This window comes from Arachis hypogaea, chromosome 12, assembly GCF_003086295.3.
Source record: "Arachis hypogaea cultivar Tifrunner chromosome 12, arahy.Tifrunner.gnm2.J5K5, whole genome shotgun sequence".
NCBI lineage: Eukaryota > Viridiplantae > Streptophyta > Magnoliopsida > Fabales > Fabaceae > Arachis > Arachis hypogaea.
In genome coordinates, this window is record NC_092047.1 from 117,239,960 (window position 1) to 117,310,892 (window position 70,933).

The window sequence follows — 70,933 nt, forward strand, 5'->3', positions numbered from 1 at the left end:
TTTTGGTATTTCTGTTTTTACAATTTTCTGAAATAATTCATCGACATAAATTCTTTCTCTGTTTTTAAATATTATACTATGATGGCTATTTGTTAAAGCATAATTTATTGCATATGTAATTAAAAACGGTTCATCATTTTGTTCTATTAAATTCTTTCTGTGAAATTTATAAGCCAAACTTATAGATCTTCCAAGATTTTCAGTTGATAAAGGTATAGCATATCCAAGATGGGCATTAAATTTTACATTTACGTTTGCCAAATTTCCATGAACAATTCTAATTATTTGATCTATTGGGTCATCAGTAATTCTTTTGTCACATATTGCTAAACTTATTGGTGAATTAATTCCTTTCATATATGTAGATTTGATTAAGACTTGTATGGTACTAATATGAATCCATCCAATTTTAGATTTTTTTGTTGATCCTTAATTTTCTCAATCTGTTTACTCAATTCTTCATCACTTATCAAAGCTATTTCAAGTTCTTCATTGGCAGATTTTATCTTTATAGGGGCTTCAAGTTGAATTTTTCCATAGTATATTATATTTTTTCTATTAAAAACTTCTTTTAAAAGACTTTGTTTATTAAAATTTTCATTTGATTTGAGATTTAATTCTGTTTTTAGAACAGCATGTTTTTCATTATCTAATAAAGCAGTTAATCTATAATAATCAGATTCTTCTGTTAATTCTAAACTTTCTAAATAATTCATAACTAAAAGACTAGGATGAAGATGTACATTTCTGGAGAAAAACTTCCTTTATTTAGTATATTTTACAATAGATGTTTTTATCTCCAGATGGGAGATTGTAGATACTAACTCCAGAGGGGAGTTTAGAACTATTTTTCCCTAAGGGAATTCTTTGTCAGACTACAGAATCGCCTCGGCAGCTTCCTCCTTGCTCTCCTAGCATATGAGTACTCTTAGCCTTCTGCTTTCTGTTTTCTGATACTTCTTCAATTGCCTAAGCAACCTATTTATAATAGTTGGGTCTGATGGACAATTCCCATCCTTACCCTTCTTATGACGTCATTGCTTACGTCATTGTTTGTTATCTTGCACTAGCTACATTATTGGTGCTTTATGACCTAAGCGCTTACGTCATTATGCAATAATGTTGAAGGATGCTTCAGATGCACTGTCCTCTTCTTTTATCATGTGGGTTTCAGATGTATTGTCCTCTTCTTTTACCATGTGGGTTGATTCCGTTTCATTATTGCTTTCTTCAGATATTTCTGAGGCACATAGCTGGCACTTGTGGTCTTCTCTATCTTTTATCAAATAGCAGAGATTCATCTTTATCCCTTCAGGGAGTTTTTCTAAAAGTCCAGATAAGTTGTAGAATGCTGATTCAAATTCCACCAAGAGTCTCATCTCTCTTTCTTCAATTTCATTTATTTTGCTGGACACGAGCAGAGTATTTATACTTTTATAATTAATCCTTGTGTGAGATTTCTTTGTTATTTTTTGAGTTCTTTCAAAGACCCTTGCTAATGTGCTGGCTAGTCTTCCTTCATGACTGTAAGTTGTTAAATCTTGAATTTGATCAATTGGTTGAAAATTTCCTGGGAAGACGGACATGAATATTACTTGGTGTGCTGGAACCAAACATTCTTCTTCTTCATTAAAAATAGGTTGACTGTTTGTAAATTTTAGGGATACATCCCTTAGATTTACATTGTCAATCATATTTTTAAATCTCTTTACTGCATCAACAAATCCTGTAGGAAACTCACTAATAATTTTTAGATCATTAAAAATTAAAATTGTATCAATTAATCCATACTGGAAGAACTGATAAGTGTCAGATGGAAAAGCATCTGGAAAGATAACCAGCTTTGTTAGCTGTTCTTTGGCAATAGGATAATATCCCAAAATTGCTCTTTTTTCTTCAGTCCAATTCAGGACTATATTAAGGGTTTCTCTGAGATTTGATCTACAGACCCTTTTCTTTTCCTTGATTTCAGCCCTTGTAGGAATGTTTCTTATTATTCATGTTCTCTGGGTTTGAATTGGAGCTTTATCTGCTCTTTTTAGGGTTTGCTCTGGATGAAGAGCTTCATATTCCCTGAAGGATTCTTTTGCCTCTTCCAGTGTTAAAAATCCTCCTTTATGAATTATCCTTGATTGATGTGTGAATGGTGTTGCTTTTTCCCATGCATCATATACTCCTTTCATGGGGCCATTATAAATTACATAATATTTTTTATCCTGGGTGAATTTTTTAATAATTTCAGCAATTGTTATATTTTCTGAAATTTTTTCTTCACCTGATTTGTCCACCATGTTTAGCTGGCTGAACTCTGGTGGTTTTGGTTGTTGTGTTGATTTCATTGCTTGAATGGCCTTCTTGAGAGATTGGATCTCTGTTCTTATTTGCTGACAATGCTTGCATTTTTCGAGCTCTTGCTCATATTTTTGAATTTCTTGATCTAATGCGTTGTAGACGAACTCCATTCTCTTGTTAATGTATCTGAAATAACATTTTTGTTACCCTTAATATATTCAATCTTTATTGGATATTGTAACAAAAATAATTGCCATCTTACCAATCGTCCATGATTATAATCAACTTTTAATTATATTGTATGAAACCTATTAGGTAGCTTGAATCTGTCCTTAATGTAAATTCTCTGGGTAGTAAATCAATTTTCCATTTTTTAAGAGATTTAATTGCTGCTAGAGTTTCCTTTTCATGAGTAGTATATCTCTGTTCTGTTGGAGTGAAAGTCCCTGAAATATACCTGCAAAGTAATTCCTTTGGAAAATATTTAGAATCTAGTGATTCTTTTTCTTGTTCCAAACTTCTTATAGCTTTCTTAGCTTTTAGACATCCTGACCAGGTTATGTCTGAAGCATCTGTTTATACTATTAAGTAGTCATTTTCTTCTGGAATATAAAGTTCTGGAAGTTTTTCACATAATTCTTTGACTCTTTGAATTTGCATACTATCTTTTTCTTTCTATTTTCATTCTTTTTTAGTACTTATTTTTGGAAATAAGCTTTTAGTGTATTCTGTTATATTCTTTAAAAATTCTTGATCAGAAATATAATTTATACACCCTAAAAATCTTTGTAATTGTTTTCTATCTTCTATTTTATTAGGAAATAAATTTATCTTTTCTAAAACATTTGGTTGAAGTTTTAGCTTTCCTTGAGTGGATAGAATTAATCCAAGGAACTCTATTTCCTGTTTTGCTATTCTTGCTTTCTTTTTGCTAAGAACTAATCCTTTTTCTTTACATCTTTCTAAAACTATTAATAATTTTTGAAGATGATCTTCTCTATCCTGTTTTGTAAAAATTAATATATCATCAATGTAAACTAGAACAATTCATTTAACTCTTTTAGATTTTCTTCCATAAATCTTTGATAAATACCTGTGGCTTGTTTTAATCCGAATGGTAATACATTCCATTCATAGAGCAACACACTTGTTGATTCTTTTGTTGGGCAAGTAAAAGCAGTTAATTTCTTTGTTTCTTCGTCTAGACGAAGTTGCCAATATCCTGATTTTGTATCAAGAGATGAAAACCAAGTTGCTCCTTTGATTTTTTCTAAAATAGAATCTTTTCTTGGAAGTTTATGAGCATCACCAATAGTTGCTTCATTCATCTTCTTATAATTAATTACCATTCTTCATTTTCCCCTTTTAATTTCATTATTGTTTTCGACATAAAAGGCTGGAGCCGCATGAGGACTTTTACTTAATCTTATAATTCCTTTTTCCAAAAGATCTTTACATTCTAATGAGAACTCTTCTCTATCTCTTGCGGAATAAGGAATTTTATTTAGAACATTTATCTCTTTTGTAGGATCTTTTAATTTAATGCTTACTAATTCTTTATTTGTATTTTTAATATCTAAAAGATTTTCAGCACAAATTTCATCCAAAAGTTCTTCTATCTTTATTTCAAGATTATTTTTTGGAATATTTATCTGAAAGTATAAATTTAAATAACATATTTCTAATATAGAAAATATTTTAAATTTTAAGATCTTATCTATAGTAGTAGTTGGTATTTTTATACGTTTTGATTTTTGATTTATTGAAGAATCGTGTGGAGCTTTTAAAACTATATATGTTAATTCTTGAATGAATGGATGATATAGTTTTAAAAAGTTATTTCCTATGATAAAATCCATTCCAGAATCTAACATATATATAGATGGAACAATGAACCTATAATTTTGAATAAATATTTCAGCCATCTCTACTTTTTGGTCAATTTTATGTATTGATTTGTCAGCTATTCTAACTCTTAATGGTTTCTTTAATTTTTTTCAATCAAGTTTTATATTTGTACTAGCAAAGCATTGTGTTGCTCCAGTATCTATGAAAGCATTTATAAATTTTTCTGTTATTTTTATAGTAATAAATGTTGCATTATTACTCAGTCTCTGAGTCTGTTTCTGAGACATATTCAAAAATATAGTCTAAGTTATCATCAGTTCTTCTAATGGTTCCATGAAACAAGACTTAGCAATTTCTATTTGTTTGGTAAGATCCTTTTTATCCTTCTTTTTTGGACATTCATTTGCATAGTGTCCTTCTTCTTGGCAATACCAACACTTACAATCTTCTTTTTTATTTGGGCAATAGTCATTTTTTTGTCTTTTATTTTTATTGTTATTTCTTTTTCTTTGAAAATTTTTATTAAGACTATATTTTTGAGGTATCTCTTCATTATCCTGACAGCAAATTCTAATTATATTTGCAAATCTTTTTTGAGTTGCTTCTTGCATACAACGTTCTTTTATTTCCTCTCTTATTGCAGAGGTTGCTCCACCAAAATTATTTTCAATTGTCCCTCTATTTATTTCTCTTATAAATCTTCCCATTATAAATTCATTAGCAGGATATGGAAGTTTTGTTATATACATACTAAGATAATAGTTTTTATATTCTTCTTTTAATTTATAATCAATTAAGAAAATAAAAAACTTAGAAGGGCTGAGAGAGAATGAGAGAGAGAGAGAGAGCTAGAGAGAGAGACTGGGTGGGAAACACAGGGAAGGGTAGAACGATAGGTCAGGTCAAGGATCCTAGAGTTTAGAATCGAGAAGAGTATCGACGTTTGGAGAATGAGTCCTTCTCAATCTTCGTGGATAATCTCCCATCAGACATATCGAGAAGAGAGTTGTTTGAACTGTTTAACTGGACTGGACGAATAAACGACATCTACTTGTCGAGAAAAGAAAAGAATGGTGGCTTATATATCTTTGCATTCATACGATACACTACAAAAGGTGGGGCTCTGAAGGCTATAGCGGAGATGAACCATATGAGACTGAGAGGTAAAGTTATCTTTGTAGGGGAAGCTAAATATAGGAGAACGTCCAACGCAAAAGACGATAGTAGGATTTCCTTACGAACCAACACTCGAAATGCTACGGGTCGGCAAGGGCCAGAAGAAGGAGGGGAGACTAAGAAAAATAAGGAGACACTCAACAAGGCTGTGATGAATGATACTATAGCTAAAGATCCACATGGAAATGGGTGGACGAAGAAGGTGGAAATAACGGTGGCAAATGAAAATCTGGTCTGGTTGCAGCGAAGTCTGGTTGGGGGTACGACGAAGGCTATTGAATTCAGAGCGCTGAAGGAATCGGTTGCGAGAAGCTTTCCCCATGTTGTTCAGGTAAGAGAAATGGGTGCTTATAAAGCCCTGTTGACTTTTGACAGCCTATTGAATGCAGAAGAGGCGTACACCTTCAATATGAATAGCCTATTACAGTTATTCCACAGTGTATGGAGGTGGGACGAGTCGGAGAGAAGCGAGACTCGGAGGGTGTGGTTAGAGTGTTTTGGGGTGCCTCTACATGCATGGTCTGTGGATACGTTCGGGCTAATAGGTAGTCAATGGGGTGAGGTGGTTGGCTATGATAATGCGACAGAATCATGCACATCCTTCAGTGTTGGCCGGGTACAAATTGATACATGTGTAATGGATGTGATCAAAGAATGGATCCATGTAACAATTGGCACCAGTGGCTTTGATATATTGGTAAAGGAGGTAGGTGGTGAAACATATGGCGGAGCAGCTACGCTGGGTAGGGTGGAGGATGGTAAGGTAAGTAATGCAGATCAAGCAGCGGAAGTGATCACCGTGAGGCGCGAGGAGGTAGAAGATGAGGGTAGAATGGTAAACTCAGAAATCATTTTGAATGAGTGGAGTTATGATAATTTAAGACACAATCAAACCAAATTAGTAACTTATCAACTTAATAAAAGCGGTAATGAAGACACAGCAGATTCTATGGGATATGATGAGGGGGATTCTGAACTGACGATTCCGTGGGATTACGGGTGCAAAAATTATGGGCCAGGAAGGGAAATGTGTCGAGACTTAGTAATACAAGCAAATAGGCCCTTGCAGAGTTACAACTACAATAATTGGTCATTGGGCCTTGCTGAGCTGTGGCCCAAAGAAACCAAAAAACTAAGTGGCGCTGGGGATGATGAAATTGGGCCTGCGAGGGAGATTCCGGATCGGCTCTGTCCTAGTCCAGCGAAGCAGATTGGCGCAGTGGTTGATGGACTTGGGCCAGCGAAGGAGAAGACGGGTCGGGTCCTTCCCGGTTCAGCGAAGCAAATTGGAACTGTGGATGTTGAACTTGGGCCTGAGAGGGTGAATCCGGGTCGGGCGTGCACTGGCTCTGCGAAACACACGTTCAGGCGACTGGGAAATGCGGGACTAGGGATCTGCGAAGCTCAGGAGGGAATGACAGTGACTGGGAAACGCGGCGAGCTGGGTGCTGCGGTACCAAGGAGTCGGGAAGAACGGTCAGGGCCTGCTGAGGAATGTGTCATGCCCGATCCCTCAGAACCTGTGACTCAGCCAGCGACCAATAAGAACCACGGTTGTTGGAGAAAGGAGGTAGCGCGGGCAGATGGGCAAGGCAGCATGGCGAGACCGGCAGTGCATAACCGCCAGCCGGATGTCAACCGAAGATCCTGCTGTGGCGAGGTGGTTAGGACACGGGAAGGCGGAAATAGTGCGCCGTGGCCGGAGAGCCTTGTGGTGGAGGAGGGAGGAGGCAGATCGGATATTGATAATGAAGAAGAGGCAGCCGGGCGGGCAGAAGGTGGGAGCGCGGAAAGCAATAACAACAATGGCCACAGCAAGGATACTGAACACAATGGGGAACATGGTGAAGTGGTTGGGAAGAATGGGCAGGGCAAGGAAGCATGTACGGAAAGCAAAATAACAGTGCATAATGAATCAGATGAACAGGAAGAAGATAAGGGCGAAATGGAGGACGATGCTCAAGCCAAGAAAGCTGAAGCTAGTGACAATGAGGAGCACACATTGGAGGAACAGCTGATAGAAAATAAAAGAACCTGGGAACTAGCAACCGAGTCAGGAGCTGTGCTATATGACGAAGAAGAGGACATTATGGCGATCCTTCAGCAACAGAACGAAGAAATTGCTCTGAAAAAAAGGTTGGCGAAACAAAAAGCAAAAGCGAGGCGGAGCAGACCCAAAACTCATAAAAAGGTGTGCAATAATTTATTGAAATGATTTTTAGCTCTTGGAATATTAGGGGGTTGAGGGGGGATGGAAAGATGAGGATGATAAAGGACTTGAAGAGGAAGTTTAGATTAAACATGTTAGGCCTGGTAGAGACGAAAAGACAGTTAGTGACTAAATTTGATGTACAAAAAATTTGGGGAAATAGCTGTGCGGGTTGGGAGTTTGTGGAATCTAATGGTGCAGCTGGCGGGTTGCTGTTAATATGGGATGAGGATTTTTTTAAATTAAGAAACAGCCACAAAGGGGAGAGATGGTTATGTGTTGAAGGGGAGCTATTGAAATATAATTTTAATTGTGCTTTTACTCTGGTGTATGGGGCGCATACTAGAAATGAGAAACTTGTTGTATGGGAGGAGCTAAGCTACATAGTTGGTCTATGCCAGGTTCCCTACTGTTTCATGGGGGACTTTAATGAGATTGTACAGGTGGAGGAGAGACGGGGTGTAGATAGCTTATCCCTGTCAGCCGAAGACTTCAAGAGTTGGATAAATGATATGGGTATGGTGGACTTGCCGATAACAGACCGTAAGTTCACATGGTTCAGAGGTCGTTCCTGTAGCCGTATAGATAGGGCTTTGGTTAGCTTGGAATGGATTGAAAAATTTCCAGAGATTCGGATACGAGGGGGTCCAAGAGGTTTGTCGGACCATTGCCCAATTATAGTGGAAGGTATGAGACAGAGAGACGGACCGAGGCCTTTCAGAAGTCTTGACTCCTGGTTTACACATGAAGGGTTCCTGAGGATGGTCAAAGATGAATGGAGAAGCCTAGGTGAGGCGCAGTTTACAGATAAGTTGAAGGCTATGACAGTTCCTCTGGGAAGATGGCATAAATATAATTTTGGTGACATGGACAACAAAATTATGAAGTTTGAGGAGGAGATAAAGAAAATTGATGATATGGTGGGTGATGGTGTTTATGATGTAACAATGGAGGCAAGAAGAAAGGCGCTTGTGACTTGCTGTGAGAAGTGGTATGCAAGGAAGGAGCTACATTGGAAGCAGATGTCGCGATCTAGACATGCGAAGGATATTGATAAGAATACAAGGTACTTCCACAATCTAGCCTCTGCAAGAAGGAGAAACAACAGGATTGATACACTGCTTATTAATGGAAGAATGGTAAGGAATCAAGCTCGAATTAAGATTGCAGTTAGAGACTTTTACAAGAATCTGTATCATCAGGAAGCGTCTCCCTTGGTGGGATTCAGGGACGGATTGGTGGAAATGATTGATGAAGATGATGCTTTGGCCTTAGAGGTGCAACCGACTCCTGAGGAGATTAAAGAAGCGGTGTGGGATTGTGACTCAAGCAAGGCTCCAGGAAGTGATGGGTATAATATGAACTTCATAAAGAAGTGTTGGACTGAAATTGGCACTGAGTTTACAGCGGCGGTGATGAATTTTTTCTTGACTACCAAGCTACCGGCAGAGGTGAACCTCACATGGGTGGCGTTGGCCCCGAAGTTCACTGGCGCTAAGGAAATTAAAGACCTGAGACCGATCAGTATGGTAGGTTGTGTGTATAAAGTCATCTCTAAAATACTGGTTAGGAGGATGCGAGCAATAATGCCACGACTGGTTGGGGAGACTCAGAGTGCTTTTGTTAAAGGACGGAAGATTCATGACGGGGCTCTTATTGCTTGCGAAACTGTTCAATGGATGAAAGCGACGAAGAAGGAAGGGGTAATAATAAAGCTAGATTTTCAGAAAGCATATGATAAAGTCAGGTGGAGCTTTGTGGATCTCGTGCTGCAAAAGATGGGGTTTAGACAAAGATGGAGGAGTTGGATTATGGAATGCATAAGTACGAGCTCTATGTCAGTATTGATAAACGGATCGCCTTCAAAGCCATTCAAGATGGAAAGAGGTTTGCGACAGGGGGATCCATTGTCTCCATTCCTATTTGTTCTGGTTGCTGATGTTCTGCACAGGATGTTCAGGGAGGCGGTGAGAAATGGGCGACTTTCGCCGTTACTGGTGGGTAGAGATCACGTCGAGTTGACACATCTTCAGTTTGCGGATGATACTGTTCTGTTCTGCCCCCCGGAGGAAGAAACCATAAAGAATTACAGGAGGATCCTGCGTTGCTTTGAGCTCATGTCAGGGCTGACTATTAATTTTGATAAGTCTAGCCTGATTCCTGTTAATTGTGATGTTCAGTGGATACAAAGCATGTCTAGAGTGCTGGGATGTAAGGTGTCCTCCCTTCCGGTAAAATACTTGGGGATCCAGCTAGGTGCGAACCCGAAGTTGGTGAAGACGTGGAAGCCCATTATAGAAAAAGTGGAGCAGAAGCTGAGCATTTGGAAGGCCAAGGTTCTAAATAAAGCTGGCAAGCTGGTACTGATTAAATCTGTTTTGAACAGCCTGCCAGTCTACTATTTGAGTCTGTATAAAATGCCAAAAGCTGTTGCAGAAAAATTAATTTCCTTACAGAGAAGGTTCCTATGGAGTAAGGAGGATGGTAGACTTGGTATGGCAATGGTTAGATGGGAAGTGGTGCAGACCCCTAAAAAGTTAGGGGGGCTAGGTGTCGGAGATGCCATGGTGCGCAACACAGCCCTTCTCTTTAAGTGGTGGTGGCGGTTTTCAAAGGAGGATTGCCCCTTATGGAAGAAGGTGGTATGCTCTTGCAACAACCTCACCCCCAATGTGATGCTATCATTCCAGGCCCTGCCTACCCGGGGGGGGGCATGGAAGGATATATGCCAGCTGCAGTTCAAGGATCAACGCCTAAAACAGAAAATGATCAATGGAATGGCTATGGAGATTGGCGATGGGAGGAGAACTCGATTCTGGGAGGATGTATGGCTGCGTGAGGGGACCCTGAAAGATCTTTTTCCAAGGCTCTTCTCAGTTTCAAACCAAAGAGGATCCGTCATAGGGGATTGTGGGTTCTGGGACGGGCTAGAGTGGAGATGGAACTTCCAATGGAGGCGAGAGCTATTCCAATGGGAGTTGGATTTAGTGAACCAGTTGCATGAAACACTAAGACTGGTCAATCTAGTATATGGGAGAGAGGATAAAGTTGTGTGGAAATTTGATAAACAGGGTGTATTTTCTACTAACTCTTTTGTGCAGACTATGCAGGTGGAAATGCTTCCAGAGGATATGGCGAGCTACAGCTTTACTAGGACAGTTTGGAAGGGGTTAGTCCCACCTAGAGTTGAATTGTTCATATGGTTTGTCTTGACTGGGAGGGTCAATACGAAAGAGAGGCTGAGTCGACTGGGAGTGGTTAACCAGGAAGATGTTGTCTGTGTGTTGTGCAATGATAGTGTTGAATCTGGATATCACTTGTTTCTTGGTTGTCGATTTTCTTGGCAGGTATGGTGTGCATGGCTGTCATTTGTTGGAAGGCAATGGTCCTGCCCGGGAACGCTAAAGGAGCACTTCCAGAGCTGGACTGAGTTTTCAACTAGTAAACAGGAGCGAAAGAGGTGGATGATATGTTTCTGTACCATTATCTGGAATGTCTGGTTGGAAAGGAATAGGCGGATTTTTCAGAATGCAGGAAAAGGGGTTGACGATATCATCTACCAGTCATCCATGAACTATAAGGAATGGATAGGTGTTGATCCTTTCTGTTGTTGATGGCAATGCCGAAGATGACAGGAGGTATCATTTAATCGTTTTTAGAGTACTCTTTTATAATTGTAGTTTTGGTTTATTCCTATGCTCCACTTGTTGTGTTGAGCTCTTCCTTTCAAAAAAAAATTCTATATTCACACATATAAGACTTCACATTACATAAATCATATATATGAATATTAGCTAAATAGTTTTTTGCTTCTTGATATTCTTTATTATAGACTTCTTGTCTATGATCTATAATATTTTTTCCAAAAAATTCTTTATATAGAATCATCATTATATGTAATATCTTATCATAAGCTGTTGTTTTTGTTGCTAATTCTTCTATTATTTGGTTTTCTATTGATGTCATATAATCTCTTACAGTTCCTTTAGTATGAAACCCTATGTAATTCCAAATATCTCTTCCAGACAATTCACTAAGTTTTGGATTAGTAAAGGCTTCTAATAAGAAGGAATTCAACCAGTTCTCGAAAATTTCTTTTTCATTCTTTTTACAGTCTAAATCGAGCACTCTTTCTCCTTCTATTTCCTGGATTTTAGGAACGTATTTTGATGGTATTTTTGTATACTTTGAATCTTTATTTATAAACCCTTTTTTAAAAGCATAATTATCAAAACCTGTTTCCCATTTAAATTGAGATTGACTATCCTTAGATGTTCCAGCTTCATTTTTTACTTGTATTGGAATTGCTGGTTCTTCGTCACTTGAATAATCTAGGATGTGTTCTTCATTTTCTATATTTTCAGAATTTACTAATTCTTCTTCTATTTGAAATCCCTGTTCTATAATATTATTTTCTTGAGCCATTTTTAATTGTTTAAAAAGCATTGTAACTTCTTCTAATTTTTCTTCAATATTCATAATTTCAATGGTGGTTTTACTTTTAATTCTGTTATGTTGATTATATTTTGAAATTTTTCTTCTTTGGGATTCTCTTTTTCCTTATTTCTTTGAAATTTTATGGATACTAATATTTCTTCAAGCATATCTACTATAGAATTTAATTGTGGGTTAAAAGTATGATAAAGATGTGGGGAATCATTTCCATGGTAACATTTTTTAGAAATTCCGTGTGAAATATAAGTTTTTTCAGGTTTTTGAAGTCCTTCAATAAAACTTATAGTAAAATAAAGATTTTGAGAAAAATCATTTTGTATTGATTTTAAGAATTCGGTGTCATTACAGTTAACATTAGTTAAAATTTTTAGTTTTTGATCTATTAATTTTGATAATTTAATTATTTCTTCTCTTAAGTCTTCTAATTTACTTTTTTCTATTAGGTGACGCTTTTTTTTGTGAAAAGTTATGATTTTAAGTAAAAAGTGTGGCTTTAAAATATATGGTTTAGATTTTGTCATGTAAGCATCTTTACCATAAAGTTGTTTTTGGAATCTTTATTTGAATGGTAGCCTTTAGTTAAACCTCAATCTAAACCTGACAATTTTACTAACTCTTATTCCATCCTTCGTCGTTTGAAAAGTACTAATTTTGTCGAATTTTCTATTTCTTTAGTTAATATTTTTATTTAGAGCTAACAGAATTTATTTATATATAACTTAATTCAATACATGTCAAGCAATTATTTAAAAAAATAAAAATATAAAACGTCCCATGTCTAATCGATATAATATTATCATTTTAGAAAGCTTAAAATGTTTTTTTTTTTTTTTTTGCTTTCCTTGTTTATACATTTAAAACCTTAAATAGAAAGATAAAGAGAAAAGGACAAATAGGTCTCTGACCTTTTGTCCTGCGGATATTTTTATCTTTGACCATTGAAAAATACTTTTAAGTCTCTAATCTTCACAAAACTTGGACATATCAGTCCTTGACGAAGGCATTTAGACGAATCAGTCTTTGACGGAGGCATTTGAACGGAGGGACTGATCCGTCCAAATTTTGTGAAGGTCAGAAACTTAAAAATATTTTTCAATAGTAAGGGCCGAAAATGTCTACGAGACAAAAAGTCAGGAACTTATTTATTATTTTTTCAAAGATAAATTATGTAGAGCAATCTTTAACTTCTAATTGCCGTTCCTAAAAAATTAAGGTTAACGAGATTTATCAAGGGATTGAGAACAATAAAAAAAAAAAGTTCGAAAACACCTAAGTTACAATTGTAAGCGTTATGCAGTCTTATACTAGTAAGTTGTATATCCTCTTGTTTCGTTATTCTTAGTCCTACTTTGATCACATCTCATCACGTGAGAGCAAATAAAGTTAATAGGTTAATTATATTAGTTATTTGTAATAAGAGAATATAAGTCTCATATTATTTAGGATAGTAAATTTTATCTTATTTATTAGTCCCATATTACTTAAGTTAAAGGTTTTTTCTTTTTTCACTAGCATAAATAACTTATATACCATTTGTTTATAATATGAAGTTGATTTGAATATGAAATAAGTTATGTGTTTGTTTTCCTCTAAACTCTTTGAAAGTAAGAGGTCACAATCAATCTTAGCGAGGTTAGCAATCCTGGTGAAAGGATTTGGATCCTCTAAATTTTGAATTTTCACTTTAGAGGATAAAGTATGATCTCTCACTATTTATTTCAAAGGTGGGATTAAAAGAAAATATGAGAGAAAAATCATTTAAGGGTGATAGATCACACTTTATCCTCTAAAATAAAAATTCAAAATTTAAAAGATCCAAATTCTTGGTGAAAATAGTCATGAACCCACTTAAGGATGCACCTCTTACTCTAAAAAAATTTAGAGAAAAATAAACACACATCTTATTTTATATTCAAATCAACTTTATTTCATAAAAGAATAATACATGAGTTATTTATACTAATGAAAAAAGGAAAAACCTTCGTGATTTAAGCAATGTGGGACTAATAGATAACACAAAGTTCACCATTCTAAGTAATATGAGACTTGTATTCCCTTATTACAAATAACTAATATAATTAACCTACTAACTTTACTTGCTCTCATGTCATCTCATCAACCTTTCGACAGTCTTCTATGAATGCAATTAGAAGTTGAAGATTGCTCTATGCAGCTCATCTTTCTATTTAAAGTTTTAAATGCATGAACAACAAAAAAAAGAAGAAAAATTAAACATTTTAGGATTTCCAAAATGATAGCGTAGTGCTAACTTTGTCCCTTTAAATAATGGATTAACGTTACACGTTAACAAAATTCCTTAGTTCTAAACGAAAATATTAACAAAGGAGGTAGAAGATCTGACAAAGTTAGTCCTTAGGAACAATCTCATTTTTCAATCGATAGAGGACGGAATGAGGTTAGTAAAATGATTAAGGGTTGGATTGAAATTTTACTCTTTATTTTTTAGTATATTTAGTAAATTTTTAACAATTAAATTAAAATATTTTTTTAAAATTACAATTTATATTTTTAAAATATTTTTTAACTAAAATATATTTTAACATAATAAATAAAAATATTTTTATATTATTATACTTAAATATAGTTAATAAATAAAAAATATTATAATTAAAAAATTTAAAAATATATATTCTTTTAAATAATTTTTTATAAACTCACTCAAAAAAATCTTATATCAACATTAACAAAATTAACAATAGCCGGAGTGTCTTGTATAGAGATAATAATCAGAAAATAGTTAAAAATTTTGAACTCTATATTTAAATAAATAAAGAAATATATTATTTTTAATCATATAGCCAACTGGATAAATTGTTTGAATACATAAGTGTTACGTAGGTAACCTGAAATAGATGGATTGGACTTAGATGAAAGGCCCGAACGTTAGAAGGAGGTGATTTTCGACTTGGTTTGTGTCTGGGTACCGCTGTCCAAATTGTGAGTATTTGACAGAATGTGGAGTGGTACCTGTAAAGACACTCTGATGCCTAAATTAGTAATGGAGTAAGCAGGTTTAGAGAGTATTGGAACTTAGGTTTACCTGAGTGTGTTAGTGTATTTATAGGTGATGATCCAATAACCACCGTTGGAGTAGTTCCACTTTTGAAGGTGGATAACCGTCCCTTTATCTTAGGGTTGTTGAGATATCTCTTCTAGAAGTGGAGGAGAGATTTTAGGGGGCAGTTACTTATTTGAATAAGCGTTATCTGCCAGCTGAATCCGACCTCTTTGAGGAGGTTGGGTAGGTGGTAAAGGCCAACCTTTAGATTGGATCTTTTTGGCTTACTTGGGCTTGGACCATGGTATTGGGCCAGGGCATGAACAGTGCCCCTATTCGAGTCCGATCTCTTAGTTATGAGTTGGATTCGAGTATTAATTAAGCTTGGTTCCATTCAAGTCGGAAAACGACGTGATTTTAGTTTAAAATCGACGTGATTTTGAATTTCTCAAGCGTCATGTCTAATCAAACGTCACGTCCGTTTGGGATTTTGCATTTATACGTGAGGGCAGTTACATTGGTAACGGCGCGTTTCTTTAATGACTACATCGTTTTACTATTATACCCCTGGTCTGTTATAAATACTTTTCCCTCTTCTTTCTTTGTTTTCTTTCGTCTTCTCTTCAAAGTTTCTTTCCCTACTCTTTCGCTTTTTCACTCAAAAACTACCTTTAGTCTTTCGTTCTCGGGTGCTTCGTCGCTTTCTTTCGCCGTGACTACTTCTCTTCGATTCTTCAAAAAAGGTTGGTTCTTTTTTATCTTCCCTTGTCATTTGTGTAGTGCTTTCTTTATTTATGCTTGGTGCACTTGCGTATTTGAGGGAAGTTTTATGCCCTTTTTAAGAATTTTTGCATGTTTATTTTACAAAAATCGCTTCTTCTGTCGCTTAGTGATTGTTTCCTTGTTTGCCTTGGAAGAAACTGTCTTATTTTTTGGGGCCCTGTTTTTTTTATGATTTTATTTTTTTTAGGTTTTATTGCTTTTATATACACTCCCTTATTGCTAAAAAAATGTCTTTCCGTATCCCTGAGACCCTCTTGAGATGGGTAGATGATTCCGTACTTATTGAGAAACCTCTAGTAGATACTGACTTCATAACCGAGCTTTGTACCCATCATAGATTTGTAGTCTTGAGGTTGATGAGCCTAAGTATGAATCAGTGGCCCCGGATCCTGAAGATCGGGTTTGCTGTGGGAGGATTGCTGATTCTGATTCTCATTTTTTCTTCATGTACGACTGCCTTTTCACCCGTTTAGGGGTTTCCCTTCCTTTTTCTGATTTTGAAATGGAAGTTTTGTCCCACTGCCGAGTTGCTCCTACCCAACTTCACCCTAATTCCTGGAATTTTCTGAAGATTTACCAGCTCGTCAACCAAGAGCTTGACCTTCTGACTTCTTTAAAAATAATTTTCTATCTCTTCCACCTTACCCGATCTTTTAGCAACAAAACACACAGCAATTGGTATCTTTTCGGGCTATTCAGGGTCGGAAGATACTTTTCATTTTTGATGAGTTCTTTCATGACTTTAAAAACTTTTTCTTCAAGGTCCAGGCTATAGAGGGTCATCATCCCTTTTTCTTAATGAGAATAACGAGCCCCGATTTTCTCTGTATTGGTCGGAGGCTTCCCCTGTTGATAAGTATAGCTTAGATGACTTGAATGAGGTAGAGGAGGTTGTTGTTGGGTTTTTTTGGGAGGCCTGGGGGAGAGCTCCAAATCTGGATACTAAGAAATTTCTCATTGGCCCTCCAAGTTTCGTCCAAACCGAGTTAGGTAGCCTTTGTTTCTTTGTGGCTGCTTTTGTGATATCTTCCGACTAGTATTTATCTAACCTGTATACTAATTGGTTTTGGTCTTCCTTCCAGAAATGGTGAAGAGTGGATCAATGCTGCTTATCAAAAGGTGCAAGAGGCAAAGAGGAAGGCTCGCGCCTGAGCTGATGCTACAAAGGTCGGAGCTTCTGCCACTCCTCCTCTCCCAGATTCAGATTTGGGGACCTCCTCCTCTCGTCCTATTCTGGTAAACCCTATTCATACTTCTTCTCTTCCTCCTCCTACTCCTGCCCCACCCGTTCAGCTCTTCGCCGAGCCTGAAAAGAAGAAGCGGAAGACCTCGGAGACTGGTTCTTCCACTGCTGGGGAAGCTAACTTCGATAGTCCGAAGTTTTCAAGGAAGCACATCCTTCCTTTTAGCCAAATTTCCATGGATGATGCTTTCTTGCAAAACCATCTTCAAATTCTTGCACGAGAGGGAATTCAGATGGCTGGGGTTTATACTGCCCTTCTTTACATACTCGACAAAACTCCCTTGAGTTCTTTTCAAAAATTCATAGAGGACCTTCAGGGGAGGATTGTCCTGTATCAGGAAGAGGAGAAGAGGTTGCAGGAGGAGAATTTCTGGCTGAAGAAGGAGCTCACTCGATTCCAGGATAGGGAGAAAAAGCTTATGGCTCAATGTGCACTGGCTGAGGGGTTGAATGAAAAGGCGGAGCAAAATTATGTTAGACTTATTTTTGAGAATATTGATCTGCAGAAGCAGCTGGAGTTGAATCGGGAGGCTTATCAGGACCTGGAGGATTCTATTGTTGAAAGCTCGGAAGAGGCTTTTAGGGTGTTCAAAAAACAAGTCGGAGTTATTGCTCCTGACTTGGACCTTTCACCTCTCCATCCCGACAAAGTCGTCATTGATGGGACAATTGTCTCTCCTCCTCGTCATGAAACCGATTCTGAACTGAAGACTCGTGGACAGCGTATTGTTGAGTCTCCTCCTCATGAGATGGAGCAATAGGAAGGATTCATGTTGAGCTCTTCTGAAGCTCCGACTTCTGCCGCCGAAGAGACCCCTCAGACCCTTCCGACTCCTACAGCAGACCCGATTTCCACTCCCTGCTGATGATTCCAATCCTCTTCTCGGTTTCCAATGATTTCCAACTACTAGGGCTTGGCTTGTGGATCCTTTTTGAACAATTTATTTTTATATGTTTGTTTCATGTGGTGGTTCCTGACTCTTGACCCTTAATAGGGTCATTAACAACAACTATTTGTTTTGCTGGTCCTTTTTGGATAAGGGCCTTAACAAAATATTTTTATTATATATGCTTTGCGGGTGTTTTTGATGTTTTTCTGAAAGCTTTTTGTGAAAAACCTTTTCTGATTTTCCGAGTTTGTAAAGAAAGCTTTTCATCATATGGATTGTTAGACAATTTCACTATCGTCAAAATTTTTTGCCAAATTATTTCAAAAAAACCTTCGCTTCTATCTTTGAGGAGTATTCGTATCTCTTTTGTGTTTCATTATTTTGACTTTACATATTCAATTTTGCTTATCGAATTGTTTTCATAACTTAGGTCATTTTTGCGATGCATTTTGTTTTTTTTTCGGACTTTCCGACTTTGTGAGTCGTTGGCAATATATATATTTTTTTTTGAATTAAAGCGTGCTCAACACAGTACAGTGGAGCAATTAGAGTCTAGGCCATATGTAAAAATTAAGTACAAAACATGACTAACAACCCCAAGTGATATCATCCTTGGCAGCTTTGCTTTTGTCATCAACAACCAAAGGGGGCACTACCAAGCCACTCGTTAGAGAACATGAAGGACTTGTTGATTATTTCCACAACTCCTGAGCCATGATTATTGAAGACTCGATCATTCCTTTCGAGCCAGATTGTCCAAATGACAGTAAAAAATCCAACTAACTACCTCTTTTTCTCAATATTATTTTCGAGTTATCATGATCGTCTTTTATAACCTCTTTACACTGATTTGTATCTCGTTGTTTTATCTCGTCGACCACTCAAGTGGTCAAAGAATTTTCACGCTTTTTCAAACTTAAATCGGTACCATTTGTATAATAATGTTACTAATGAAATTATGAAGAGATAAAATAAATGTTTATTGATTATAAGTTGCAGACGATAATTCTAGAAACAAGCCTCTGTGCTTAAATGACTCTTGAAGGATTGAAGGGCTCCCCGGCCATGTCAAATTAAATACCACGACTATTCATTTCTAGCTATACGTGTGAAATGTGTCCAAGAGCCGTTTTAAATTTTTTATGTGCTCCATATAGTGTAACATACAAGAGGTAATACTGAATTTGATTTCTGAATTTATACAAAAATTTAATTTAATTTTTTAAATTTTAATTATTTTTTTATTTTTAAATTTTGTAAGCGTGACTTATATTAATTTAAGACCATTTTTGATACAAAAATATTAATATAACAGTGATATAGATAATTAAATATTACACTAGAATTTGTAAAACGATATTATTTTGATTTTGACCTTCAAATAATTCAAAAATGACGTCAGATAATTTGTTTTGAAAGAAAAAATTCAATAAATACCACTTTTGATATTTTTTAGGTTATTTGAATACCAAAACAAAAATAACGTCAGAATTTAACGTGACACTATATTAGCTATCTATATCAGCGTTCTATTAATATTTGTGTGTTAAAAATTATTTCAAGAATTGATATGAATCACATTTGTAAAATTTGAGAACTACACAAAGACAATTAAATTTTAAGAATTAAATTAAAACTCACAAATAAATTGAGAGACCAAATTAAATATTATCTCAACATATAAATATAAATCATACTACTTACATATGAAATAATTTTTTATCTTTCATAAATATTTTTTAGAGAAAAGGACAAATAGGTCCCTAACCTTTTGTCGCGCGGACATTTTCGTCCCTGACTATTGAAAAATACTTTTAAGTTCTTGACTTTCACAAAATTTGGACAGATCAGTCCCTCCATCTAAATGCCTCCGTCAGGGACTGATCCGTTCAAATGCCTCCGTCAGGGACTGGTCTGTCCAAGTTTTGTGAAGGTCAATGACTTAAAAGTATTTTTTAATGGTCAGGAACGAAAATGTCCGCGGGACAAAAGGTTAGGGACCTATTTGTCTTTTTTTTCTATTTTTCATTATACTACACTAATTATAAATAAGTTTAATTATTCAGTTATTATAAATTTGATTATTTTATTATAAAAATTTAATTAGGAAATATATATATATTAATTGACTTAATAATTAATTTTTAGTATATAAAATATTTTTACTTATATACATTAACTTTATATAGTGACGTTGTAATTGAAAGGATCGGAATAGATGCCACGAGCATCAATACTACCACCATACAAAATCGTTGATAACAATACATCGAATATATATTGTATTGCCTATTCCCAAACATCATTACTTTGTTTAATCAAAGGAGCTATTCTTTCTTGATTAGGCTCTAAAATGCCAAAATCAAATCACGATGATATTCTTTTAAAAGACAAAAACCATGACGTTTTTTTACCTGAAAACTTGTGTTTTGCAGTATAATAGAATAATATTGGATACATTGTGCTTGCTAACTTTACCTAATTCGTTCCCCGTGTGTAATATAAAGTAGAGTAGCACTACTTAATTTTCTGTCTTCCTTGCATCACTTCACACATTTACATTTTATTTTATTTTGCTAAGAACATTCATACATTATTCATACATTTTATTTTATTTTAAATATGTACACTCTACATACATTATTCGAACAAGTAACCTTAAAATTAATAATTATCTCATGTATATGTTCTTTAAATTTAAATTTCAGATGATTTACATTTGATTTTTATTCTACTCTCTTTCTCAAATTTGTCTTTAGATTTGGTTATATATAACAGATATCATAATTAGGATTAAAAATTTATGAATACAATTATACATTTAAGTTATTTATAAAGACATTTATATCATATTAGGTTGTTAATTCTTCAACCGAACTAATTCATAAAATTTCAATACTTTCGATAATAAGAAAATCTTATTAAATATCGATAACAACAAAGAAAGCATAGTTGAGTATATTCACCAAAAAAAAAAAAGCATAGTTGAGTATAGATTAATCAAAAATACTAGGTGTTTAATTTTTTTGAGTAATAAAATTTAATTAACTTGTATAAAAAATAAAGTGTGCCATTTTTTTTAATGATCATCATCTTTTTATTTTTTTTCACAAGTGTTCAGAAAATTAAGATATAGAAATTTTGATGCATATAACATAAATTTTGGTATACAGCGTATCGATTTTAGTATACAACACAAAATATTTTTAAGAATTACATGCCTAAAATATTAACACTCAACCAATGAAATATACACAATACATAAATTTTTATGAATAACACAAAAATCTTATTGCATAGCATAAAATGTTTAATGTGTAAGATATAAATTTTTAGAAGACTACAGAACATTGACTAACCTAACTAACAAAATATATTCGCAGCAAAAATTTGTACTATATGTAAAGATTTGTGTGCTATGTGCAAAAATATGTGTGATATAAATGAAAATTTGTACGCTACATCGATAAATTTGTGTTATGTGTAAAATTTTGAATATCATACTTTAAAAATTTGTGTATTATACTAATAAATTTTTGTGTTATCTAACAAAAATTTAAACAAAAATTTGTGTATGCAGAAAATACGAGAAAAAAGAAGAATAATATATGCACGCATTTTTTTTTTGGACTCTGCATTATTTTAATTGGACTTAGTTATAAAAAGATTTGTACACATAAACATTATTGTAGATTAATATTCCAAGTGATAAGTTATATTTTTTTTTTTCAAAGTGGTAATAAATAATAATACCACATATAACTTACCTAACTTATATTGGTACTAAGACATATTATTTAGAATAATCAAAACGAGATTTAAAAAAAATTATAACTAAGCATATACAATAAAATAAACAAAAGGCACAAACAAGCTGGATTAACTAATCAAAGTTAAAGCTAGGAGCTAAGCAGAGTAAAAGCAGCTTTTTGCAATAGGTATCACTCAAGAGATCTTATAATCTATCATCACAAGAGAAATTAATTAGTTACGCTCCAGTGCTCCACTTCTGATATAAGCAAGACAAACATTCATAATCATAACAGATGTCATATTCTGGAAAGCCTATCAGGCTAAAATGTCTTATTAAAAAGAGTTTTAGCTGCCATAAACCTTGAACTCTTAGTTGTTAATATGATAATGATAACCATATTAATTAGTGATTTTGTGATAGGAGCAAGGAGGAGACGGGGGTCCATTAATTATTTGTTATTAGTGTAAATACTAAATAGCCACATGGTTATCCGTTGATTCTGAGCAAAAAGGTGTTCGTGTGGGTCGGTAAAAGGATCGCTGAAATGGAGATTTGGCAACGCTGTCTTTGTAACAACACGTCACTACCCAACTGTCGCCTCCACTCTTCTTCCCCCCATTCTAATAATATAATCGGTATTATTAGCTAACTAAATACAACTAAATTAATTCAAATCTAATAAAAATCATTTCCACAAATTTTTGTTGAAGAAAAAAAAATACATAAAAACAAAAACAAAAAATAGATTAAATTTACTTACAGAACAAATAACAATAAAACAATCAAAATAATTTTTTTTAGAAAAATAAGAAAGAAAAATATTACCAAATCGACAGAAATTGGTTTGACAATGTTCAAATGGCCAAAAAGTGAAAAAGGAAATTATACTATTATAAGGAAAATAATAAAAGAGCTATTACAGTTTTTAAATAATTTAACAACGATTAATCTTTCCATATATATATTTTTAAAAAATATTATACATACATACAAATAATTAATTTAAGGGACTTAATTTTGCGATATAATTGATATTTTGTGACAACGGAAGCAAATTATTTCCACCGCAATGGAGTACCGACTCTCACCTAAAATTAACTTTTCGACAAGCAATATACTGTTACCGTGACATAATAAAAAAAAAACAATAAATAAAAAGGTTGAATATAAGGAGGAATGAATAAATAGGGGATGATGGGAATCGAGTAGAGCCACAAGTGGATCGGAGAGGGAGAAGCAACAATGGAGGTGGCGGAGCTCTGGTGGTTGCTCTGCTTTCTCTGACTACTACTGTCTCTCTGTACTCTGCTGCTCTTAATTGAAATACACAACCAACCAAACTACCAATAGCGTACAGCGATAATAGGAATAGCACAAGAGAATGGCGGTGGAGTATACCTGCTGCGAATCAAAGTTCTTCATCAACATAGCGGTCATCGTGCTGCTCGTCTTGTTCGCGGGCTTGATGTCGGGCCTCACCTTGGGCCTCATGTCTCTCAGCCTCGTCGATCTCGAGGTCCTTGCCAAATCTGGCACTCCTCAGGATCGTATCCACGCAGGTACCTCTCTCTCTCTCTCTCTGATTTCAACGATTACGTGCAAACTAAACTTGCTTAGCTTTTCTATTTACATACTTAGCTTTTTGTTATGTATCGGTATTCGTATTCATATTCTTCCCCGGTAAAAAATTGATTGATTATAGCTAGCTATATGTAGCACTGATGGTTCATGGTTCATCTAATTGGTTGGATAAACCGGGAACAAGATGAAACAAGTTAAGTGCAATTCGTGATCTGTAGTTTAGTTCTGGAATTATCCATTATTTTAGAGCTGTAAATAGGGGAAGAAAACGCGAGGGTTGTTTAGTTCAGATTTGTTAATTATATATTCTCTTACTTTATGAATTCCTTTTGTTGTCACTGCAGAGAAGATATTGCCGGTTGTCAAAAATCAACATTTGTTGCTCTGTACTTTGCTGATTTGCAATGCTGCAGCCATGGAGGTACAACTCAAAATATTCCCGAATGGTTTTAATACTTTAAAGACAAAATTGATTCTGATTTTTTTTTTTAATATGTTTTTCCAGGCGCTTCCTATTTTTCTTGATAGTCTTGTTACTGCATGGGGTGCTATCCTGATTTCGGTGACGTTAATTCTTCTGTTTGGTGAGGTGAGAAACTCATGTATGCCTTTATTTGTGTTAAATAAATACACACACATGACATGTTTTAAAAAGACTGTTTCATCCTCCACCTTGTAGCTCAGGAACTATAATAAAGTTATGGAGGATGTGGTAAATTTCTCTTCCTCACGAGTTATTCATCATTCAAATCTTTTTTTTTTTTTTAATTTTCAATCATGAGATAGAGTTAACGTTTGTAAATCTGACTTTCTACATTTTCAATCTTTGTTCTTCACTGAATCCTGCTCAATGTTGATTATAAATTATGTATATGCTAGCCTTGATATGCTTTGCATTGCATGTAAAAGTGCTCTGACATATGTCTTACTTGTGTGAAGATTATACCCCAATCTGTTTGTTCTCGGTATGGTTTAGCGATTGGCGCAACGGTGGCTCCCTTTGTCCGTGTGCTTGTATGGATCTGTTATCCAATTGCTTTTCCAATTAGCAAGGTGACATAAATTGAGCAAACTTTGAATTTATATATGAATGCTTCATTTCTGTAAGCAGGGGCCAAATTGAATTTTATGTCCTCATACCGATATTCTGTTCATCCTTGGCTTTTTGGTGCATTTATATGGTTTTTCAGTTGTTGGACTTTTTGCTGGGCCATCGAAATGAAGCCCTTTTCCGCAGAGCCGAGTTAAAAACACTCGTAAATTTGCATGGTAATGAGGTCTGTATCAGAGCTATATGTTGTTTTTTATTAATATAACGACATCCATCTCTATTGTATAGTCTTTTTATCAATTTGTTATAAAATTGCACAAAGTAGGTATCCCGCACTCATCCTGTTCTTTCATATGTATGCTGCACATATATCTACCTTCTTATATTTAATTTAATTTTCCTGGATTGTTAATAGGGACAATCTTATATACTTACTCTTCTGGTTATGTGGGAGTCCTTTGCTCCAAATATTCATGTTTCCACTTGTTTTTGTTGCTGTTCATTATTGGATTGCATTAGGCTGGAAAAGGTGGGGAACTAACACATGATGAAACAACAATCATTGCTGGGGCACTTGAACTCAGTGAGAAGACCGCTAGCGATGCGATGACTCCTATATCTGACACATTTGCCATTGATATTAATTCCAAACTTGATAGGTAAGTTGTATTAAAAATTTAGATAGTGTAGTTTTTAATTTAGTACATATTTTATTCATCTAATTTAACACCAATTATTTGAGCAGGGAGCTGATGAACCTAATATTGGAGAGGGGGCACAGCAGAGTCCCGGTCTATTATGAGCAGCCTACAAATATTATTGGACTTATACTGGTACCGATTTTCCTTCGTTATTATTCACCTTTACCATTTAACATTCTTGGAGTCATATTGAGTTCTATAAACTCTTGAATAAGTTTCATCATAGTTTTAAGTTACTTCCTGATAATGGAACTATATGTGAAAGTTCTACTTTAGGCTCTAGATGATAATGCCTTCCTTCGGCAAACTATTTGACCGGATAACATATAGTCCTATAGCAGGTTTTCCCCTTGTTAGGCCTCAAAAATTTTATCGATTCGTTTATAGGCATAAGTGGCAGTTAGAGGCAGTGTTATGTCTGCTTGAGCACCAATGATGCGTCAACTGTATGCAATGCCTTGTTTCGGTCTCCATTTTGTTTTCTAAATATTTTCTGCTTAATTTTAGGTCAAGAATTTATTGACAATGGATCCAGAAGAGGAAGCATCTGTGAAGAGTGTAACCATACGCAGGATTCCAAGGTATCTTATATATTTCTTGTAGGTTTTATGGGGATAGGCACATTGGTTCCATATTCTTTAACCGAAAATTGATATTCAGAAATTACCTACATTCACAGGGTTCCAGAAAGTATGCCCCTCTATGATATATTGAATGAGTTCCAGAAGGGCCATAGCCACATGGCTGTTGTTGTAAGACGGTGTGACAAGACAAATCAACCATCTTCCCAAAACTCTGGCAATGGTAAGAACAGGCTGTAACTTGTAATCAATATGTTTCCTTGCCAAAATTTTGTTAACTTTCTCTCATAATAACTGAATGCTACACTGCTACGTATCTCATGTGTGTGAAATAGAGTCAGTGAAGGATGTGAAGGTGGATATTGATGGTGAAAAACCCCCACACGAGAAAAAGGTGAAACCCAAGATGCCACTCCATAAGTGGAAAAGCTTTCCAAATACAAACAAGTCGATTAAGGGATCTCGGAGCAAAAAATGGACAAAAAATATGTACTCGGATATTCTGGAGATAGATAATGGAAGTCCACTTCCAAAACTCCCCGAAGAAGAAGAAGCTGTTGGAGTAATTACGATGGAAGATGTTATTGAAGAACTACTACAGGTAAACTCTTGACATCTAGTCGAAGACGAGCTTTATTTACTCAAATCAAAATCTAGTAGGAATCTGTTGCTGACATTAATTTTTGTTTTGTAGGAGGAGATCTTCGATGAGACAGATCATCATTTTGAATTCTCATGACGATGGCTTTCACCAATTGTAGTTTAGTATCAGTGTTCATGTATTTATAATTTGTTGTTAATTAGGTACTGCGGTTTAGAGTGAAAATGCTGCTGTTAGCAATGTGAGTATATATGTAATATGGAAGTTCAAGATGTTATCGCTTTATCAAATGTAGGGACAAGAAGATATCGATGCTTTCAAACTTTTCTGTTACGAGATATACATCAATATCAATATATGTACATGTGTTGCAAGGAAAAAATGGGGCATGCCAGCAAATCACGTTTTGTTCTGAATTATTGACAGCTACTTATACTGATTGCAGATGTATTGAGTAATCATTATGGATAACCAGTTACCTATTTGAGACGTTATGTGCTTAAGCTGAAAAGATGATCATATGTTTACTGCATGATGATTCATCTCACAACGAGGATGCATGTGTCAATGCTTTTTCTTCTTACGTATTCAACTAAACAAAACATTTTGCCCACGGTCGTGTTTGTTTAGCTTTTTTTCCCATTTCATTTTCGAGCCTGTCATATCACAGCTTCTACTGCACATGATACAACATTTTAAGACGCGCCATGAATCAAATTTACCAACTTGTCTTTGAATTCGCAGTTAGTAAATTTATCATTTACATGTTGGGCTCAGAAACACGCTTTGTATGGTACAAAACGTATTCATACAAAGCATAGTCTTCAGATCATCCAACTTCAATGTTACAGGGCTTATAGCTAGGGTACATTAGTTATTAGTGATGATGTTTTTTCACTTTCTCTATTTTCTTATGCTTGGAGAGTTGGAACTCTGTTTGGTGGGTCATACCCTTCTTATTCTCCTTATCAGAGCTGTTAGAACTTAGAAGTTAGAACTTAGAAATGAGATTTTTTGGGTTCGTCTAAAATTAGCTCAACTCCTTTGCGTTTATCTAATGCACCGTACAATTTAAAACATTAGATTAGATTGATAGTAAATCTAATGGTTTATATTTAATCTATAAATAATTTATTAAAATTTACAAATAACTTATTAAAATTTATACTAAAAGACATCAAGTTTTAATATTTTAAATTTGTCCCAACAATAAAATCTAAATTTGCTATCCCTCGTTTCAGCTCGTGAAAGAACTTCCCAAAAAAAACCTATCATCACGGTCATGGAAGACCACCGTCATAGAAGACAGCCGCTTCTTCCTCTTCCCTCTTCCGCACCAGGTGCCTCCATGAAGCTACTCGATTTCTCGATTTCATCCAAATTCTTGCGATTATGTTTTGCCAGAAACTTTGTCGTTGAAGGCCACGCCTCCTTCTGTGCCGGCGACAGAAGGGGATGATTTGGTGACCCCTCAGTCCATAGGTTAGAAAGTTGCAACCTTTTTGGTTTCTTTCGTGGGAAGTGAATGGTTCTTTTGCATGCATGTGACTATTGGATAATGAATCTTTGGTAGAATTTGGAGTGAGTTTTGTGTTGAATTTTGTTAATTTTAGGTGAGGATGCGGTGGATGGAGAAAAATCAAGTGCTGCGGCGGCTGCTGCTGCGGGCCGAATGAAGAAGCTGTCAGTGAAATCGAAATCAGGACCTAAGACAGCATGGCGGAAGCTCCTTTCTCAGTGTTCTCAGGTTTGGTTCTTCGCTGTGAATTAGGTGTGCAAATTTTTCTACGTCTTTTTTTTGTCTCTTGGAGTACTTGAATGGTTTTTGCATTATGGAATTGGAATGCATGGTTAAAGTTGATCTATTGGAGTGATTTTAACGGATATTGAACTGCTTTGTCTTGAAATTTTGCACTTGACCTGCAAATTTGAATGATTGGTTGATTTTGCAAGATACTTTCTGCATTATGGGAACTGATGACTGAAGTTTCAAAAAATGCTTCTAATGCTGTATATTATGACTTCAGCATATTCTTGCTTTTCAGATGATCAACCTGTTACAAGCAATTATGAAAACTCCTCATTGTATGTGTTGGAATGGTTATTACGAAGAATTGGACTTCCAGACAAGATTATAGTGAAGGATGTAAGAACATTATGTGTAAATCGTGATTTTAACTTTTAAGTTAATCAAATTTGGCTTTTATTAGATTCATTTTTTACTTTTTGCTGAACTTGTAGGATGGTGCTTTTGTTGATTCATGAACTATGGTTGTGGACAATGCCAATTATGGGTGAGGGATTCTTTAATATTTCAGTTTATGTTTGTTGTGCTGCTAGCTGATGTAAATATAGGTTTAGGAACTAATAGATGTATTGGGTATATATTTTGTTGTGCTCACGCAAATGAAAATATATATTTTTGTCATTGTAAAATACCTCACTAGGTGGTGGATATATCACCATTTTGTTTGTGCAGTTAGCAGGTGTGCCTTGCAAAATATTCTCCAAGACTATTGCATTGGGTGGTCACTCAAAACTGGCTCCCTTCAAATTCTGTCATTGAGAAAAACCCGGCTTTCTTCAACACTAGAGACATTGTCATCTTAAAGATTATTTCCGGCTTTCCTATTCTTACCAAGGTGAATTACATGCATTCTTTTACTTACTTTTAGCAAAATACAAATGGTTAGTCATGGAGGAATAACTCCTCGTTGTTCGTGTGTATAGGAAAAGTTAAGGGAACAAGTTATTTTTGACACACACTTGGGTGATTGGATTGTGGCATTTGGCAACTGGGAGTTTGATCCATTGAAGCTGAGTAATCCATTCGGTCACAACATAAGTAAAGTTCACGTTTGGCAGGGATATGAAGTCAAGGTTGTGCCCTCTCAAATCCAGAGATTTGTTTCAAGGAATATGTAATGGATAAATTACTATGAAGTTTCAGATGGTGCACATTTGATTATCCATTATAGTGGTTTGTGTGAGGCTGTTTTGAGGGCACTTTTACTCGATGAATGTAATGTTTCATATAGACCTAGACTAAATAGGGACATACTTAATTTCCTCGTGTTTTTTTCTGTTTTATATTCAGAGAGAATGTCATAGATCATATGTAAATTATTTTTCAGTTTACTGAAAGCTTGAAGAATTATGCACATGATATAATAAATCACATATACATGTTATCTTCATTGACCTATTTCTTCTTCTTATTCTTTATTATTGTTTCTATGATTGACAAATTAAAACGGATCAATTTCTTAAGGTAATCACTTTGCATGAGTTAGAAGACTATCTACTACCTGAATGTGGATAAAGGTTAAAATTTCATAATATGATGCTCAATAAAGTTGGAATGTTGAGATTTGAGTGTGTACAGAATTAAACTTAACAAACAGAAACAGCAAGATCTTTGAAACAAGTTTCACATAACAGAAATAATACAAAAAGAAAGGTATCTATCTATCTATTTATATATAACAACAAATTTTCTTACATATGAGAGAAAAAGAAACAAATCAGATAGTTCAAAATTATATCCTCCAACAGCGGATGGAATTTAGCACAAGCATCTTTCTTGATTGAAAACTACTATCGTAATAAACAGCAGTCCAAGTTGGTATATTCCAGCTGTATTTGTAGTATAAGTGAAGGAATGGTTCCGAATCATGCGTTCGCAGAGTAACTTGGTATATTCAACCCAAGATGGAATGGTTTCGCTTGAACAGATTCATCAGTATATGACTTGATGCTTCCTGCAATTTATAATGACTAACGTTAATTACCCAAAAAAAATAGCATAAATTAGGTACAATTTATAATCAAATAAGCAAAACTAACCAATGACTATTGAATTTTTAAAAAGAATCACAATACTAATTTCTGAATTTACAAACACACTAAAAAAATCAAACAACAATAACAAATAAAAAATAGAACAAATACCAAATTTGAATAGAAACATAAACCCAGAAATTAAAATTATGAACAAAAATCAAACAACAATAATAAATAAAAAATAGAACAGCATGAATAGAAGCATAAACCCAGAAATTGAGATCAGAATCATAAAAACAAATACCAAATTTGAGTAGAAACATAAACCCAAAAATTGAAATTATGATTAGAAATCAAACAACAATAACAAATAAAAAGTAGAACATTATGAAAAGAGACATAAACCCAGAAATTGAAATCAGAATCATAAAAATAAATACCAAAATTTTTTAACCCTAACTCAAATTTTAAACAACCAAGTAAACTGAACAAAACCACTAATTGAATGAAATAAGAACAAAACTCAATTGAATGACTTCAACGAAACAGATTCATGCAGCAGAACATAAAAGGATAAAAAAATGAGCTAAATGAAACAAGTTCATACCTGAGGCTGAGGCTCCATTGAAACTCTTAAAGTGTAGCGATGAAGGGGGAGACGGCGCTGAGGACGGACGACCGAAAGACGCGGTGCACGATGAAGGCAGAAAGAACGACGGCACTCTGAAGCTGAAAAGGGAATTCTCAAATAAACTGGCAGTAGACTTGCATTTTGTGAAAAGGGAAGAGAAAGAGAGGCTGATGGCGGTGGGTAGGGATTGTTGTTGATGACAGTGGGTTCTAGAAAAAGGGAAGAGAACGAGAGTAGAGGGTGTGTTAGTGGGTTTAGTCACTGAGTGAAGGTAGCAAATTTAGGGTTGCTTAAATGAAATTTAAAAATATTTGTGGTAAAAATAAAAATTTAATAATTATTATTAAACTCTATTTGAGTTATATTTATAAATTATTTTTTGTGCTTGTCACAAAAGTTCAAAACACTTGAGCTTACTAAAGACAGACCTTCGAAAGGGGATGAGCGCACATGCACACAATGATTTAATGAACACAACAATCAAAAGTAATGCAGTAGATTCTGGACTTAAGGTTGAGCGGACGACAAATACAACGTTAAATAATTGTGTTGTTTGAGGACGGGCGGAAATTTTTGTAGATATTAACCAAATTTCAGTGTATCATAAAATTCAATAATTAAGTGATACACTAAAATTTATTCAGTATCTAAACATTAGTCGTTTGAGGAAGCTGCTGCTTCTTCTCCTTCTTATATTAAGGGTGAGCGGATAAAAAATACAACATTAAATAATTGTGTTGTTTGAGAGAGGAGATTCCTCATGTGTCATATTTTGTGTAAGAGTAAATTACCAATTATGACCCCGAATTTGTAAAACGCTGACAATAATAACCCTAATATTTGTTAACAACAATTACACCCCTTAAAATTTTAAAAACGTAACAAATCTACCCAACCGTTAAGAGAGTCCTTCTCCGTTAAACGGAACTTGGTGATGTGGCAGACGGAAATCCAAGGTGGCATCCTTTTAAAGCCATCTGTCCCAACAATGGAAGAAGCGTTTAGGGTTTAGGTGGCATGCCTCCGATCCAAGAAACCGACCCGATACAAGACACAACCATCGCCGACCACCAGAAGAAAACCAACAAGAAGAGGATGGCCAAGGATGCCGGTGGCGGCGGCGGCGGCTCTGCCGCGGGACCAATGAGGTACCGCGGCGTCAGGCGGAGGTCGTGGGGGCGTTATGCGGCGGAGATAAGGGACCCGCAGTCGAAGGAGCGGCGGTGGCTGGGGACGTTCGACACGGCGGAGGAAGCTGCTTGCGCCTACGACTGTGCCGCCAGAGCGATGCGAGGCGCGAAGGCGAGGATGAACTTCGTGTACCCTGATTCTCCTCCTCATCCTCATCCACACCATCACCATCATAATTTTCGTCACTCTGAACTGTTCCAAGCGTTCAACTTCCCGAAGCAGCAGTGCCACGTCAGCAAGTTAGTTCAGAGCGGCCGCCATGGCGTAACTGCTCCATTATCGACTCAGCAGCAGCACCGAAACATCACTAACAATTCTCATCATTCCCTGAACATGCTTCTATTTCGCGAGTTTCTGAATTCGAATCTATGTTTGGTTTCTTCTTCTTCTGCTGCTACTGGTGGTGTTGGTTCCAGTGGTGCTAATAATAGTCCTTATCAGTATTGCATCAAGGAAGGTGGTTCGGCTTGCTGCTTCAACGGTAACTGTTGCGGTGGTGGTTCCAACAACGGCACGACGGAGGTTATTGCTGAAGGTGTTGAGGAAGAAGATCAGTCGTTATTGGAGTTGTTCCCTAGAGAGTCTTCAGACTTTGGCCTGTTGGAAGAGATAGTTCAACGCTTCTTGCCGAAATCCAAAACCGTTCCAAACAAGAATTGCGACAGCTCTTTGAAGCTGAAACCCGAGGCCGTGGCAATTTCGTTTCCTCATCATCAACAACAACAGGGCTATGATGATAACAGCAGGATGATGAGGGGTTTTGATTAGGGTTTCGTCAATTAGGCCTAAACATGAAACGGGACAGATGGCTTTAAAAGAATTTTCGTCTGCCACATCACCAAATTCCGTTTAACGGAGGAGGACTCTCTTAACAGTTGGGTAGATTTGTTACGTTTTTAAAATTTTAAGGAGTGTAATTGTCGTTAATAAATATTAGGGTTATTATTGTCAGCGTTTTATAAATTCGGGGTCATAATTGATAATTTACTCTTTGTGTAATTATGTTAACAAGTACTTGTTTTATTTCTCTAAAGAAGTATTCAAATAACAATTCATTTACATCTGAACCGACATCACTAAACCAATTTTGGTAGGTCAAGCTAAGTAAATGTGGGTAGTTTAAATTTTATTTTATATATACAACAATCTATTAATTAAAAAACCCAATAAAAAATTTAAAAAAAAATTAGATATTAACTAATTTATTTTATTAGGAATTTAGGATAACTTATGTAAATTATGGGGCCCTCGAAAAATTAACTTTACAATAATAATATTCGCCAGTAGCATGTCTCCAAATTTACATAATGGCTTTATTATGATTCTTATATTCTTATATATTTACTTTGAAAAACTGATATTGTTTTTAATTGGTAAATGATGATACAATAAAAAAAAAAAAAGTATATACTCTAATAGAATTGATGATAAAATTGCAGGAGTTTGTCCTTCCCAATAATCCCTAGTTCTTAAGAATTAATACTAGATCATGTTTTTATGTGAATATTAATAATTATTTAGAATCGTTATATTATATTTTTTATATATAACTAAATTACTTAATAATGTTAATATTTTAAATATTATGATATTATAAAAACATTAGTTATTTTAATAAGTATGAAATTCCCACATCACGTGCTTTGCATGCTCCATGGTCGTGCTGCTAATCTCGTAAAACACCGAATCAGCAAATATTACATGACTCCAACCTTATTCAGATATAATTTTCCTTTTATTAATTAAAGTTAAACCATGTTTACTGTATTATTATTGAGATTTGAGAGAGGAAAATAATAGGGTTTACCCGTTTACCATTACAACCACTAATACTACATAGTGTTAGAGGCTTAGTGCCGCACCTTTGTTTTGTAGTTTTGGATCAACGCATATTCACTTCAGTAGTAATCTCTGCTCCTTTCTCACCTCAAGCTCCTAAAATGTCCATCACACAAAGCCTCTCCACTCCGCTCTCTTCTTCTTCCTCAACTTTCCTTGCTCCCTCCACCTTCAATCCCAGGTAATTTCCCTCCACTTCAGTGCACCCCATTTCATTTCCCTCTTCTTACCCAGAAATCGTTTTTCTCAAAAGATTTAATCAAAATTGCATCTTTGCTCTTTTTGCCCTCCAAAGTTTTGATTTTTGTTCTGGAATGCAGGAGTCAGGTGACGTTGCCCGTGAAGAGCTTGGGCGTTTGCAAATGCATTGCGGCACCACAAGAAGCTGATACCGGTACCCTGCAAACAAAGCTCCCTTTTTTTTTGGGATGATGTGAATATTATGGTTGTTCTTCTTATTGTCCCACTATGCATTAGCTATGGTCCCCTTTTGCAATTTCTTGGGTGAAAAGTTCATCACACAAGCTTCTTGGGTAGCAATTTCCGAGATTTTTAACTGCCTTGGAATGGTAGTCTTGTGCTGTTACTGTTAAAGGATCGGACACATAAACCTTTACAAGTTTTTTTTTAGCTCGTAATTTTAGACTTATGTGTGGACTATTGATATTTAAATGAAATTTAGACCGTATGTTGGATCCAAAAAGAAGAGCCTAAATTATTTGATTGTTGCTGAATTTGGATGGGTTGGCTTGTACTAGATTACTAGTGGATTGTGTTCTGGAAGGGTTATTGGTAATGTCATGGTGGTTCTTGAAAAAGAGCATGCACGTTTCTCCGTTTATATAGTATTCAAGATAACATTTTTTGTTTCTTCTTTGAAGCCTACAAGACGAAGGTCTCTCGCAATGGAAATATTGCTAAACTTCAAGCCGGGTATCTCTTTCCGGAGGTATTTGCTGCTACTTCATCTTTCTGCTAACCTTCAAGCAGTGGTAATTCATTAGTTCGTATGTACTTGAGTTCAAATGGAAATTCACTATGCATGATTTCTTCCCATGGGAAGCTTTGCACAGAAAAGATTATTTACATAAATGATTTTCATATGTTGAAGGGGACTGGAAAATTGGAAATGTATTGAGGCATTGAGCTTGATGTTCCCTATATTTCGAGATGAAAGATTGCAAATTCTTTCAGGATAAAGAACATGTCAATGATAAACTTAGGAAAGTTTTAAGTACTCTATTTATTTATTTTCTGTGACCAGTTTTCCCTTTTTAGTTTGACTATGGATAAGTCAATTTATTTCTACTTGAACAGAATTAATATTCTTTCAGAGCCATGCATGTAATGTTAACAAGGGATGCCTTTGATTAACACGTCAAATGGTTTTAAAGGAAAATATTTTGATTAATTATTTTTAAGTATCCAAATCGGAAATGAGGTGTAATATCTGACATGGTCTCACTCCTTAACAAAGCACTTCATTACTGAGATTTGTTTATCTATCACTAGAGAGGCAAAAAGGAATAAGTTGCGGAATTTGTGTCATTTTACTCAATCATTATTCATATACACTATGTAATAAATGTGAAAGTGAATATCCTTCTCTTTCTTTCAACCTTTGACATTGCTTTTTCATATGACATGCAACTACTTTTTCCCTCACTTTTCACTTCTCCTGTTTTCTTTGCTGTGCATATTTTTTTTAATTTTTTTTTTTTGAAAAAAAAAGATTGCTAGAAGAAGGAATGCACACTTGCTTAAGTACCCTGATGCCAAAGTAATAAGCCTTGGAATTGGTGATACTACTGAACCCATTCCTGATGCCATAACTTCTGCAATGTCGAAGGTAAAACTTCAATGTGAATGAAGCTTCTATATTTTTCAAGTGTAGACTTTGAGAACTAACATATGTTTTGCTCCCTCTCATGAAAACTTATTAGCATATCTCGTTTTCCATTTATCAGAGATCACATGCATTATCAACCGTAGAAGGATATAGTGGTTATGGAGCTGAACAAGGTGAAAAGGTATGTTGCATTGACATCTTCTAGAGCTTTTTTTGCTTTGCCCATTTTTCATTCTTGTATCCTTCCATAACTTACTTTACTCTTTTGTCCTAGTTTCAATTGTAAAAATAATTCATGGCAATGCTAACTGGAAAATAAGAGGTGCCCTTTTTTTATCCTTGTAGAATTTCAGGGAAGATATTTTGATATCTTTGTCTTTAGGAGCCTCCAACCACATCCTCAGTATGTTTGTCTGTTGCATAGTATATGCCTTTTCTCAACTGAAATTTTAGTGTAAAACAAATTCATGACTTGTAATAAATTTAAGTGGGTAAACTTTTCCAAGTTCTTCACTCAGGTTTTGAAAATGGATATTTAGCCTTCTTTTAATTCAGAATGAACTATGCAACATAAGCTTTAATTCAGAGTAACAAGATTAGCAGATCATGTGACATTTTTATTTCTTTTTTGTTCTGTTTTACTTATCTAAAGTTTAAAATGTTATCTTCAAAAACTTCTAGATAACATGAGTATTGTCTTTTGTGGGGAGACCCATCTTTTCAATTAATGTTAATATCTAGCCTTGGGGAGTTCAGTTAGACAGCGCAAACAGTCTCACAATTGAAAAATATAGTTACTTCATTTTTTAAATCTAATATGTTTTTTACTTCATTTTTTAATTCTAGTATGTTTTTTCTTTGTTGCTAACTATTTTCCACATCAAAATTTATGATGCTTGGGAACTGAGGCCATCTCTAATCTATGCAGCCATTAAGAAGTGCAATTGCTTCAACATTTTACCGTGATCTTGGCATTGAAGATGATGATATATTTGTGTCGGATGGAGCAAAGTGTGATATATCTCGCCTTCAGGTTTGTTTTATTTCCTTCCCCCCAAATCCAAAACATAATCTCTCCAACTTAAAATCGCATTTTATGCCATGTCTTTTGCCTTGACCACTTACTCTGATTGGGTTTGAAAATTCTTCCTTCAGAGAATGGCACAGGGCCACAGGGGTTAGGGGTGGCATGCTAATTAGCATCTGAAGTTTTCTGCAAAGCAATCAATGAGCTCTTCCTTAATCTAACTAATTTATTTCTTGTACTTTAATTCTGTGGCAGATTGTCTTTGGGTCAAAAATTAAAATGGCTGTGCAAGACCCATCATACCCGGTATGTATATCTTATTCTTTTCAATATGGTTTTCTCTATACATTTATGCTTCAATATACCAAAACTGTTGACATTTATCTTGATTGTTGCAATTATGGCACTTAAGATTATCTATCTAGAAATACTAATAAAGATTTGTAAAATATATAGTTTTTTAATATTTTTGCTGGAACTGGAAAAAATCAACCTGGGTTTTCCTGTTCAAGTGACTGACCTTTGTAGCTAATTCTCTGTAAATAATGCCACTTTTAATTAATATGCAGGCCTATGTAGACTCGAGTGTAATTATGGGCCAGACTGGCTACTACCAGAAGGATGTTGAGAAGTTTGCAAACATCGAATACATGCGATGTAACCCAGAAAATGGTTTTTTCCCTGATTTGTCTTCTATTTCTCGACCAGATATCATCTTTTTCTGCTCGCCAAACAACCCTACTGGTGCTGCGGCAACAAGAGAGCAATTGACCCAACTTGTTAAGTTTGCTAAGGACAATGGGTCTATAATAATCTATGATTCAGCATATGCAATGTACATCTCTGGTGACAACCCACGCTCGATCTTTGAAATTCCCGGAGCCAAAGAGGTCAGTCTGTATTATGATTTGATGTTTAAAAATCTGTCCTTATCTTCATTCATAACTGCAATTATGATACTTAAGAGTGCATGGCTTATAATAAAATGCAGATAATGTCAATTATTTGGAAACAAGTTCCATGCCTTTTGCATTTGGTTATTGTAATAGGTGTTCCCTTCCTTGAAAGTCTCTTGTTTCTTGCATGACTCATGAGAAGTTGTAGCTTGGATCTAATGAATATTTTGTCTGAACAAAGTTATATCAGGAAAGTTGTTCAACATTAGTATAACATTTTGTTAAAAGTTGCCAAAAGTTTGCAATTCAACTATGAAACTGCTTTTTACATTTGACGAATACCGTTGATTTCTGTTGGATATCTGTGTATATGACTGAGTGGTTATGGCAAATTGCAGGTTGCCCTTGAGGTTTCATCATTTAGCAAGTATGCCGGGTTCACTGGAGTTCGACTGGGTTGGACTGTGATTCCGAAGCAGTTGTTGTTTTCTGATGGATTTCCTGTTGCCAAGGACTTCAATCGTATTGTATGTACTTGCTTCAATGGTGCATCAAATATTTCCCAGGCTGGTGGTCTGGCTTGCCTTTCACCAGATGGCCTTAAGGTCAGTTATTTAGTTTATTAGTTGTTTAACTAATCCATTCAATACACCATGGAAGGTATCCTCTCTTGCTCTGCCCTTTCTCCTTCCACACCCTAGAAAAAGGGTCCAAGAATTTATCATCCGAGAGTTTGTCGTCACTCATGCACGATTACATGCTTTCTTAATCATTTAGAAAAAGCTACATAAGTGACTTGCTGCGTTTGAATGCAGGCTATGCAAGACGTTATTGGATTCTACAAAGAGAACACTAACATAATAGTTGAAACATTCGATTCGCTTGGATTCAAAGTATATGGGGGGAAAGATGCCCCGTATGTGTGGGTTCATTTTCCCGGCAGAAACTCATGGGATGTATTCGCCGAGATTCTTGAGAAGACTCATGTTGTTACAACTCCTGGAAGTGGTTTTGGACCTGGTGGCGAAGGTTTTGTCAGGGTTAGTGCTTTTGGTCACAGGGAAAATGTTTTGGAGGCATGTAGAAGATTCAAGGAGCTATACAAATGAATTTAGAATAATGCTGATCTAGCTCTATTGGACTGGAGAGGCTGTTTCTTTTTACCAATAAATACCATTGGTTTCCTTGGAATTTTAGATTATGATGTTAAGACAGTTGTTATCAATTAGAGACATCTTATCTTGTGGCCTATTTGCCGTTTCATCATCACCTTATGGTCCTGGAGCCTGAGGCAGCACATGTTTAAGTAGATAATGTAAAAGGGTCATGTTTGTATAAAATAAATGTCAAAATCAAGCTATAACCTAAGCCCAAAATGGCTGGGCAAACGTTGCCCCTAAGTGGATAATCCACGGCCAAAATACCTTAGAAATCCAAAAAAATTCGAAGTGAAAAATAAAAGACAAGGAAAATGTATAAAAGCGAGCAAATTTCTTCTTCATTTTATTCTACTCTGTTTTTCTTACTCTTTCTACAACCAAGCCTCTCTAGATTTTGATTACAAACCTGCCAATGCTCCAAAGAAAAAAAAAACGTCGTTTCTGTTACACCAGTTGATCGGTGATACGTCTATCTTACATGACCTGAATATTAAGCAGGTCCTAAACATAAGGCTCCCTAGAAGCTAATATGCTAGCTCTTTGATGAACTGCACAGTAAAAATTAGACAACTAAAACTGTTATATGCTATTGATCATCTTGATCATGTCTGCTTTGCAAGTTGTCTTGTAATGTCCGGTTTGATTACACCGACTACAATGCACTGTATGCTTCTCACGGTTAAGGACCTCCACACACATTCGTTTCTTTTCAGGGCGGCCTGGTGGTCTCCTGAATTTTGGTGGTCTTACAACGATGATATCATCTTCCATGGCAGACTCTTCTGTTTTTCTCCATTCAAGCTTTCCTGGAAGAGGTTGTATTTCCTTGGAATATGTTTCTCTGTAACTTGTAACAGTGAAGCACTTCATGGTAAATGAATAGACATCCTTTCGACATGAGACAAGGGCAGCAACTGCATGGGAGCATGGGATCCCATATAGCTGCCAATCACGGCAGGAACAGCTATGGCTACCAATATTTACAATGTCTGATCGATCAGTGGAAAGAACTTCAAACTCTACTTCATCTGATCTAAGGACTTGATATGTAGGTGCCTGACTAACAGCTTCAGAGATTCGCCTCTCAGCTGATGGGGCAAGTACAGAACACCATGAAGTGCTTATCGATCGCCTCTCATCAAACTCACTCTTAAGCTTGCTATGAATCCTCTCAATCACCTGGATGATTGGTAACTCTCTGGTTTCAAGAATCCATCTGTTGAACTCCTCAATATTAGAGGATAGATGGCCATATCGAGTCCCTTCAGAATACACAAGGGCCCATTGGGAGGGATGAAATTGCTGTAACCATTTAGCAGCTTCGGGAGAGATCTCCTCTATGTCGGCCATTTTTTCTTTGAACGAAGCAGTTGTGGTGGCATATGCAGACTGCAACAGAAGGTGGACAAGCCTAGAATTCTTGAACACCTTGCCAATGCTTTCGCTTAAGTGACGCAAGCAGAATGCATGAGACGAGTTTGGAAACTTCCTTCTCACTGCATCCACAATACCTTTTTGCCCATCTGACAAAAATATAATCTTTGGTATGCTTCCATTATTTAACTCAAGTGCCTTATGCAACTCAGACAGGAACCATGTCCAGCTGTCATCATTTTCAACATCGACAACACCAAATGCTAGTGGAAACAAACCTCCATCAGCATCAAAAGAAGTCGCCGAAAGCAATGTGCTAAGGTATTTACTCTTCAGCTGGATTCCACCAAATCCAACAATAGGCAAACAACCATTAAGGAAACCATGGATTGATGCATGAAAGGAAACAAAAAGCCTCTGAAAGCGGTTATCTGGACCAGTGGTAAACACCTCTGCAACACTTCCAGGGTTTGTTTTCTTTATCTGTTCACAATATGAAGGGAGCAGGCAATACCCTTCTTCAGAAGAACCATAGATTGCCGCAAGTCCCCGCTCCTTAGCACGCCAAGCTTGCTTATATGGTATAGTTATCCCATATTGTTTCTGGATATCGTGTAAGATATCTTTCGGCTTATAATTAATGTTTTCTCGCAACCTTTCTTCTATAAAACCCACAATCCAATCAACAGAAGCCTGGTGGTGGCCATTGTGAGCATTTCTCCCACATGTATGGGTTCCTTCGAGACTTCGTATAGTAAATGTTGGGGAATTAGGTAGCTTGACAGCACGGATTCGCCATGGACAGCCATCTGAGGCACACTTAGCAAAGTAGCGAATCAGGTCACTTTTGATAATACGAAGCTCAAAATGCTGTGCAATAGCAGCTTCTTTAATTGCATTCCGGAATGCCTTCACATCAGGGAATTCTTGACCAACAACAAAAGTGTGGTCTTCCATTAGTTCCATGATGTCAAGGTTTTGGGTCTAAACTCCTATAAGGTAAAGATCAACCCCTCAAACCTGCAATAAGCTAATAACAACACCATTTTCTCTGCTATATGTGTAAAAGTGCTTCTTCGCTAAACAAACTGTAGTAATCCAACAAAAAATAGAAATAGCACAGCTAATCAATACGTAATGTTATAATTGAATTCAACAATGAATATGCATGGCAAGGATGTTAATATAAAGCAATGTTAGTCTGTTACTAAAATTACTATTATGTGTCCTGAACCCAAGAATAGAAACAATTTTGAAGTTTATCTGAGTAGAAAATGCTTTGTTGCAGCAGCTTATAAACAAAATATAATCAATAAAAGGTGTTAAGACGAGTATCACACAAGTTTACAACATGAAACAGCTGAAGCCAATTGTCAGGAAAGAAGGAAGGATTGAAAAAAAAATTCAATTTTGTCTTCAACCAAGTTCAAAAAAAAGGGTTAGAAGTCTAAATAGGAACATTAGAACGAGGTGAAAGAAAATCAAGATATGAAGCTCGGGTTCGTGAAAACGACAAGGGGACAAAAAAGGGAGTAGCTTGGTTACCTGAAGAAGTGGAGAAGAGAGTGATGAGAGTCACTCGAAGATCGATTGGCGTGTCATCCTGTGAGTGAAAAGAGACAAAGAGAGAAGATGGTGGGAACTGGGAAGTGGAGGTGAACACTGAACTGAACAGCTTTGGTATTGTGAACAAAGGTTAGGGTTGATTGGGTCACTTTGAGGTCTTTTGCGTCATTTTAAAAGTAGGGGTATTTTTGACATATCAGTTCCAACTTCCAACCACTCCTACTCCTACAACGTCTTCCTCCAAAATAAATGTCATAATAAATTAATAAAATGACTTTAATCAAGGTGTTAAGATATTTTTTTTATTATAATTCATTTTTAGGTGACAGTTTTTTATTATTATTTTTAAAACAGCAAAATTCTCTCTACTAAATTTTTGACTAAATACTTAGACTTTATTAGTATTTTGATTAGATATAAAAAAATCAGTTATCAAATTAGATATTCATATAAAATATATATTAAAAATAAATTAATTTAGTATATTCTTTTTGTGACCGAATGATTTAATATGTGCATATAATATTTTCGTTTACCTATATATCATTAATTGCTCGAACGTATACATTTGATGGTTAGCATAAAATTTCTAATTACTTGCGATAAAAATATTATTTATAAATTAAAATCAGTCACAAAAATTAACTATTATGTATTTATATATAAATATAAATATATGTATTATTTAACTCATTTTTAATATATAATTTATATTAATAGTTGATTTTAATATATATGTAGTATGGTTGTACTTGTGAATAACAATTCTAAATATTGCATGAATATTGAATAACCAATATCCTAGCTTATATGATTCGCAATGAATGAATACTATCTACATCCTATTTTGTGGCCATTATGATTTATGAGCGCTTCAATTGTGACACTAATGACGTCCATTTAATTCTGAATACCATACTAGCAGCCAAAAGCCGTGGACTTACTATCAATTTTACAAGTCTGATGCTTGTAAACTTGGTTTTGGTTTGGCCTTTTGGAATTCCAAAAACGTTTAATATTATGTAGTACAATATTATTCTTTTTAGCAGTATTGGACTACCACATGCCTAAAGAATGTGGGAACTGATTTCTATCTATTTCAAGATATGTGTGTATTCAATGATGGGAATGAATAGGAGGGGTTCTGTAATATGCCGGCACAGTTGCAGGGAAGAACATTTGTCTCACTCCTTCGGCCTTGATAATGGGGAAAATGATGCCTGATGCACCCTGTAAGAAAAAGAGAATTTATTGATTTTGACTATGATTTAGTTTAGTAATGGAACGACAACTGATGAGTAAAAAACAATAAATTCTAAGAAAAAATGCTTACTGAAATCAGTCTAGCTCCGATCCAAATCCGATTGGGAGAAGGAAATGGTATGAGCAGGCGGCCGACACCATATATAGCAACAGCAAAGAAATGAGCAACGAGGCTGAGCGGCCGCGGATTTAGGCCGGATAGTAGAGCTATTGGTCCATTTGAGAAAACACCTCCAAGGCTCAGATAATCAAAACATGCCTGGCGCATTTCTTTCCTAGCAGGATCAGGTGATGCACAAAACACCTTGTATAATGCACCAGCTAAAGTGTTTATTGTAGATGCCACTGGCTGCAATTACAATCATGATTTGCACTAAGACATGTAAGAATGCTCAATACATTGATCTCAAACTAATGATTACTTACTTACCTTGCGCAAGGTGTAGAAAGATTCAAGATAGTTGCAAAGAGAAGAAGCATCATGGAGATCATGCAGAGGCTTAAGCAGATCCCTTAGCACAACAATGTCAGACAAGGCCACGGTCATTCCTCCTCCGGTTAAAGGGTGGCGCATGTTGAAGGCATCTCCCATCAGAAGCGCGCCGGGAGTGGGGTAAGGCCAAGCAGGCATGCTTCTATTTGGCATTGTTCTTATGTTACCCTTATCAACTGCTGCTATAAAAGAATTATACAACTCTCCAGGAACCTGAAACATCAAACTTTCCTAAATTATTTAGACACAAAAGGTTACATCATACAAGGTACTCTCATATTGGTACCTGAGGAGCTACCACAGTTTTCAAATAATGAGCCATATCACCATTACCAACAGAAGGTAATTTTTGGCCAGGCACATCAACCAAACATCGAATCTCGGTGCTGCTGATTGGATAAAACAGAATTGGTGAAGGATCACCCAAGATAACATGTCCATGATTTGCATATGGCAGGTTACAATTCTCTAAGACAAGGCCTACAAAATGAGAAGGTACTTCAACCTGCAGAAACAATCGCATCTCTTAATCAACAATGCTGAATAATTACTCTAATGGAGTTGAAAATGAATCCAGTATCTTTCCTTTACCTGGGGATTGCAAAGAGAACGCCTCAAATTGGAAAAGCATCCATCACATACTATGGTCAGGGGAGCCTTTGCTATGAACTCTTGTCCACTCTTGGTTTTGTAGTGCACACCTTTGATGGTTCCATTTTCTTCAAGTAGAGATGTGACAGTTCCTTGCTCCAATTTTACACTGCACAAAATTGGGATTGAATTTTAGAGACAGTTGAGTTCATATATCAAAATGAAAGGATGATGAAGGGTGTGTACTTTGGAAGAGAAGAAGCCTTTTCTCGCATTCTCTGAATGAAGCGGCCGTTGTGAAAGCTTCTACCAGAAACATCACTGTCAAAATTTTCCAAGGGATAAGACAGCCTGGTGTTCTTTCCATCCTTGTAAAGAGCATAGCCAAACACTTTCTGAGCATCAATCTGGTCTACACAATCTGCAAGAATTCAAGAATCCATTTATTTAGAGTTTCAAGATATGATTTTGATCAATCTTAGATTTCCTTGCTTACCCTGAAGACCCAATTCAAGTAACTTGAGATATCCCCCAGGCTGAAGCAATTCACCAACAATTCTGTCAGGTTCATTCAAGTCTCTTTCAATCACATGCACTTGCCTTCCATCCTATGATTACCTCAAAATGAAATCACTCATCATTCTAATAGGCTTCTCTAAAACATCTTCTTTGTCTCTCATACAAACTTGGGTATAAAGAAAAAGCTACATACCTTTCCAAGCGTGTAAGCAAGAGCTGCACCGGCAACTCCGGCGCCGACAATGATAACATCTCTGCTTTCTTCAGCCTCTTGAGTGTATGCTCCTCCATCTTGTGATGCCTCTGCTGCAGACCCTCCTTTAAACTTAACATATATTGATGAACTTGAACCTGTGATCTTCCTCTTCTCTGAAAAACTGTAGACCGAAAACAAAAACACCAAAGTGCTAACCAAGATCCCTCCCACTCCCACAATATACTGATATTCCATTGTTGATTTGTTCAAAGTCTTGTTATGAATGTGTTGCTTTTATAGGGGGCAGTTGGTTGTAGTTTTCAATACTTAACTAGTAAGTATAATTCATTATTTTCAGTTATTTGTTTGCTTTTCTCTTAATTTGGATATCAAATTTTTCCTTGAGAGTCAAGAAAATGGATTATTCATTTACGTATATAACTACCCCTCCTATTACGTTTGTCCTTCTAATATTTATTTGCTTATGATGGAATAACAAAATAATGTGTAAGACAATTGAATTGTTCCAATAGGCATAGTACAAACCATACAGTAAAATGTGAGATTGATTATCGATTCTATAACTGTCCTTACAGTGGCGGAACTTGAAGCAAAATTTTGGGGCAGATAGAAAATAATTATCAACATGTTTTTGATTTGGATCCCATTTAAGATAAACTCATTTAATCTCATCTCTCTAGTTCGGGTGATATTGCCAAATTTAAAGCCGTTTTTCAAGATCTCGTTCTAAAAAGTTAAGATTAAAGTCATCAGATGTAACTTTTTGAACTTTTGAAAGGTTATATCTCACTTTCTTCGTTATTCATTAAAGTAGAAGAACTATCTACAGGTGTTGATATTGTAAAAGTTATATGTTCTCCTTCTTAAATATTAGCCTTCCTCTTAAAAAATGTATCAATTCTTTGATTTTTATTATTATTTTATATAAAAATTTAAATATATATCCTAATATGTAAAGAAGTTAGAAGGATAAATATTAAAATTTATAATTATTAAATTTTTTTTATCAATTTATATAAATACAATAATATTAATACTTATTGAATATTCTATTATTTTTTATCATATAAAAAATTAAATTAAATAAATAGTAAAATATAAAATAATATTAAATTAAATAAATAAAAAATACCTAATTTTTTATATTTGAACTTAAAGATAGAAAGAGTGTTGTTTATTGAACTTATTAGATACTTTAAGTCATAGTAAAGTATTTAAGTCAATTGAACTATTTTTTATCTTTTGAAAAAATACTACTAAGTTTTTTATAAAAAAGTTTGGGGGGCCATGATCCCCTTTGTCTGAACTAAGCTCCGCCACTGTTTCTTAGAATATTGTATCATCCCGTTATTTAATAATTTAATAAATTTAAATTCCATACAAAAGAACAATTCTATTCACTCTCATCATGGGGTTAATGTGTACGTGATAACTAGAGGAGGCAATGTGCATGTGACCAATATAGCTTACAGATATAAGTTTGCCCATGTCCTTATTAAATACTCTTTTTTAGGAATGATGTATTTCTTTTTAATTTTCTATTTATTAGATTTATATTTATATTAATTCAAATTTAAAATATTTTATTTTTTAATAATAAATTAATTTTTAAAAAAGTATTGCTCTGTTTATTTTTTTTCAAAACACATTTGCATTCATCTTAATAGTAGAATGTCTCTTAAAATGAATCCCAACTTTGAGGTTAAATAACATTCTTGTGAATTTAATACTATGCTAACTTGTTGGCTTCTGCATTCCTTCCATGTTATATTATGATAATAAATAATGAGTTCTTTAAAATGGAATTATATATTACTGTGGATATCATTTCATTTCTTTTAAATACGAGCTCGTGTTTAACGAGGGGAAAATAAAAATTATACGAGTCCTCGCAATGCACGAGTTGACACCTACCTATGTGAATGTGAATTTGCCATCATATTTTATGAAAGGGGAGTGCTAGGAGAACAATGAAAATTTTGAACAACATGAACAACCACCAATCAAATGAAAATACACTATATTCTAATTTAATGTTACTAATTAAATTTATTCTTTTAACCCTATTAATTCACATTATTTACACATTGTTCAAAAATTTTGTTGATTATCTATACTTTTCCTTTATGAAATTAATTACAAACCATATGCAACATGTTCTCGTAGCAGCCATCCACTTAAGACGTAACTTCAATATCTTCAATTTCCGTCAACTTCGCGCTGTGCCGTACACTACAAAAAGGATTTTTTTTTTTAATTATTTAAATTAAAAAATATAATTTTAACAAAATGTGTTATATATAGAAAAGTTATTATTTTAAATTGACATTACACATTTGAAATACTCTGCCAAGAAAAACGTGGACAGAGAATATTTAAAATGTGTAATGTCGATCAATTTAAAATAATAATTTTTTATATATTACAAATTTCAATAAATATTATATTTTATTATACGAAAAATGATGTCGAAAAATGAAAACCAACCGTCTTTTTATTACTATTGAAATTTAGCTAAGGAGATAATTGATTATGACATTTTATTCTATTCTAAGTTAATTTAATTTAAGATGCCCTCAAAATCTTTTATTTTTATTGTAATTATGTCTACATTATAATAATAATCCGTAATTGTAGATTCTGTAACAAGGCTAGCTGGTCATATTTAATCCTAGTAACTGTAGTTATAGTTAGATTATGGACATGGACAGGTACTTAAATATGCAAAATTCGTGTATAAGTCAACTAGGATTATAAGTATAGTGGAGAATACGTCACACTTTCCCTTTCTTGTTTATAAAATTACCCACATCATGATTCATGGATGTGTTAGACTGTTGGTATTAAGAAATGTAGGTGGGTGTCCCAAACTCAAAAGAATATGTACAAATAAATTCAATTATCTATGTGTTGGACTTATGAGATTGCCTACTAAACAAGTCTTTCATATCCACACCACAAATAAATCATTTTTTGTTTTTCATATTGGAATAATAATGGTATTTTTTTGAAATGTGAACTGATGAAGTGTTAGAGAAATAGAAATTGAACCGTCTGATTTGTGAGAGATACAAAAATAAATACATATTAGAATATAATATATACATTAAAAATAAATTTAACAATATATATATTTATACACAAATATATAATAATTTAATTTTATTGTTGATTTTGGTATATATATAATATTTTTACATAAATTTTGTATTATGAAAGTGATTAAATTTACACAATTATGACAAGTTGGGCCGCGTTTTTTGTTGAACAAAGTTGGGCTGGCTTAATAACAAGCTAAGAATCATAGGCTAGGAAAGAATAGGGATTGGGCTTTGTGTTCATGTTTACCCTGCCAAAATAAGAACGAAAGGAAATATCAAAAAAGAAAGACAAAAACCCATTTTCAAAGAGCTGATTCCATCCAGGAGGAGATTGGGCATGAAGCTGTCGCCGATTTAGGTAGGAGGAAGGGAGAGTCAGGCATCCATGGAGATTGGTCTTTTTTTTTTTTTTTTTGGTCGGTAAATTAAACAACCGGAGATTGATCTTTTAAATTGGTAGCACTGAGAGAGAAGAGCGCGATTTGCTTCATTTTGGTTGGGATAGCATCTTGGGTGTTTGGGTGAGTTGGGAGGGTTTTTTTCTGGGCGGGTTTAGTCATTGTAGGGCTAAGTCCATGACCAAAAAAAAAAAAGAACAAAGACAAAAAACAAAAATATTCTTCACAACCGAAAGAAATATTCTTAATTCCCCAGCGAAAAAAAGTGTCTTTTGTATTTTTATTCTAAATATAAAAAAATTCCAACCAAAAACATACTTTTTAATTTTGATATTTAAAAAAAATATATTACAGCTGTTGTGATAAACATGATGATGATGTGGATGACCATTTAATACACGGGCGGTTAATTTTTTCCTATGAAAGAGTGAAGCTCCCAAGTTAAATTGAGCATTAATGAAGTTTGAAAATTTAAAGCTTCACTCATGTATAAATAGAGGCTTAAGTCTCAGACAATATCATCAATAACAATTCTCTCTCTCTATTTATATTGTCTATATACAAAATTTTTCCTCTTTTTTTCTTTCATACATTACTACATATATTAGTAATATATATATATATATGAATCATCTCTTTTATATTGAGATAGTAATTGTGGTGAATATTACTACTAGAGTTATCTAATTATATTTTACATTTTATATTTGTTATCTCTTTCTTATTTATTTGTTTAGTTATTTTACAACACGTTATCAACACGAAGCTTTAACGAAATTTTAGGAAGACTTCAGGTAACAAATTTTTATTATGTCGAAAGTCTTTCATCTTGAATATAATGCTTTTGATATATATGGAAATAATTATTTATCATGGATGCTAGATGTTAAAATCCATCTTGATTTAATGGATCTTGAAGATACCATTAAAACTGAAAGTAATACATCGCAGAAGGATAAAGCCAAAGCTATGATTTTCCTTCGTCGTTATCTTGACGAATGATTGAAAAATGAATATCCCACATTAAAAGATTCTGCAGATCTGTGGAAAGACCTTGAAGAAAGGCACAATCATTAAAAGATGATGATACTTCCTCAAGCCTGATATGTTAGAGAAAATTTTCTCGACCTTCCATGCCTCGAATGTGCTCTTGCAGCAGCAGTATCGAGAAAAAGGATTTAAATTTTTTTGAGCTAATCTCTTGCTTTCTTGTTGCTGAACGCAACAATGAGTTGCTCTTAAGAAATCAAGAATCGCGCCCAGCTGGCGCCGCCCCATTTCCTGAAGCAAATGCGGCAAATTATAACCCCAGAAGAGGTAAATGGCAAGATTTTGATAACAAGAAAATTTATGGAAGGAAGAGAAATTATGTTCACAAGAAAGGATCTCACCAGAAGTGGGATAAAGAAAGAAACAATGGGCAAAATAAATCAATTGAGAATAAATGCGTCCGTTGTGGTGGAAATGGCCATTGGTCACGTACTTGTCGTACCCCAAGGCACCTAGTTGATCTTTATCAAGCATCCTTGAAAAGGGATGACAAAGGAAAGGAAACAAATTTTTGTTTCAAATAATGAAAATTCCACCACTCATTATGATCTATCTAATTTCTTTGAGGATCCTGAAGGAAATATTGGCTATTTGATATGTGTGTGTTTGTTAAGTATTCATGTGAACAATTTTACTGTGTATGTACTTCTACTCATTTTATTATTATTATTATTTGTCTTTGAAGAAAAATGGCAAGGACATATTCTGAAGATATTTTCCTTGTGGATAGTGCAAGTTCGCACACTATTCTTAAAAGTAATGTATATTTTGTCCATCTTGTGCTAAAAGAAGAATATGTTAATACCATTATTGGCTCAGGCAATGTGATAGAAGGCTCCATAAGAGTTATAATTTTGTTTCCTGGAGGAACAAAATTTATAATAAATAATGCACTATTATCTACCAAATCTTTGAGGAACTTGTTGAGTTTCAAAGATATTCGCCGAAATGAATATCATATTGGAAAAATGAATGAGGAAAATCATGAGTATTTATGTATCACAACTCATGATTTAAATAAAAAGGTTATATTAGAAAAGTTACCCTCACTTTCATCTAGATTGTATTATACTAAGATTAGTGCAATTGAATCACATGCCATTGTAAACCAGAAGTTTACTAGCCCAAATGAATTCATAACTTGGCACGACCGATTGGGTCATCCGGGAACAACCATGATGCGGAGAATTATTGAAAACTCCCATGGACATTCACTAAAGAACCAGAAGATTCTTAAATCTAGTGAATTTTGTTGTGCTGCATGTTCTCAGGGGAAGTTAATTTTAAGGCCATCACTAGTAAAGATTGGATTTGAGTCCCCTGAATTCCTAGAAAGGATTCAAGGTGATATATGTGGACTTATTTATCCACCATGTGGATCTTTTAGATATTTTATGGTCCTGATAGACGCATCTTCGAGATAGTCACATGTGTGCTTATTATCTTCTCGCAACCTGGCGTTTGCAAGATTATTGGATCAAATTATTCGATTAAAAGCACAATTTCCAGAAAATCCAATCAAAGCAATTCGTCTTGATAATGCTGGTGAATTTACTTTCCAAGCCTTTGATGCTTATTGTATGGCTAATGGAATAAGTGTTGAACATCCAGTAGCTTATGTTCACACACAAAATGGGTTAGCAGAATTGCTTATTAAACGCCTCCAATTAATTGCTAGACCCTTACTTATGAGAACAAATCTCCCAACCTCAGTTTGGGGACATGCTATTTTACATGTCGCAGCACTTATTCGTTTGAGGCCAACGAGTTACTATCAGTTCTCTCCTATGCAATTAGCATTTGGCCAGCAGCCAAATGTTTCCCATTTAAGAATATTTGGGTGTGCGATATATGTTCCCATTGCACCACCTATTCGCACCAAAATGGGACTCCAAAGAAAATTGGGGATATATGTTGGATATGATTCTCCCTCTATAGTGAGGTATCTTGAGATACAAACTAGAGATGTATTTAAAGCCCGGTTTGCGGATTGTCATTTTGATGAATCAAAATTTCCAACATTAGGGGGAGAGAATAATTTTTCTGAAAAAGAACTTAATTGGAAAGCATCATCTTTGATGCATTTAAATCCTCGATCAGGACAATGTGAACTAGAAGTTCAAAAGATTATATATTTGCAAAGAATAACAAATGAATTGCCTTATGCATTTTCCGATACAAAGAGGATAACCAAATCTTATATACCAGTGAAAAATGTCCCCATTCGAATTGATGTCCCAGTAGGACAAGTAGCCACTGAAGCAAATTCACGCCAGAAGCGTGGCAGGCCTGTCGGTCCCAAAAATAAAAATCCTCGAAAACAAAATAAGGTAAATACTATTCCTGTTGAAAAAAATATAGTAGAGACACTTGCAGTTGTCTAAAATTCTGATATAATGTTAACGCCAGAAGAGATTCAGATACTTGAAAATTGTGAAAATGATGAGATCTCGATAAATTATGTCTTTACAGGAGAGAAATGGGACCGAAATAAGACAATTATCAATGAAATATTTGCATATAATGTGGCATTAAATATCATGCATGAAATTAAGGATCTTGAGCCAAGATCAGTCGAAGAATGTCGACAAAAAAATGATTGGCCAAAATGGGAAGCAGCCATGAAGGCTGAATTAGACTCACTTGCAAAACGTGAAGTCTTTGGACCTGTAGTCCATACACCAGAAGATGTAAAACCTGGTGGATACTGGTGGGTATTTGTGAGAAAACGAAATGAGAAAAATGAAGTTGTGCGCTACAAAGCCCGACTTGTGGCACAAGATTTTTCACAAAGGTCCGATATAGATTATGAAAAAACGTATTCCCCTGTAGTGGATGCGATAACATTGTGTTATTTGGTCAATTTATCTGCATATCATAAACTGCATATACATTTAATGGATGTGGTAACAGCCTATTTGTACGGCTCATTAGATCGAGATATCTATATGAAAGTCCCTGAAGGACTAAAGATATCTAAACCATCCAGTGAATATTCGCAAGTGTTATACTCAGTTAAATTGCAAAGATCTTTATACGGTCTAAAGCAATCTGAACGAATGTGGTATAATCTTCTTACTGAGTATCTGGCAAAAAATGGATTCAAGAATGATGATATCTGTCCATGTGTTTTCATAAAGAAATCCGCATCTGGATTCATTATAATTGCTGTGTACGTTGATGATTTAAATATCATTGGGACTCCTGAAGAGATTCCAACAATTATAAAAACTCTAAAAGAAGAGTTTGAGATGAAAGATCTTGAAAGGACTAAATTTTGTCTCAGCCTGCAGATCGAGCATATAAAAAATAGGGTCTTTATTCATCAAACAACATACACAGAGAAGATCTTGAAAAGATTTTATATGGATAAGTCACATCCCTTGAGTACCCCAATGATCGTAAGATCTTTGGATGTGGAGAAGGATCAATTCCGTCCTAAAGAAGAGAATGAAGATATCCTTGGTCCTGAAGTACCATATCTTAGTGTCATTGGAGCGCTAATATATCTTGCTAATAATACACGACCCGATATATCATTTGCTGTGAATTTACTAGCAAGGTATAGTTCCTCCCCAACCAGAAGACATTGGAGTGAAATCAAGCAAATCTTTCGATATCTTCATGGGACAGTTGATATGGGATTGTTTTATCCATATGGATCCAAGTCACAATTAGTTGGCTATGCAGATGCTGGATACTTATCTGATCCACATAAAGGGAGATCTCAAACAGGATACCTGTTCACATATGGTGGAACTGCTATATCATGGAGGTCCACGAAACAGACGATTGCTGCAACATCCTTTAATCATGCCGAAATACTAGCGATACATGAAGCTAGTCGCGAGTGTTTTTGGTTCAAGAATTTGATCCAATATATTTTGTCATCATGTGGACTGATTGATCATAAGATAGCTCCAACTGTCCTGTTTGAAGATAATACATCATGTATTGCTCAACTTAAAGGCGGATACATCAAAGGTGATAGAACAAAGCATATTTCTCCCAAATTTTTCTTCACTCATGATCTTCAAAATCAAGGGACAATTGATATCCAACAGATCCGCTCAAGTGACAATCTGGCAGATTTATTTACAAAGTCACTCCCAAAATTCTCCTTTGAAAAATTGGTACATCAGATTGGGATGCGTCGATTTCGAGATATTAAATGATGTCGACAAGAGGGGGAGACTGTACTCTTTTTTCCTTGGTCAGGTTTTTTTCCATTTGGTTTTTCTTGACAAGGTTTTTAATGAGGCAGTCCCCATCACAAAGGATATTGTACTCTTTTTCCTTCACTAAAGTTTTTCTCATTGGGTTTTCTTTAGTAAGGTTTTAATGAGGCATAATCTTAAATGGTCATTCAAGGGAGAGTGTTGTGATAAACATGATGATGTGGATGACCTTTCAATACATGGCCAGTTGATTTTTCCTATGAAAGAGTGAAGCTCCCAAGTTAAATTGAGCATTAATGAAGTTTGAAAATTTAAAGCTTCACTCATGTATAAATAAAGACTTAAGACTCAGACAATATCATCAATAACAATTATTTCTCTCTATTTATATTGTCTATATACAAAACTTTTCCTCTTTCTTTCTTTCATACGTTACTACATATATTAGTAATATATATATTTAATATATATATATGAATCATCTTTTTTATATTGAAATAATAATTATAGTGAATATTATTACTAGAGTTATCTAATTATATTTTACATTTTGTATTTATTATCTCTTTCTTATTTATTTGTTTAGTTATTTTACAACAACAGCATCATTAAAGTATGATGTGTTTGATTTGAGTGTAAAGTACACAAGTCTGATATTAGATTTCCGTACTTGAATTTTATAATATATAAATTTGATCTTTAGATGTATGTAATTAAATTTTTAAAAATTTTATAATACAGAAATTTGACTCAAATCAGATTCTCAAATTTTATTTTCTTTTTCTCTTCTCAACAAATTTGATTGTCTAATTTATTTAATAACAATTAAAAAATTAATTCTATATCAAAAGAAAAATATAAATTTTTTCAATAATATACCTTTACACACCAATTCTCTCCGTGTAAAAAAAAAAGAGTCCGAAAATACAACTAGAAATAAAAAAGCACAAGAGAAATATTAAATTGTGAAATGATTGCATCACACACTTCAAAAAGTTCACCACAACGCAATTTGGCTCTTCTCTTCTTCACTAAAATCCTGAGATCCACATTCACTTTAGCTCAACATTATCAAAAACAAGGATAAGCCTTCACAACAATTGGGTTCCACACAAAACTCTTCTTTTGCTTCTCATTTTAATATTTGAAGAAAAAACATTGGACGTATGTGTCAACTTCTTGGTTCCCATTATTTCTCATTTATATATTTTATCCATTCATCTATATTATTCATTTACCCCCATATATAACAGACAGTGCTAACTGCTTCTAACTCTTGTTTCTCAAATACTTTCATAGAACATGGAAGCACGTGCAGCGGCTAATCATCGTATTGCAAGAATCACCTCTCATCTTCAGCCACCCAATTTCAAGGTTTGTTGCAAAGGGTACTTCATAGTTGATATAACATTACATAGCTATAAGAAGCCTCAATGATCAGTATTTAATGAATCAATACTACATAACCTGGAAATTTTCTAAAATTTGTGTTCCTTGCATAAACTCGAGCTTCTATTATTGCCAAAGATTAGTGCTTGATCATGTGATGACAGGATGGTGGTGATGTTCTTGTTGAGAGGGCTGAGTGCAGGGCAAAAGGAGGGGCACCGGGATTCAAGGTGGCAATCTTGGGGGCTGCTGGTGGAATTGGCCAATCCCTATCTTTGCTGATGAAGATTAATCCCTTGGTCTCAGTTCTTCATCTCTATGATGTTGTTAACACCCCTGGTGTCACTGCTGATGTTAGTCATATGGACACTGGTGCTGTGGTAATCTCCTTTTACTGTTTTCTTCATGGATTGTTGCAGAATTCTTGATAATCGAATAGCAGCTTATCACAAAATTGTTGTCTTTGTGTTAAATGGGGATGTTATTTAGGTGAAGCTTATATGAATTGATTTTATAGCCAAATTGGTGCTGGAACTTAGTAATCTATAGCTGCTATGTGTTGTTATGTTCAAATTATTCCCACTTTTTTGGGATTGTTAGGTTCGCGGCTTTCTGGGGCAGCCGCAACTTGAGGGCGCACTCACTGGGATGGACCTGGTAATTATACCTGCTGGTGTCCCAAGGAAACCCGGGATGACAAGGGATGATTTGTTTAAGATAAATGCTGGAATTGTGAAGACCCTTTGTGAAGGAATTGCCAAGTTCTGTCCCAATGCAATTGTCAACTTGATTAGCAATCCAGTGAACTCCACTGTTGCAATTTCTGCTGAGGTTTTCAAAAAAGCTGGTACCTATGATCCAAAGCGGCTGCTAGGTGTTACAACCCTGGATGTTGTGAGGGCAAATACTTTTGTGGTAAGCATTACTTTCCTGTTCTTCCTGGAATTATAAGTAGAGAGTCTTGAACACACTTTCTGTAGGTTAAATGTTATGTCAAATTTGTGATGATAAATATTTTTGAAACAGTATACTTTATTGCTTGAAATTAACTAAGTAAAGACTAATGTAAGTCAATCTGTTTATCCATGCAGGCAGAGGTACTTGGAGTGGATCCAAGAGAGGTTGATGTTCCAGTGGTGGGAGGTCATGCAGGAGTTACAATACTGCCTCTTTTGTCGCAGGTGCAGAGTCCTCCCTTAAGCCTTCTGTTCCCCGCTTTTTAAAATCTAGAACCCATGCTTATCTTTTTCTTTCAAAACTGTGTATTTTGTTTGTAGGTTAAGCCTCCTAGTAGCTTCACTGCAGAAGAAGTTGAATACCTGACAAATCGCATCCAAAATGGTGGAACAGAAGTTGTTGAGGTAAATGCCATACAAGTCAATTGCTTAAAGATGTAACTGAAGTAGAAGGGACAGGAAGCAAAAAATGAAGTTTGACTCCCTTTCATCCTTCCTTCGAATTTATTTCTGCTTAATGCCACATATCACCTATGATATATTATTCATGGCGAGTATAATGCTACAACAACTATCGGTTACTCCCAGTTCTATTCTACGATAATAATTTTTTACTAAAGGAAAATATAATCCGATACTACAAGTAACGATAGTTAACTAACATTATTTTCATATCCATGACAGTTGAAATTTACAAAATCTCAAATATTGTATCCTATCCCTTGTATGTATCTGGTTTGTGATTGATCCACCATAATATAATCACGATTATTCATGTTACAGGCAAAAGCTGGAGCTGGTTCTGCAACACTATCAATGGTTAGCAGCTTATATTTATTATGTGTATTTCTATGTTTACAAGCATTGTTAATTAGTACCAACTGAGTCTACTCCAAGTGGCAAGACTAACTTGAAAATCCACTCTCGATTGAGTAGGCATATGCAGCTGCCAAGTTTGCTGACGCATGCCTCCGTGGCTTGAAGGGAGAAGCCGGAGTGGTGGAATGTTCTTTTGTGCAGTCCCAGGTGCCATGTTCAAGAACTTATTTCATTGCACAGTATAATGCTATACTTTTTTACTTCTCATTTTAACATTATGTTTTAAACAGGTGACGGAACTTCCCTTCTTTGCAACCAAGGTACGTCTTGGTCGCGGTGGAGCAGAAGAGGTATTTCAACTTGGTCCCCTGAATGAGTATGAAAGGTATGATAGGAGATTACTAAACTCTTAGTATTTAGCTAATATCTTTGTTGGAATTGGTAGCAGTAATGTAACACAAAGTAAAGTTCTGATGTTAAATACTTAACAGGATTGGATTGGAGAAAGCAAAGCAAGAGTTAGCAGAAAGCATCCAGAAGGGGATAGATTTCATCAGAAAATAAGTGATATGAGGAAAATCTGTTTTTGTCTTCTTCTATAATGACCCTATGTACTATTTCCCCCTTGTTCATAGTAAATTCTTAAGAATATAGTATTCCAAATTTTTGGTGTCATCCATTCCTTAAATGTTGATCTTAAAGGATTTGGCATCAATGGAAGCATAATGATCTGAAAGACAATATACAAAACTGGCCTTTTGTACTATTTCCATATACCACTGTTTTCTTTAATCTTTCACTTATCCTCCCAACATATTTGTTTCAAAAATCATGATCCTTCAATAATATAATTATATGGAAAATATTAAGTGACATTCATGAAAAATTCTAATACATTGAGGGGCTGGCAGAGGGCGAAATCATAACAAGATCTTTAGTATAATCTTCTGTGGGGACTAAGATTATAAAGAATGTGTACAAGGATTCACTTGGCTAACATTAAGAAAACATATAATAATATTAAAACCCTTCTCATTTAACATTTATGGTCTCCATTTATCAGGACAACATTCACTATTTTGAAGCATTTTTCTTTTGCATGCTGATATATGCTAATGCCGTGCACGAAAACATGCAAGTTAAACATTCATACAAATAATTGAAGATACAGTTATTCATTGACTTGAACCAAACATTTTTGGTACGAAACATTTTTTTATTTAACAGAAATAAACCTACAAGAATGCAACAAAAGGCCTGTTTGTCGAGACCACCCAAAAAAGAACCAATGATCCTTTTTCTAAAGATTTACTTCAAGTAGAAGAAGAACTGTGCTAGAAAGTAGAAACAGATGGGGTTGAACTTTTCAACCTGATGCCAAAAAATGCCTAGCAAGCTGTACAAGCCACTGTAGAAACATGATGGGGTGGAACCGTGGAAGTAACATGATCAACTTGTTGATCATGCAAAAAGTATATGTTGACAGAAAAGCCCCTCATGCAAAATGAACCACTGGTGGCAATGTAGCATGCTTGAGGTAAATAATGGTTTGGTTAAGGTGGCAGACATTACAGGCTTTGCAAGTTGCAAACATGAACATAAATGAAGTAACATAAACTGCTATGTGTATATATAGTTGACACTAGACAGTAAATCCTATTATTTATTCTTATACTTTTGAGTGGTGACGGATTCTGCTTGATTTAGACAAATGGAACTTCTTCAAATGATAGATGCAAAAGCTGAGCGCAGGTTTCTCACAAGCTCCTTCACTGTCATGCAAAATCCCTTTTCCATCTGCAAATTAAAAAACATTTTTCCTCATTGAAAGAAAAATTATGTTTGCTACAAAAAAAATATGATTATGCATGCATGGAAAATTAGAAGTCGAGCTATTCTTTTTTTCCTTGGCACTAACATTATCCAGATATACCATGATCAACTATAACAAATTATTGTTGATGTATCTATTCTAAAAAGTGACAACATAGTTCCATTTTTTGATTTAGTTGTTAGGCTGTTATTTGCATGTAGCTTTCATTCCATAGAATTGGTACTCAAGTTACCTGAGCAATAATAGTTATATCTAAGGCCCAGCTCCCAAACGTCATGGCACTGCTATTGGTAACTTTTAGATGGAGTTTCTCAATTTGATTGATTGATTTTTCTACAACTCCTCTGTTCTTCTCGCAGTGGATTCTTATGAGAACATTTTTATCACAGAATCTTGCTTCAATTTCAGGTAATGCCTCATGGAAGATACCCTCATATTCTAAAGAAGCGTCTTCTGCATCATTGGATAATTGAGATTTTTTCACAAATACTACAGATTCCACAGCTTTTCTCTTGTTCTGTTCTTCCTCAAGAGCCTTCACCTTCTCTTGCAATTGCTTTAAGTATTTGATAGCATCTCCAAGAACAGAAGCTTTGTCTGTCTGTTAGTAGCATGTTCAAAAAGAGATCAATGGATGCATTTATGTGTTAGAGCAACAGCATGGACAAAAGAACACAACCACCACAAAATATATATTCAATTCCACATATTTATGAGCTTCCTGCTAAGCGTTAAATAGAGTTCAACTAGGAAACCAACTACTTTTTGGCCAATATCAGCCAACTTTTTTGAAGTTGCCCTTTTACTCTAAATTCTAAACACCAGATCTTAAACTACTAAACAAATGCTCCAATATATGTTCACAGTTATGAAAGACAGAAACAACAAACAGTCAACTAAGAATCATAACAAGCCAAATATCACTTTAACCAAATGTTGTATACCTTCTGTAGTCCAGGAACAAGGGCAGATAGAGCAATGAACCGCTGGCTGAGCTTCTCTCGACGCTTCCTTTCGGCTATTATGTGGTCTTGAGGTTGAGAAAGTCTAGAACGTGGCCCTACATGCTTAGTCGCCTGACTAGCCTCGAACACATATTGATTTCCTAATGTTCCTTGAAAGTTCATGTCTTTAGGAGTTGTGTCATTCATTTTAGGACAAACCATCTCATCCTTAGACTTCACCACTTCCAACTGGTTTATATAATTGGGATCCACAAATGAAAGAAGAGTTGAGCAAGAAGCAAATTGTGCCTCGGATGGAGTTTTAGTTGGACACCAGCTATTGTTCTTGAGATGTTTTGTAGGTCTGTCAATGTTAGAAAGTGAAGTTTCCATGGAAGTTTTGGGGTTGAAACTGGGATGAGAGAATGAATGTTGCTGTAAAGTCTCTCCAAAAGCAGCAGCAATCGGAAGTAAAGTAGGCTCATCAATAGAGCTCAAATGCCACTGATGAAGATAGGTAGGATCTTCCATTATTTCCTGCAAATTCAGAAGAAATTATGTTCATTATAGTCACTACATACAGAAACATTTCAGGGTCTTCATAACACATTTTATCAACCAATATCAATATTCAAAACCAGAATGACATAGAGTGTATATTCACATTTCAATTCTTCATTAGATATTTGCCTTGATTTCCAAATACAGTATAAAATAATGCATACTTATTTATGTTTTAAGAATAATGATTTACAGCACAGGAGCTTTATATCTTACCAGATCAGTTAACCCTCTGAGGGAAGAAATATCCATAAGAAAACAACTCCTGCAATCAAAAGAGCTCTCAAGAAACTATCCTGGAAGAGAAGATTCAGCTAGAGTTGCTGAGGTTTTGGAACTTAAATTTTCAGCAGATGATAGTAAGTTAGTAACATCTGCTAAATACTTAAATGGCCATTAAAGCCTAAAACATTTGAAGAAGGAAAGCCCCTCATACCAAAAACACAACACTCCCATGCACTAGCATTTAAAGCAATTATATTCTTATGCACTTGCAGCTTATATATACTACTAGTGGTGCTTCATAATTTGTATGTTTAATCTTTTTTAAATAAAAAAGATATAGTATGTGAGTTAAAAAAGTAAAAGTTCAGCATCGGAAAGAAAAAATTAGTTTCTTTTTTTTTTTTTTTAAATTACCATTGTGAAATTACCATTGTAAAACACAAAAATTGGATTTGAGAACATGGTATATATATGTATAGATATAGATAAAGATGTACATTAATAATGTGAGTTTGGTGAAAAGCTTACTCATCAACAGATGTGGCAGTTTTTAAGGTTGCTGATCCCCAGTCCTCACAAATAACATGGTATACTATCACACACATAGCAGTTGCAGTTTATATACACACAGATAATTTAGGGAGGGATTTACATTTACCTAGAAACTTGTGGGGGGTTAAGTGCCCCGGTTACAATTTAAAAAACTTTTTATTACTATATAATGATAATATTTATTTGTCTCTACTAAATAATTAAATTTGATCCTATTATATTAAATTATTATAAAATTAGTTGAGATTCGAAAAAATATTATTTATTTATTGGTTTTTTTTTTAGAATATTAGAGATATAACTATTAATGTTGTCTCCTCCTATTAGCTTAACCTTTTGGGATGAGTGGTTTCATAACATGGTATCAGAGCTAATGTATAGCCTTAAATTCTAGACTTTTGAACATAGAGTTTTGATACCGTACGAGAAGTGCTAGGGGTCAGCAATTTTTGTGATTTGTAGCCATCAAATAGTCATCAATGTTTTTAATGGTGTGAGATTTCATCCAATGATGTGGGATTACTCATTTTTCTTTTGCTGGTTATATGTTGGCCAGAATTTAATAAAATTGCTGGCCTAGACTTTTCCATGTATGTATTTCTTGTAATTACTTCAGGCTCTACATGACCCCTTTGTATAATCTCAAGCTAGAAAAGATATGCTCACGGGTTTTTTATGTGAATAGGCTTGGACAACCAGAGATACCTTATTTTTGTAAAAACTGTACATGAGTGAAAGAAAATGATATATATCTCATTTTATATTCAGTTGCTCCGTTCAGCTGAAAAATTAATAGCTTCAGTCTTTGTTGTTTGTAGACTTTTTGAGATGTTATTCACCAACTAATCATTGAAATTTTGAATTAAGTGTTGACAAATCAAATGATCATGTTTGAGAATGTGGTCCCTCACGCACCATGTCCAATGCCTCAAGGTACGTACTTATTTTCCCAATTCCCTAAAGCTACGTTCCTAGCTGCTTCCTTCTTAATTGCCTCTCGTTAATTTTCTTGGTCAAAGATTACTTACAATCATAAGCAAAGAAAATAAAGAAGCAATTCAAGCTTATTAGCCATGGCCAACCAATTCTCTAACAAAATAGCACATAACTATGAGATATTGTGGGATGATATTAGTCACCAATATAATTAATTACTAGTTGGTTGGTTTGAACTTTTTTTTCAAACATGAATCCATAATTCATATTAAGCATAAGGTTATTCATACTGTAATAATTATAAAGCTGAGTTTGCCACATTTAGGTGGAACACAACAGAGTTAATAGTTTCCATTGACGTGTGAAGTTATAAGTCAATTGCCAAGTGGCATTTGTAGTTAGAAAATCTAGCTAGCAATGGTGTGGCACATTGAACAGCCGTACTAGGACCCCACACAGTAACAAAATATAATTGCTACCATAAATTTGAACTCTAATTTGTTAAACATAAAAAATAAAAGAATATTTAATTTAAAAAATATAAAAACAAATAATTTTTAAATATTTGATATATATAATTTAAAATGTAAGTTCGATAAATTTGACATTAAAATAAAAGATAAGAAATTGACCGTATTAAAATTATCATTTGATTCGAAAATTTTTTGCTATACATAAAATTTAAAAAAAAAATTATTTAAATTTAAGACTTGAACGGTAACGTAATATAATATTAGTAGTTTATTCTACAATTTGATCTTTTATAAGATCATACGAAATGATTTAATCTTTTTTTTTCTAAGAATACACCTAATACAAGCCAAAGTATTCTAGAATTGCTAGAGATCTATGAGGGTTTTAGTGGGCAAAAAGTCAATTTAAATAAGTCGGCTATCTTTTTCAGTCATAACACACCTCAGAACACAAAACTAGCAGTTGCTCAGACACTAAATATTGAACATATCGAAACACAAGACAAATACCTGTGACTGCCCTCTATAGTTCAAAAATCAAAGAAAGCAACCTTTGGAGCTATCAAGGATAAAGTTCAGAAGAGGATTATGGGTTGGAAAAGAAATCTATTGTCATCAGGTGGCAGACACACGCTATTGAGAGCGGTGGGGGAGGCGATTCCTATTTATACACTCTCTTGTTTCAAGTTCCCGGACACGCTGTTGAGTGAGATTCATAGCATGCTCTCGCAATTTTGGTGTGGTCAAAAAGGCGCAGAACGAAGAATGGTTTGGATTAAATGGGACACAATGACAAGACCGAAGAAAGATAGAGGGCTGAGGATCAAAGAGCTAAGGGCGCAAAATTTGGCGTTATTGGGCAAGCAATGTTAGCGTCTAATGAAATACTCTAATTCTACTCTATCAAGAATGCTCAAAGCTAAATATTTCAGATATACAGATTTTCTACATGCAGAGATAGGAAGCGTACCGTCGTGGGCTGGAGAAGTGTTCTTGAAGGGCGCAAGGTGATCGAGAAAAGCTTGTTATGGAAAATATGCTCTGGTACTAATGTTCGCATCTTCCATGACCCATGGCTTCCACCACCAGTGCTCCTTAATATCCCTTAAACTGCACTCACAATCCCGCCAAATCTGCAAGTGTATTACATTAGTGCGTTACTAAATCCTTAATAGCCCCGGATGTTAGCTTTCCAACGCAACTAGAACCGCCTCATTTGGACCTCTGTAGCTCAAGTTATGGTCAATTGAGTGCGAAGAGGTCAGGCTTGACAGCTTTACGGTTCCTTCATTTCTTCATGAGTTCTCCCACTTTGCATGCTTTTCTCCTCACTTCTTCCATCCAATACTTGTCTTATGGACCTGAAATCACTCAACAAACATATCAAGGCATCAAATGGAATTAAAGTGAATTAAATTTAGCTATTTTAGGGCCTAAAAAGCATGTTTTCACATTTAAGCACAAATCTAGGGAGAATTACAAAACCATGATATTTCATTGAATAAATGTGAGAAAAGTTGATAAAATCCCCCAAATTAAGCACAAGATAAACCACAAAATCGAGGTTTATCACTTTGCACCGAGTTGCATCTGAGACGTCGGTGAGATACATTCTACTTCTGAAATTGCTGAGATGATGACTGGGATCTGATGTGCCATCGTACAGAGTCATGTCGGGCGGTTTGAAGTCTTTTAGAATTTTGGCCTTCATGATCTCTTTGGTGAATTGGTCTTGGTCCTTGCGGGAGCTATCTTCGTGGTTGGATCGAGTGGTTTTAGTTTTGAGATTGGCTTCGAGTTTTAGGAGTTTGTCCTCTAATTCGTGGCGTCGCCTAGCTTCCCTTCGTAGGTCTCTCGGCCTCTCGTTGATACTCGACCTCTTTTTTGAGTTGTTTTAGTGGATCCTGAAGTGCCTCAATGGCTCCCGTGTTGGGTGAATTCTTGTCTTTGTTAGGTGGAGAAGTATCCTTTGGTGTAGTGTCCGCATTCTTATGCGGCGTCCTATCTTCTAGATCAGAGTCGTGGTCGTTGTCAAGGTTGTCCGCCATGATGATGGGATGACTTCCAGGTCTCCGGCAACGACGCCAATGTTCCGAGGGTTACCTGAAATTGTAGATCGATCTCGGACGAGATCTTCTGTGCTGGTTGGAGATGACGTGCCCGGCTGGTGGGTGGTGGCCGGAGCTGTCGTGTCCGACTTGTTGGACTGGCAATGCTGCTGATCCTTTGTCACCGGAGGGTGGCGGTACTTGCAAGGGACTCCGATACTTAAGTTAGCAAGGATATTAAGCAGGTATTTTTTGTAGAATCAGAGTCTGAGTTATACCTGGGTGCTCCAGTGTATTTATAGTAGTGTGGAGTGACCTTTTTGGAGATAAGATAGTTATCTTATCTTATCTTATCTTTGAGTGGGGTCACCTTATCTTCAAGGGAACCGCCCTTACCTCTATAGGCTTGGGTGCCTTTGGGTTTGGGTCGTGTTCCTCTATTTGGGCCCTTTTTGGACTTTCCTGGTGATTTGGCCGAGCTCTTTGAGAAGAGATCGGAGATTCCAGACCTGAACAGGTCGGTCGCTTTGTCGTCGATCATCCCGGGTCGGACATCTCGACCCAGGGTATGAACAAGTGCCTTCAGAGTTTCGGTCCCCAACATACCCAAGCCAACTTTGTTGCTCTTTCCTCATCAAAAGAGTTGCAATTCAACCGCCTAGGAATATAGAAGGCTTTGGTTGAAGAAGATCGAAAGAACCAAGATCTAAATCCTTCTGTCAATTTCTGATTTCTATGAATGAAGGTACACTTCCGTATTATGATATATTTTGTGTGATTCAATATGGATGATCTGGGTTATTGAAATTAATTTATTCCAATAAATACTACTATAATATAAAGAGAAACATCCCTATTTCATAATCTACTATTTAATACTTCAATTTTATGAGTTATTATTGCCTCCAATAACATATTTTTAATGCAATTAATTATTACTAGAGTACCACATACTTAAGGGAATAGATCAGGGTAGCATTTCTTTTCACTTTTGTTTTTAATTACTCTAAGGATCATATGGTATAAAATAGAATAATATGGTGGTCGGTGTTACAAATTCTTGATTGAGAGTTGAAAGCTATCCTATAAAGTATAGAGTGAGGGGCAAAAAGAGTTATTATTGTTGCTGTGACTGAGTCCAGTTTTTGACAAGCTGGTTTGCACATATTTAGTTGTGCTGGAACAACTCACCCCACAGTAACAATTCTATTTTCTTATTTATTATTTATTCATGCATTGCAATGCACAAGAAAGGATATTAACCACGTAGTCAACGCTCTGTTCATGACAATTGCATTGCATGACATTAACGTATAATTCCACCATACATTTAGAATTACAAAGTTCTTTAATTTTTGTCCATTCTCGGAGTCACCAAAATACAAAGAAAAGAAAAGAAAAGAGTATCTCTTCTCACTCTAGATTTTTAGGCCGGTGTTAGCTTGGAATATAAAAGTTAGATAAAAAGTTTTGTTAATAAAATTTATGCTTACTTTTATCCATTAAATTTATTCATAATCAGAGTGAAATTAATCAAAGTTGAAAGCATCTTCATCACTTAATTAATGATCTTGAGTTCAAGTAATAAAAATAACTGCTAAAAGACTTCTACCCTTTTGATGGGAGTTCAACTAATAAGTCGGGTTTCTGATATTAAAACCTAAGTACCAATAGTTCAATCATGACAAAAATAATTATTCTGCAAATTTTTTCTTTTTCATTTTGACCATTCCTACTTTTAAACAAAAAAACAAATTTTATTAACAAGTATAAGAACACTCTTTAAAGAATACAAAATTGAAATATTTATGTTGAAAAAAATATTTTTCCCTTTCTTATTTACGTTAAAGCACTTATGAACAAAATCCAAAAAAAGAAAAAAAAAATACGGACAAAACAATTCCACAAAAGTATGCACCAGTTCAATATTTTAGTCTTTAAGTAAATTTGCTATTGCACATGAGCTATAAAATACGGATATTTTGTTAAGTTGTTATGTTTGTGTATCAGATATATTTTGGATACAATATCGACGTCTGATCTGTTGTTGTTACGATGGGTAACCGGAGATTAATGGGCTGGATGGCGTTGGTTGGCCCAAACGTATGAAGGAGGAGGCTTTCAAGTGGATCTGCAACTCGGTGCCCTCTGTCCGACTTGTGCGTGTGAAAGGATGGGGGGTGGTACCTGCAAAGACACTCCGATGCCTAAGTCAGCAAGGGTGTGAGCAGGTCTAGAGAGTATTGGGACTTAGAGATACCTGAGAAGTGTCAGTGTATTTATAGTGGTGAACCAATAACCACCGTTGGAGTAGTGCCACTTTTTTAGGGTGTTAACCGTCCCTTTATCTTAGGGAAGTTAAGATATGGCTTGTGGAAGTGGTTAGAGAGATTCTAGAGGCAATTACTCATTCAAATGAGTGCTTATCTGCCAGCTAACCCTCGTTCCCGACTTCTTTAGATCAAGTCGTGGCGAGTACCGACTTCCTAAGACGAAGATTGGTACTGGGTGAGGCCCAACCCTTTGGATTAGGCCTTTTCGCTTGGTTCTGGGCCTTTATTATTGGGCCAGGGTATGAACAGTGCCCCTACTCGAGCCCAATTTCTCTTTAAGATTTGGGTTCGAGTATTCTACTCGGGGTTGTAGCCGACTTGTTGGAGGACCGACGTGATGGTCTGAAGCCGACGTGACTTTTCGTGACCTTTTGGTTCTGACAGTTACGTCTAATCAAGTGTCGCGTCCGTTAGGGATGCGCGTAGGGATTAATGGTCTTGGTAACGGTGCGTCTTTATTAATGACTGCTCCATTTTTACCATTGTGCCCCTAACGTATTTATAAATACTTTCCCTCTCTTTCATTGTTTCGTTTCTGCGATTTTTCAAATTTCCTCTTCCTTCGTTCGTGCTGCACCCTCGCGTTTCAAAGGCTTTTGCTTCCTCCAACCCTCATTTTCGGATAAAGGTTAATTCTTTCTGTAACATGCCTTTCTATTTGCATGCCTTTATTTTGTAGATAGGTTGGTTTGTAGACTTTGGTTCTGTATCCCCTCCCTTTAGAGACCGTGTTTTTTATTTTCCTTTTCTTTTTCCCTTGTAGGTTTTCGTCACCTTTTTAAGAAAAAGAAATGGCCTCCGTAGATGTTCTTTCTCAGTGGGTTGATGTCACGGTCCTAGGGGAGGAACCCTCGGTCGATACTGAGTTTATTACCCATCTTCATACTCACCACAGAATTTGTGCTTCTGAGGAAGATGAGCCGAAGTATGAATTGGTAGTTCCGGGTCTAGAAGACCAGGTTTGCTTTGGGAGGGCCAATGAGGCGGCCCCTCATTTTTTCTTTATGTATGAGTGTATGATCACCCGTTTGGGTGTTTTTCTTCCTTTTTCAGACTTTGAGATGTCTGTTTTGCATCACTGTCGGGTTGCCCCTACTCAGCTCCACCCCAATTCTTGGGATTTTTTGAAAATTTATCAATTTATCAGCCAAGCTTTGGAATTCTCGACCTCTTTGAAGATTTTTTTCTATCTTTTTCATATGACCAAACCCTTTAGTGGGCTAAACAATAAGCAACAGTGGGTATCTTTCCGAGCCATACAGGGTCGGAGAGTTTTCACCCTTTTTGACGAATCCTTCCATGACTTTAAAAATTATTTTTTCAAAGTTCAAGCTGTAGAGGGTCACCACCCCTTTTTTCTGGACGAGAGTTCTTCCCCCCGCTTTCCCTTGTAATGGTTGGAGGCCTCCCCCTGTGAGAAGTATGGTCTGGATGACCTAGACGAAGTGGAGGCGGCCGTTGTGGGGTTCCTCTGAAAAGTGTGGGGGAGGGCCCCATATCTGGACACTAAGAAATTCCTCCAGGGGTCTCCGACTTTTATCCAGGCGCAACTAGGTAGCTTTTGTTTTTCTAGTTTACTACCGACTTGCGTTTTATTGTACCGACTTGTTTGACTTTTTGTTACTTTTTGTAGAGATGGCGAAGAAGAATGCTCAGGAGTCTTACCAGAGGGTCCAGGAGGCCAAAGCAAGGTCTCGCGCCAGGACTGGTGGCGCCAAGGTGGTTATCTCTCCTCCTCCTCCTCCTCTTCCTCGGTATGTTGGGACTCCCTCCCAGCCTATTGTGATTTCTTCTTCTGCTTCCTCTCAGCCGCCCCCCTATGCCCGACCTTCTCCTGAGCCAGAGAAGAAGAAGCGCAAGACCTTAGAGTCTGGCTCTTCTGGTGAGGTTAAGGCGGATGCTCTTGCATTCGTCCGAAAGAACATCTACCCCCATGCTCGTATAAGCATGGATGATGTTTCTGTTCGTCACCACCTTACCACTCTGGTTGAGGAGAGTCTCAAGGCGGCAGGGGTTTGTGGCAAACTCTTGGATATTTTTGAGAAGGCTCCTCTCAACTCTTTAGGAATGACCTCAAGGGTCGAGGAGCTGGAAGGAAGGCTTCGTATGTATCAAGAGCATGAGGGGGAGTTGAAGGAGGAAGTCGCCAAGCTGAAGGAGGAGAGAGATAACCTCCGGGAGAAGGAGAGGAAGTTGCAAGCCCAATGCAACATGGAGGTGGACTTGAGGAAAACAGCGCAGGACAGCTACCAAAATTTATTTGAAGATCTCGTGGCTGTGAAGAATGATCTGCTGAATTCTCGGAAGGCATATGCCGAGTTGGAGGACTCTATTGCTGATGGCGCCGAGGAGGCTTGGAGGATCTTTAAGAAGCAGGTCGGAGTCATTGCTCCTGACTTGGACCTTTCTCCTTTAGATCCCGACAAAGTCGTCATTGATGGTGCCATTGTGGATCCTCCTGTCCCCGTGATTGTTTCCGAGTCAGAATTGAAAACTCGGGGACAAAGGATCATAGAGTCCCCTCCTCGCCCTAAGGACGCTCCGAGCTCTTCTACTGTTCCTTCGACTTCCTCTTTACCACCTATGGATGCCTCTCTTCCCGGTCCCAGTGGCGCTCCTCCTGACTCTGGTGGTGGTGATCCGTCTACTCCTCTTCCTAAAAAGTAATTTGTTGGCTATTTGGGGGCCCGGCCTGTGGGTCCCCTCTTTTTTAAACTCTTTATTTGTGTTGGTGATGTTTAAACAGTTTTCTTTGGGCCTTTTGAGGCCGTAAACAAAACGTTAGAAATACCCTTTTTTAATAAGGGTTTAAGTTAAAAAATAAATACCCCTTTTTTGGATAAGGGTTTAAGTTACCTTATGCGTGCATGCTTTTCTGATTGTGTTTTTTCGATTTTTCCTTGATCTTTTCTGAAAAACCTTTTCTTTGGCTTGTCCGTTTTTCTGAACCTTTTGTTTTTAAGGGCTTTAGGACAGCCTTTAAGCTTTTCTTGGGTTTTTTCGATCTCTTTTTGTTATTCCTGGTGCTCAATTGAGCTTTCATGACTTAGGCTACTTTTGTGATTCATTTTTGTTTTACTCGGTTTCCCATTTCGACTTCAAAAGTCGGAATGTCTCCGAGTTTATCATGATCAACTTCTATAACCTCTTTACGCCGACTTGTACCTCGTCGTTTTATCCTGACGACCATCTAGGTCGGTTTCATGGGATTTTCACGTTTTGTCGAGCTTAAGTCGGCGCGTTTCGTCGAAAGAAAGAGAAATCAACAAAGGAATTTAAGAGATATAAAAAAGATCTTTATTAATCAGGGGGTACTTTATTGCTACTAAGGGTTTTTGACAGTCTATTTCCCTTAGTCCCTACTATGATGCCTCGTTAAAAACCCTTCTCCAGAAAAAACCCTTTAATTTTGGGAAAAAATTATGAAGTTGGGAAAAGAGTACATCAGGGAGTAGAGTTCGCTTTTAACTGTAGTACCTTTTCATATTACAAGCATGCCACGACCTCGGTAACTCGGTGCCGTCCAGGTCGGTCACTTTATAATAGCCTTTTCCTAAGACCTCGTTGATTTTGTATGGTCCCTTCCAATTTGCAGCGAGCTTTCCTTCCCCTGATTTGTTGACTCCAATGTCGTTTCTGATCAAGACCAAGTCACTTGGGGTGAATGCTCTTCGAATGACTTTTTTGTTGTATCTTGCAGTCATCCTTTGCTTCAACGCCGCTTCTCTTATCTGGGCTTCTTCTCGGAATTCTGGGAGCAAATTGAGCTCCTCTTTGTGCCCCTGTATATTTCCGATCTCGTCATGAAGAATCACTCTTGGACTTTGCTCGTTGACCTCTATTGGGATCATGGCTTCTACGCCATAAACTAGTCGAAATGGTGTTTCTCCAGTGGCGGATTGGGGGGTCATCCTGTAAGCCCATAGCACTTGTGGGAGCTCCTCAGCCCAAGCTCCTTTTGCATCTTGTAATCTCTTCTTTAGCCCTGCCAATATGACTTTGTTGGCTGCCTCGGCTTGTCCATTGGCTTGTGGGTGCTCCACCGAGGTGAACTGGTGTTTGATTTTCATACTGGCTACTAGGCTTCTAAAGGTAGAGTCAGTGAACTGGGTTCCATTATCTGTAGTAATGGAATGAGGTATCCCATACCTTGTGATGATATTTTTGTAGAGGAACCTCCGACTTCTTTGTGCGGTGATGGTGGCCAATGGTTATGCTTCTATCAACTTTGTGAAATAATCTATTCCCACGATCAGGTATCTGACTTGTCCTGGCGCCTGATGAAAAGGACCTAGCAAATCCATTCCCCATTTTGCAAAGGGCCATGGAGAAGTGATACTGATGAGCTCCTCCGGAGGAGCCACGTGGAAGTTTGCATGCATCTGACATGGTTGGCACTTTTTCACAAATTCTGTGGCATCTTTCTGCAAGGTTGGCCAGTAGAATCCAGCTCGGATCACTTTCCTGGCTAATGACCTCACCCCGAGATGGTTTCTGCAGATCCCACTATGTACCTCCTCTAACACCTCGGTAGTCCTTGAGGTCGGTACGCA

The 70,933-nt window shown here is 35.7% G+C and overlaps 6 protein-coding genes, 1 long non-coding RNA gene and 1 pseudogene across 8 annotated transcripts; 6 read left to right on the forward strand and 2 right to left on the reverse strand.

The window, feature by feature from the left end:
• Positions 1-22,721: 22,721 nt before the first annotated feature.
• LOC112728661 (DUF21 domain-containing protein At2g14520) lies at positions 22,722-26,797 on the forward strand. Its single transcript, XM_025778892.3, has 11 exons — positions 22,722-23,228; positions 23,595-23,671; positions 23,756-23,839; positions 24,190-24,303; positions 24,441-24,527; positions 24,821-24,960; positions 25,047-25,134; positions 25,510-25,583; positions 25,682-25,806; positions 25,919-26,184; positions 26,278-26,797. The coding sequence occupies exons 1-11, from the start codon at positions 23,051-23,053 to the stop codon at positions 26,320-26,322; spliced, it is 1,278 nt and encodes a 425-aa protein (XP_025634677.1). The 5' UTR covers positions 22,722-23,050; the 3' UTR covers positions 26,323-26,797.
• A 587-nt stretch (positions 26,798-27,384) lies between these two features.
• Positions 27,385-28,571, forward strand: LOC112730691 (uncharacterized). The gene is made up of 4 exons (XR_011868965.1): positions 27,385-27,666; positions 27,798-27,931; positions 28,230-28,330; positions 28,426-28,571. It is a non-coding gene; the product is annotated as an uncharacterized lncRNA (long non-coding RNA).
• Positions 28,572-28,590: 19 nt separating this feature from the next.
• LOC140173051 (uncharacterized) lies at positions 28,591-29,381 on the forward strand (annotated as a pseudogene).
• A 1,793-nt stretch (positions 29,382-31,174) lies between these two features.
• Positions 31,175-32,856, forward strand: LOC112728662 (uncharacterized). The gene has a single exon (XM_025778893.3). The coding sequence runs from the start codon at positions 31,616-31,618 to the stop codon at positions 32,555-32,557; it is 942 nt and encodes a 313-aa protein (XP_025634678.1). The 5' UTR covers positions 31,175-31,615; the 3' UTR covers positions 32,558-32,856.
• Positions 32,857-33,517: 661 nt separating this feature from the next.
• On the forward strand, positions 33,518-38,651 carry LOC112728666 (LL-diaminopimelate aminotransferase, chloroplastic). Its single transcript, XM_025778898.2, has 10 exons — positions 33,518-33,809; positions 33,949-34,022; positions 34,510-34,577; positions 35,361-35,477; positions 35,596-35,658; positions 36,406-36,510; positions 36,760-36,810; positions 37,074-37,394; positions 37,799-38,005; positions 38,216-38,651. The coding sequence occupies exons 1-10, from the start codon at positions 33,730-33,732 to the stop codon at positions 38,507-38,509; spliced, it is 1,380 nt and encodes a 459-aa protein (XP_025634683.1). The 5' UTR covers positions 33,518-33,729; the 3' UTR covers positions 38,510-38,651.
• Positions 38,652-38,872: 221 nt separating this feature from the next.
• On the reverse strand, positions 38,873-45,071 carry LOC112728665 (squalene monooxygenase SE1). 2 transcript variants are annotated; one of them, XM_025778895.3, is made up of 9 exons: positions 44,560-45,071; positions 44,344-44,455; positions 44,094-44,268; positions 43,848-44,016; positions 43,543-43,761; positions 43,194-43,469; positions 42,834-43,112; positions 41,480-42,730; positions 38,873-41,022 (listed from the first exon to the last, which is right to left on the reverse strand). In XM_025778895.3, exons 1-8 carry the CDS (start codon positions 44,815-44,817, stop codon positions 42,617-42,619), a joined length of 1,602 nt encoding a protein of 533 aa, XP_025634680.1. In that variant the 5' UTR covers positions 44,818-45,071; the 3' UTR covers positions 38,873-41,022; positions 41,480-42,616. The 2 variants fall into 2 exon arrangements, with proteins under 2 accessions (XP_025634680.1, XP_072066341.1); XM_072210240.1 differs by lacking the exons at positions 42,834-43,112; positions 43,194-43,469; positions 43,543-43,761; ... (2 more) ...; positions 44,344-44,455; positions 44,560-45,071.
• Positions 45,072-54,275: 9,204 nt separating this feature from the next.
• Positions 54,276-57,248, forward strand: LOC112728667 (malate dehydrogenase 2, peroxisomal). Its single transcript, XM_025778899.3, has 10 exons — positions 54,276-54,474; positions 54,610-54,684; positions 54,864-55,079; positions 55,300-55,614; positions 55,791-55,880; positions 55,977-56,060; positions 56,439-56,474; positions 56,592-56,681; positions 56,765-56,859; positions 56,966-57,248. Exons 2-10 carry the CDS (start codon positions 54,613-54,615, stop codon positions 57,036-57,038), a joined length of 1,071 nt encoding a protein of 356 aa, XP_025634684.1. The 5' UTR covers positions 54,276-54,474; positions 54,610-54,612; the 3' UTR covers positions 57,039-57,248.
• A 382-nt stretch (positions 57,249-57,630) lies between these two features.
• Positions 57,631-60,613, reverse strand: LOC112728668 (transcription factor bHLH25). The gene is made up of 5 exons (XM_072210241.1): positions 60,567-60,613; positions 60,030-60,078; positions 59,253-59,789; positions 58,541-58,909; positions 57,631-58,271 (listed from the first exon to the last, which is right to left on the reverse strand). Exons 2-5 carry the CDS (start codon positions 60,063-60,065, stop codon positions 58,197-58,199), a joined length of 1,017 nt encoding a protein of 338 aa, XP_072066342.1. The 5' UTR covers positions 60,066-60,078; positions 60,567-60,613; the 3' UTR covers positions 57,631-58,196.
• Between the last annotated feature and the right edge of the window lie 10,320 nt (positions 60,614-70,933).

Bases quoted from the DNA above. Each gene is read 5' to 3' on its own strand.
- LOC112728665 (XM_072210240.1), bottom strand. From the start codon at position 40,900: ATGGAACTAATGGAAGACCACACTTTTGTTGTTGGTCAAGAATTCCCT.
- LOC112728668 (XM_072210241.1), bottom strand. From the start codon at position 60,065: ATGGATATTTCTTCCCTCAGAGGGTTAACTGATCTG. The intron at 59,790-60,029 runs GTAAGATATAAA...CTGAATTTGCAG, and splicing joins TCAGAGGGTTAACTGATCTG to GAAATAATGGAAGATCCTAC. The intron at 58,272-58,540 runs GTAACTTGAGTA...TTTAATTTGCAG, and splicing joins ATATAACTATTATTGCTCAG to ATGGAAAAGGGATTTTGCAT.
- LOC112728662 (XM_025778893.3), top strand. From the start codon at position 31,616: ATGCCTCCGATCCAAGAAACCGACCCGATACAAGACACAACCATCGCC.
- LOC112728661 (XM_025778892.3), top strand. From the start codon at position 23,051: ATGGCGGTGGAGTATACCTGCTGCGAATCAAAGTTCTTCATCAACATA. The intron at 24,961-25,046 runs GTAAGTTGTATT...TTATTTGAGCAG, and splicing joins ATTAATTCCAAACTTGATAG to GGAGCTGATGAACCTAATAT. The intron at 25,584-25,681 runs GTATCTTATATA...CTACATTCACAG, and splicing joins ACCATACGCAGGATTCCAAG to GGTTCCAGAAAGTATGCCCC.
- LOC112728667 (XM_025778899.3), top strand. From the start codon at position 54,613: ATGGAAGCACGTGCAGCGGCTAATCATCGTATTGCAAGAATCACCTCT. The intron at 55,080-55,299 runs GTAATCTCCTTT...TGGGATTGTTAG, and splicing joins ATATGGACACTGGTGCTGTG to GTTCGCGGCTTTCTGGGGCA. The intron at 56,061-56,438 runs GTAAATGCCATA...TTCATGTTACAG, and splicing joins GTGGAACAGAAGTTGTTGAG to GCAAAAGCTGGAGCTGGTTC.
- LOC112728666 (XM_025778898.2), top strand. From the start codon at position 33,730: ATGTCCATCACACAAAGCCTCTCCACTCCGCTCTCTTCTTCTTCCTCA. The intron at 33,810-33,948 runs GTAATTTCCCTC...TCTGGAATGCAG, and splicing joins CCCTCCACCTTCAATCCCAG to GAGTCAGGTGACGTTGCCCG. The intron at 37,395-37,798 runs GTCAGTCTGTAT...GGCAAATTGCAG, and splicing joins AAATTCCCGGAGCCAAAGAG to GTTGCCCTTGAGGTTTCATC.